Source organism: Schistocerca nitens, chromosome 6 (genome assembly GCF_023898315.1).
Source record: "Schistocerca nitens isolate TAMUIC-IGC-003100 chromosome 6, iqSchNite1.1, whole genome shotgun sequence".
NCBI classification, from domain to species: Eukaryota; Metazoa; Arthropoda; class Insecta; order Orthoptera; family Acrididae; genus Schistocerca; species Schistocerca nitens.
The window spans coordinates 113936335-114008423 of record NC_064619.1 but is presented as its reverse complement, the minus strand read 5'-3'; the positions used below and the strand labels follow the sequence as shown (position 1 = coordinate 114008423).

At 36.0% G+C, this 72089-nt stretch overlaps 1 protein-coding gene across 1 annotated transcript; it reads right to left on the bottom strand.

Annotated features, from left to right (window-relative positions):
• Nucleotides 1-14904: 14904 nt before the first annotated feature.
• On the bottom strand, nucleotides 14905-45342 carry LOC126263251 (uncharacterized). The gene is made up of 35 exons (XM_049960336.1): nucleotides 44865-45342; nucleotides 43847-44078; nucleotides 43454-43796; nucleotides 43120-43240; nucleotides 39748-39802; nucleotides 39606-39637; nucleotides 39401-39437; nucleotides 38743-38976; nucleotides 38135-38280; nucleotides 37709-37940; nucleotides 37316-37658; nucleotides 36982-37102; nucleotides 33610-33664; nucleotides 33468-33499; nucleotides 33263-33299; nucleotides 32594-32838; nucleotides 31567-31798; nucleotides 31174-31516; nucleotides 30840-30960; nucleotides 27468-27522; nucleotides 27326-27357; nucleotides 27121-27157; nucleotides 26463-26696; nucleotides 25434-25661; nucleotides 25041-25383; nucleotides 24707-24827; nucleotides 21335-21389; nucleotides 21193-21224; nucleotides 20988-21024; nucleotides 20319-20563; nucleotides 19293-19524; nucleotides 18900-19242; nucleotides 18566-18686; nucleotides 15195-15249; nucleotides 14905-15067 (listed from the first exon to the last, which is right to left on the bottom strand). Exons 1-35 carry the CDS (start codon nucleotides 45340-45342, stop codon nucleotides 14905-14907), a joined length of 5772 nt encoding a protein of 1923 aa, XP_049816293.1.
• Between the last annotated feature and the right edge of the window lie 26747 nt (nucleotides 45343-72089).

Sequence of the window (72089 nt, the reverse complement as noted above, 5' to 3'; positions counted from 1 at the left end):
CCTGTCCCCGATGTTATTCAATCTGTATATTGAGCAAGCAGTGAAGGAAACAAAAGAAAAATTTGGAGTAGGTATTAAAATCCATGGAGAAGAAATAAAAACTTTGAGTTTCGCTGATGACATTTTAATTCTGTCAGAGACAGCAAAGGACTTGGAAGAGCAGTTGAATGGAATGGATAGTGTCATGAAAGGAGGGTATAAGATGAACATCAACAAAATACGGAAGCGTCCGATCTAACCCGTCGGCTTTGACCCATGACGTCACAAATATAGCGGAAACGACAATTCCAATATGGCGGATATAGAAACGTTGCATACGTATCACAAAGACGAAAACACATAGAAAAACAACACACACAAAGGTTTCACAAGAACAATCTGCTAACATTGATAGCAAACAAAGATAATAATAAACAAGTGGTACTCAAGGCCAGGCAGGGGGGGGCTGCGCCCCCCCCTGACCCCCCCGCCAAAAAAAAACTCCCAACCTAACCTCGTATTCAGGGCTATGCTACAGATCAATGTGTAGGTCAATCAAAAGATAAAAAAAGAAACAAATAAAAAAAAAAGAAAAAAACAATATTGATTCATTAGGCATAACGAGTAGCGACAAAACATATAGACCATAAAGATTGAACAATCTAATGGCAAACTGATAAAAGCCTAATAGACGACGTTAAAACAAAAAGTACAGTAAAAAGGTAAACTACATATTACAGGCCCTAAAACTCCTACTAAGGTAACGTCAACGAGGCAACATCTACAAACACGCCACACACACAAACCAAACTCCGCGCCGTAATGACGTCACACACCACAACACCCTTACGTCACGGGTCAAAGCCGACGCGTGAGATCGGATGTTTCTGTTGACCCTTCAATCTGTATATTGAGCAAGCAGTGAAGGAAACAAAAGAAAAATTTGGAGTAGGTATTAAAATCCATGGAGAAGAAATAAAAACTTTGAGTTTCGCTGATGACATTTTAATTCTGTCAGAGACAGCAAAGGACTTGGAAGAGCAGTTGAATGGAATGGATAGTGTCATGAAAGGAGGGTATAAGATGAACATCAACAAAAGCAAAATGAGGATAATGGAATGTAGTCGAATTAAGTCGGGTGATGTTGAGGGAATTAGATTAGGAAATGAGACACTTAAAGTAGTAAAGGAATTTTGCTATTTGGGGAGCAAAATAACTGATGATGGTCGAAGTAGAGAGGATATAAAATGTAGACTGGCAATGGCAAGGAAAGCGTTTCTGAAGAAGAGAAATTTGTTAACATCGAGTATAGACTTAAGGGTCAGGAAGTCGTTTCTGAAAGTATTTGTATGGAGCGTAGCCATGTATCAAAGTGAAACATGGATGATAACTAGTTTGGACAAAAAGAGAATAGAAGCTTTCGAAATGTGGTGCTACAGAAGAATGCTGAAGATTAGATGGGTAGATCATATAACTAATGAGGAGGTATTGAATAGGATTGAGGAGAAGAGAAGTTTGTGGCACAACTTGACTAGAAGAAGGTATCGGTTGGTAGGACATGTTCTGAGGCATCAAGGGATCACCAATTTAGTATTGGAGGGCAGCATGGAGTGAAAAAATTGTAGAAGGAGACAAAGAGATGAATACACTAAACAGATTCAGAAAGATGTAGGTTGCAGTAGGTACTGGACAGGATAGAGTAGCATGGAGAACTGCATCAAACCAGTCTCAGGACTGAAGACCACAACAACAACAACCACTAGGGGTAAGCTAGATGCTGCATACAGGAAAATGAAAGAGACCTTTGGAGAAAAGAGAAACACCTGTATGAATATCAAGAGCTCAGATGGAAACCATATAGTGGTTCACCTGGCTTTTATTCTCGCTTGTTGTCCTCAGTGTCAATGTACTGCACTACTACACTGATGGCAAAATGGGGTCTGTAATTTGGACACTGACTACTGTAAATAATGTAGCCGGCAGGTACACATTTGCATTTCACAACCCCCCATATACACATTTAATGTCGCCAGTGCACTATTGTTTAACTTTCCATAAGCCTCATTAATATTTCTCAGGTGAACATCCACAAACTGCGACAATAGTTTCATGTTGAACATCTACGAGCAGTAAAAGCCTAACCACATAGTTCACATTTCTTGAAGAATAGAAAGACACTTTCTGGCAGATTAAAACTGTGCGCCGGACCGAGACTTGAGCTCGGGACCTTTGCCTTTTGCAGGCAAGTGCTCCACCAACTGAGCTTTCCGAGCATGACTCACGCCTCATCCTTACAGCTTTACTTCTGCCAGTACCTCATCTCACTTATTTCACAGTTAAGTTGAAGTATTGTTGTTGTTCTAACCAACACAGGGTTCTTGTCTGAAACTCAGCCATGGACTGACTGTCTCGTAACCAAAAACTGGGCCCTTATATGTCATCACAATAATAAGTACTAAAACTACACATTGTTCAAAGTTTAATTTACAGAAATTACAATTAAAACTTAACTCATTAAATTAACTGAATCCATCGAACAATTGGTTCTTTTTAACAGTTTCTTCTGCAACGAGGGTTAAGCCAAATTATTTGTTTAAATCATCAAATTAACAAATATAGTTGTGCAAACAATACTTTGGACAAAACTGTTAATTACTTTGAAATTAATTAAGGGCTGGCTTTGCTAACATATTTTTGAAGAGAGCCAAATAGATACTTCAAGATTACTAGTATTTCGTCTTCCAAATGTTTATAATTAGTACAGAATTTATATTTGTTTATATGTCAACAATAGAGTTTTGGTTACAAAACAATTACTGATTTTGTCCTATAACAAACAATACTAACTAGGCATAGTCAAACTAAATTAGAAAATCAATTACATACATAAAACTAAGCACAAAATCAGATCTGGTGTTATATTCTTTAAAACTGAGGGCCAACCTTTCTCTTTTATGAAAATGCAAAACATATTCACGTATGCTAATGGTGAACAGTTAAAAGTAACAAAACAAATTTAGGGCAGCAGATGGCAAAACAAGAGGGGAATTAAAATTATCCCAGCTTGCTTCGTCACAATCAATCCTAAGCAAAGAAGGGAAAGTAGAAACGTGGAAGGAGTATATAGAGGGTCTATACAAGTGGATGTCCTTGAGGGAAATATTATGGAAATGGTAGAGGACATAGATAAAAATGAGAAGGGAGATATGATACTGCATGAAGAATTTGATGAAGCACTGAAATACTTAAATCAAAACAAGACTCCAGCATTCCAGTAGAGCTCCTGATAGCATTGGGAGAGGCAGACATAACAAAACCCTTCCATCTGAAGAGCGAAATGTATGAGACAGGCAAAATATCCTCCAACTTCAAGAAGAATATAATAATTCCAATTCCAAAGAAAGCAGGTGCTGGCAGGTGTGAAAATTACCGAACTATCAGTTTAATAAGTCACAACTGCAAAATACTAACACGCATCCTTCACAGAAGAATGGAAAATTTAGTAGAACCTGACCTTGGGGAAGATCAGTTTGGATTCAGGAGAAATGTAAGAACACGTGCGGCAATACTGACCCTACAACTTCTCATAGAAGATAGGTTAAGGAAAGCAAATCCATGTTTATAGCATACATACACTTAGAGAAAGCTTTTTACAGTGTTGACTGGAATACTCTGTCTCAAATTGTAAAGGTGGCAGGGGTAAAGTACAGGGAGCAAAGTACTATTTACAATTTGTACAGAAACAAGATGGCAGTTATAAGGGTCAAAGGGAACAAAAGGGAAGCAGTGGTTGAGAAGGGAGTGAGGCAGGGTTGTGGCCTATCCCCGATGTTTTTCAATCTGTATATTGAGCATGCAGTAAAGGAAACAAAAGAAAAATTTGGAGTGAGATTTAAAGTCCAGGGAAAAGAAATAAAAACTTTGAGGTTTGCTGATAACATTGTAGTTCTGTAAGAGTCAGCAAAGGACTTGGAAGAGCTGAAGGGAATGGGCAGTGTGTTGAAAGGAGGATATAAGATGAACATCAATAAAAACAAGACAAGGTTAATGCAATGTAGTCACATTAAATCAGGTGATTCTGAAGGAATTAGATTAGGAAACAAGACACTTAAAGTAGTAGATGAGATTTGCTATTTGGGAAGCAAAGTAACTGATAATGATCAAAATAGGGAGGATATAAAATGTAGACTGGCTATGGCAAGAAGAAGAGAAATTTGTTAACATCAAGTACAGATTTAAGTGTGAGGAAATTTAGCCATGTATGGAAGTGAAACATAGATGATAAGCAGTTTAGACAAGAAGAAAATAGAAGCTTTTGAAATGTGATACAACAGAAGAATGTTCAAGATTAGATGGGTACATCTCATGACTAATGAGGACGTACTGAATAGGATTGTGGAGAAGAGAAATTTGTGGCACAACCTGACTAGAAGAAGAGTTCGATTGGTAGGACACATTCTGAGGCATCAAGGGATCACCAGTTTAATACTAGAATGAAGCGTGTGTGTGTGTGGGGGGGGGGTAAAAAATCATACAGGGAAGCCAAGAGATGAATACAGTAAGCAGATTCAGAAGGATTTAGGTTGCAGTAGTTATTTGGAGATGAAGAGGTTTGCACAGGATAGAGTAGTGTGGAGAGCTGTATCAAACCAGTCTTTGGACTGAATACCATAACAACAACAACGTCTTATGGAATAATTTTCTAGGGTAACTCATCATGTAGAAAGAAAGTATCAAATGCATAAAAGCAAGCAGCAGTAAGAATGATATGTGGGGTTCACCTGTGGCAATGATACAAGTGCCTCTTCAAGGAGTTGGGAATTATAACTGCACCATCTTAGTACATAGAGGGCTAGAATAAAAACATGAAAACAGAAAAAACACAACACATTACCATGCCTAATAAGGTGTAGGAAATCTGCTGCCATTAAGAACAGCTTCTGTCATCTCAGAACGGATAAATACGGGTCCTGTATTGCTTTCAAGAGAATCTCATGCCATTCTTCCTGCAAACAGTGGCAAGTTCAGCTAATGATAATGGAGGTGGTTAGCGACCACGCACCCTTCTCTTTAAGTAGACCACAAAGGCTCAATAATGTTAGGCCCTGGTGACTGTGATGGCTTGTGCTAACAAAACCAGCCCTTGATGATGTGAACTGTGAGAACAGGGTTCTGTATTTGGAACACTCTCAGCATGATGCTGCAAAGTAATATGAAATGGAATGAGCATGTGGACTTTTGTTTATTGGGAGAATTCTAGGAAAATGTAACTCATCTATTAAGGGAAGTATTCCCAATGTCTGAAATAGTGTGCACATTCAGATTGTGAGTGCTCTTACTCTGAACTCCTACTTCTTGAAATACTGTTCAGACAAACCATGTAGTTCTTTCTTGATGTGACTTCTTTGCCCCTGCAGCTGTTCTTGAGCAGGAATAAGTAAACTTTTATCAAATGAAACTTTCTATTAAATGATAGAAAGTATTTCTTCTGATAAAATTTATATTATACTTTCTGCTATAATTGATGATGTAAGGAAATCCACATTTACAGTGAATGTTCATACACTCGATCTTACATTACATAAATGCAGTCTGACACAATGAGTGACAGTTCTCTATGAATCTGATAGGTAGTATGAATCTTCTTCTTTCTTCACTGATGTAAGCGCCATTATCATGACATGCCCATTTTCTTGGTGGTGTGCCCTTCTTCTCCTAGTCAGGATGTCTTAGCACAGACTAATTGCCCTGGGCAGCAAATACTATGGTGCGTGGAAGAAACTGCTGTTTTTGTCCCACCTTGGACATTTTCAGAAACCAATTACACATACAATAACAACTTCAAAACAGTTTACGGTTCTAAACTAGTTACCTGAAACCAAATATCTTCACTGTGGTGATAATTATTTGTTAGCTAAGTAGATTTAGGGTAACAAATCACTTTATGAAAAGTGATATGTTACACGATGTATCCCCATTCTTAGACAAATGATGTCACAATTATATTAAATAAATAAATAATATTTGTAGCTCTGAACAACTTTAAATTTTATTTTATCAACTTTAAACTTCTTGAACTGGAATATATTTATGCTTAGTATTTGTATGGAGTATCAACTTCATATAATTCAGCTTTAAAAGTCTTTAAGTCTGACATAATCAAAACTGATGTGTATATATTGCCTCACTTTATTTATACCTATGACTAGCGAGAGCTGGTTAAGCCCTTGCCCAATTAATTCATCCTCCCAATTCTTTATTTAAAACAGGATAAGAATTTATTGCTTTACAGTGCTCATTGGACCTCAAGTAAGAATCATTTTCTGTTACTATCCTAACTTTTCTTTAATTTCTTCTGGGAGCTGCTTGTATGTGCACTGTTCCTCTGGCAATCCTGCAAAAACAGGCTGAAGTACCCAGATAAGGGTTCTGCAATGGAAACTACTGCATACAGAAAGAGAGAGGGTAGAGAAGGTACTCCTCGTGGATAAGAAAGAAAGGAAACAGAAGACTAGGAATTGTAGAATTGAAGAAAGAAAGAAGAGACCCCGCAAAGGCAGGTGCCCATTCCACTCCCAACCCCAAAGATCCCTTCCTTGTAGTTACTTCAACAAGGGGCTGGAGGACAAAGATGTTCAGCAGTTCTACAGAATGGATACCACCAGCTTCACCTCCAAAGGCCATGAAAACTAGTTATACACTCTACTGTTAACAGTCCATGGAATGAGTATAACACAGTAACCTCTATCTGGTTCATCAGCTGAAGTACCAAAGGAAATGTTGTCACAAAGCAAGAGTAGGTACAATTTACAAACAACTAGGAACCTTTTGTTGCCTTGCCTTTCTATGCTTTTTTACTCCTTATTACCTACATTATGAGCAGCACATGAAGTTCAGCCACCTATGTCTCAATTATTACTTTACTCAATCAGTAGAACAATTAGAGCCCTACAGGACAGGTAGTCCTACACATTTTGCAACTTTGGAGTAAGCCTCAAAACCAACAGTATACTATTTCTGTTGAAACTATCCATTACATCTTTACTGCACAGAAGGAGTCATCAGAATTATGGGTAGAGTGTAACTAGATGATCTTGCAGAAACTTATTCAAACAACTGGGGATCCTCACCATGCCATGCCAATACATTTGCTTCACTAATGCCGCCCGGGATTAGCCGAGGGGTCTAAGGCGCTGCAGTCATGGACTGTGCGGCTGGTCCTGGTGAAGGTTCGAGTCCTCCCTCGGGCATGGGTGTGTGTACTTGTCCTTAGGATAATTTAGGTTAAGTAGTGTGTAAGCTTAGGGACTGATGACCTTAGCAGTTAAGTCCCATAAGATTTCACACACATTTGAACATTTTTTTCTTTCACTAGTGTGCTCTGTGAACAATGATCATACAATGTGCAGAACAAATAGTGAATATTAAGATCATGATACAAGAAGTAAACATGATATTTACAAAGATACAAAAAAAATTCAGTATGCTACAGAAAGGAGTACATTATTCAAGCATAAAAGTATGCAGTAAACTTCTAGTTCATGTTAAACCAGACATTGGGGATAAGACTAAATCCAAAAAATGGCTAAAACTTTGTCTTTTGAATAGTTCTTTCTATTCTTTACAGGACTTTTTGACAATGTGTAATAGTTAGTGAAAAGTGATTACTTTTAAGCATTCCTATAAGAATGACTATGTAGCACTGGTGTATCAACTGCTGACAATGCTTTTTATGTGAAAAAATGCACAGTTTGTTGCAGGACATCACGGAAGATTCCCACTTCAGCCACTACAGTTATATGAAGTTCTACTATGTGGCAATATTATACATAGCCTTTGAAATAACATCTGTAATGGAGATGCTTTCCAGCCAGGGAGCTGTCATTGAGTTTCTTTTGACAGGATACCAGAACATTTATAGGTGCATTTATAGAGGCTTACAGAATGCCTATGGAGACCTGGCAGTGAACAAAAGCACAATGAGTCATTGGACTTCATTAATGCAACAAGGTAATGCAAACCTGTCTAATTCTCACACGCTGGGTGGCCACAAGCAGCTGTGACTCCTGCAATGCTGGAACATGTGGACACTCTCATTGGACTTGATTGATAGATCACAATAGGACACCGTGCTGCTCAACTGGCTGTCTCTGTTGGTAGTGCTGACACGCTTGTTCACCAGTAGTGGTACTCAAAGGTGTGTGCCTGCTGTGCTCCTTGCCACCTAACACAACATCATAAAGAGCAATGAAGGACTGTCTGTGCAGAATTGCTTGCATGTTATGAGGCTGATTGTGACAATTTTTTGTTGAACATGGGTTCATCACTTCAAACTGGATAAAGAACAACAATCAATGGAGTGGCACCCCACCACTGTTTCTCCAAAGATATAATTTCAAAGCCGCACCTGCTGACATCTTCCCTCATGGTACAATCATCAATTCTGAAGTGTATTGCACTACCCTCAGGGAATTGAGGAAACAACTTCAGTGCGTTTGTCATCTCAAAAATGTGAACAAACTTCTCCCTGAAAACACAAGGCCTCACACAAGTCTATGCACCCGAGGGTGCGGCGCGGCACGTTACTTTTTTACCGCCCTGCCAGTGTCCAGCAATGTTCATTTGTCTAGCTAAAAGCTGTAGTAGAAAATACTAGACCACTACTGTCTACTGCAGGTCGCAACAAACATAGAATTATCCGGTAAACGGGATGTGGCTAGCACTGAAATAAAAGTTTTAACTTGGCAATGTTAACTTTCAGGTGTATTTTTACTATAAAGATCACAGTTAATACTGCCAAGTCCATACCAAGTGAAACACAATGTAAAGTTCACACGCAATCCACAATCAAACACGTAGCCAGTTTATGGTATTTACACCCGTTACCGAAGTTCATAGAGTTCACCGGATCGTTCAGTTATGAAAATGCTCGCTCAAATGTTGTGCATTCTGCTCTACACGTAATACCTGTTCCAGTCTTAGATTGCACAACATGCCACGCGGTTTTAACTAACAGTCAAAAGCCATAATTTTGATATTCCGTCCGAAATTCCACATGACTTCCACTATACCGTTCACTTAAATACACTTTGTACTACTTTGCAAACTCGTAATTAGCATTTTTCCATGATTTTACAGTACTTTCGTTGGAGCTGCTTTCAATGAGATGCTACTAGTTCGAACCCTCAGCCCCAACTTCTCTAGATCACACCAAAGGCTTTGTTCCCAGCATAGATTGGCATGAGCCTGCATTTTTCTGATTGGCTGATATCACAAACAGCAAATCAGGTTGCAGTATTATACCACGCTAACCCGCACCTTACTTCAATGACCAATCATAGTAAAACATTTCTTTCTATGGCAATTGCTAAATAAATAAATTTAGCAAAGTACCAAATATCAAATTACTCCTTCCGAAATTACTGATAAATTTGTGTTCCACTCACGATTTATTAGTACCATAAACTGACTGCACATTTAATTATAGTAAATCCCCTGTATAGTTTAACTGGTGCTTCGTGAATAAACAAAACAGTTTTCATTTACTTCTGTTCTTATTCACACATACAACACTCACACTGCTAATTACGACACATATAAAACAATTATAATTATGTAAATACATTAAATATTAGTCAAACATAACATTACAACATTGTTTTGACTACGACTGCTAGCACTGTCCATCATCTGCTGACCTCTGCCGCCTACTAGTACAACTACGTGCAGCTCTGTAACTCAGGTCCATGTCAGCTGGTGACATCTGTCGATGACTCTTGCCTATAACGATATCATCCTAACAAATGACAGGAGCAATGCGAAGGCGCTACGCCTCAAGGGGAGCTCAAAAATCTTCATTGGACTGTTCTTCTGTGTCCACCCTACAGCCTGGATCTCACACCTTCTGACTTCCATCTGTTTGACCCAATGATGGATGCACTCCATAGGAATCAGTACATGGATGATAGGGAGGATATTGAGGCAGCAAGTTGTTGGCACTGACATCAATCAGTGTAGCAGTACCATATAAGCATACAGGCCCTCTGAGTAAGGTGGCATAAGGTTGTCATACTACATGGAGATTATGTTGAAAACTAGGATTTTGTAGCAAAAAGAGTGGGGAATAATATGAGGTAATGGAATCCTGTATAAAACCAACCCTCTTTCAGAAAAATTGTGTTACATAAAGGGAAATAAATTTTATTATCTTAGAAATATGAACTATTTTTAGTAAATATTTGAGGTGTCTGTTCATCCCAAAAACCAAAAACCGTGCACATGCAATTTCTGTCACCTCTGTCATTTACAGAAATGCAGAGTTTAGTCCCAAGGTAATACTACCCATTATCCACATCTACATCTACATCCATGTTCTGCAAACTGCATGGCAGACAGCATATTCTATTGTACCAGTTATTAGGGTTTCTTCCTGTTCCATCACATATGGATCATGGGAAGAATAATTGTTTCAATGCCACTGAGCATGCTGTAATTATTCTAATCTTGTACTCATGACATCTGTTTGATGATACATAGGGAGTTGTAGTATACAGCTGGCTCTTGAAACTTTGTTTGTCGACTTTCTCGATATAGTTCCTGTCTGTTTTTAAGAGTCTGCCAGTTCAGTTTCTTCAGCATCACTGTAACACACTCCGACAGGTTAGACAAATCTGTGACCATTCATATTGCCCTTCTCTGCATACATTCAGTATTTGCTGTTAGTCCCACACACTTGGGCAATATTCTAGAACCAGTGGCACAGGTCATTTGTAAGCAGTCTTCTTTGTAGGCTGATTGCACTTCACAACACCTGCTTCACCCATGACTCAGCTTATGTAATCATTAAATTTCATATCCTTACAAACCATTACACACAGGGATTAGTATGAGTTGGCCAATTCCAACTATGACACACTGATATTATAGTCATAGGATATTATGTTTTTTTGTTTTGTGAAGTGCAGAATTTTACATTTCTGAACATAAAGCAAGATGACAATCTTTGCACCACTTTGAAATCTTATCAACATTTAAATGAATATTATGCAGCTAGTTTTCAGACAGCATTTCATTATAGAAAACTTCATCATCTGCATAAAGTCTGGCGTTACTCTTAATATTGTGCACAAGGTCATTAATACAAAACTTGAACAGCAAGGGTCCCAACACACTTCCCCGAGGCACACCTGAAGTTACTTCTACATCTGAAGATGACTACCCATTCCAGATAACATGCTGCATCCTCCCTACCAAATAGTCCTTAATTCAGTCACAAATTTCACTTGATATCCCATGTAACTGAACTTTTGAAAACAAACATAGAGGTGGCACTGAGTCAAATGCTTTTTTGAAATCATGAATTACTTCATCTACCATTCACTAAATAACTACACAACTATGACAATATGAGATACTGATGCTATGTTTATTTACTGTATAATTGTGGTGGATATGATGTCAATATAAATATGCTGGAAACACCCAGGAGGGATCGAAAAGGTGCTGAGGGGGGTGAAGTGTGCTTGGGTACTTTGCATCATTGGCACGTGACATAGGAGTGTGCCCATTGCTGGCAATCCTTGTTGACATTTCTCCACACAAAGTGTTCTGCTACAAGGCGGGCGGATGCACGAACACCAGGGTGGGCTAAATCATGCATTGCGTTGAAGACAGTTTGACAGAGCGTGGTTGGGATGAGGGGGCCTAATGTGCCCATACTGTCGTCACACCAGATCTCACCAGAAATGCCAGGCAAGGTGGTGCGGACGAAGTATAGTGAAGAGGTAGAGTCTGAAATCAGGTTTTGTGTGTCCTCGTCGGCAGGTTGGAGGTTAGGCAGTTCAGAGAGGTCTAACAGTGAATGGACAGCGTCGAGTCGTGAAAGGAAATCAGCAATTAAATTGTCAGCACCCTTTATGTGACATCGGTGGTGAACTGAGATATGGAGTCCATATATCTGAAGCGGTGAGAAGGCGGGTCAGCTGGCGGGTTCGTAATGGCCACAGCCAGGGGTCTGTGGTCCGTTAAAACATAGAAAAGGCATCCCTCAACTTCAGTCTTAAAATGCTTGATCGCTTTGTACACCAAGAGCAACTCCCTGTCAAACACGGAATATTTCCGTTGTGCATTGGTGAGCTTGCGCGAGAAGAACTGCAGAGGCGAAGTCTGGCCATCGATTGTCTGGCTAAGGACAGTGCCAATGGCAGTATTGCTCACATCTGTGGTGATGAAAAGCTGTGGATTGGGATGAGGATGCGCCATGGTGCAGGCCTCGGCAAGAAAACTTTTGAGGGCGGTGAAAGAGTCAGTCATAGCCGGGGTCCACGGTATGGGCCGAGATCCAGAAGTGTTGGTGCCTGCCAAGGCGTCTGTCAGTGGAGCCTGAATCTCCACAGCCAGAGGTAGATGTCGCCGATAATAATTAAGCGTCCCCAGAGAGCGCCAGAGCTCTTTGAATGACGAAATTCTGGGTAGGTTTAATATTGTTTGTACTTTCTCAGGGGGTGGTGAAATGCCGTCTTTCCAACATGATGTCCAACACTTGACTTTTTCAAGGTCCAACTCTCTCACAACTTAACAAACAACTAATAATCACTTACACGCCCAAAAATCAGAGTTACAAGTACATCAAAGATCATAGTGACAAAAGAAAGAATACACATAAGAATAATATCATTGCAATATAAACATATTGATTTATCACAAATGAAATCAAATCTGAATGTTGCCTCAGAAATATGTTAAGTAGTTAACAGAAACACAGTAGAATATTACTGGTATCGAGAGGTTCAGGTGAGGTGCTGTAATGGTTACGTAATTCAAGTACCATTGCTAACCCCCCCCCCACACACACAATTCCATGCACAAGCTGCATGGGATTGGGTGTCCCAAACAGCAAAATAACAAAGTAGTAAGTTATAGCAATCATTACATGTCTTTGAAACAGTACATAGAGATTATTGATCCTCATGGTATAATATTAAAGAAATGAAATGTAATAGATTAAAAATTGCTTTAGCCATATCTTTTCAAACTTGCAAAAATTACTAAATTTTACAACAGGCCTCCCTTCACTCTCTTTACAACAGTACACATAAATATCAAAATGTAATCTCTAACATATTGTATGCAAAGAAAAAACTCGTAAAATTTTTGAATCTTAGTTACAACTATGTACACGAGTACAGAATATGTCTCTTGGCAATAAAATAAGAAAAGTATTAAAATTTTTCAAACAAGAGTCCAATTGTTATTTTCAGTCCATCATTTATATATAACTCACTGTCCATTTCACCACTGTAGTTCCTGTTCTCCTAGTTAAGTTTTTCCTCTAATAACAGGTCCATAGGTATTTCCTTTACATAGTTCCTTTTAGCTGGTGGGTTCTTTATCTGAAATTATTACATAGGCTTTATTCTTCAGTTCAGTAAAAGTTCCTACACAAATATTCTGTGTTATATTGTGTCACCAAGAATGATCAAACACTAGTAGAATGATATGAAAGAAACAATATGAAAGATTATAATAGTCTAAAAGTTATTCATATTCAATAAAATTCTATATATTACAACACACATTAAATTTCTGATTTTCTAACATTACTTTTAAAAAATCTTGTTTGTGACATGTCATTAGCAAGCTTTTTTCATCCATAGCCCTTCAACATTCTGATGTGAAAGTAATTTAAATTTTTACTCTACTGTAATACGGTATCATAGTATATAAATAAATTTGGAAATTAATTTCAAAATTATTCAACCAGATACAGTTTGCAACATTAAAATGGAAATTTGTGATAAGGAGAAGTATTACCAGACAGCATTTAAGAAAACAATTCCTTGTTGATCTGTATAAAGAGCATGAGGACAGGGTACAATTATAGACACTGCAACAAGGGAGGAGCGATACCTCAAAATATGTGGATGGAAAAGAAAGATAGAAATAGGTACTACTGGAGAGTTCAGCCTAACCCCCTCTCATCAGCAGAAGAAGAAAAATAGAATAGGATCAGTGACAGGCAGTAGGATAAGAAATAAAAGGGGAGGGCTCAAAAATATAACAGTAGAATATCAACAGCCGCCCACCAATATAAAATACAACGCAGGCATGGCAGAAAGGACGACTGTGATAATCCCCCTACAGTAGCTTAAGAAACCCATCACTGATATATATTGTCTATCCCAATATTCACCCCCCCCCCCCCCCCCCCAGTACAGATCCAATCTAACTTTAACATAAAAAAACCTACAATTTGACATGTACAAAGGAAGAAAAGAGGTCATGGCTACACTGAGTCTTACAAAAACAGAAAAAAATATTATCAAAATGACAAAAGCAGAGGTTGGATTTTACAACAAGCATCCTCTTGATTTCATCAACATAATATGCAAAATACCAAAAGGTATCACACTAATCCTAAACATGTCTGCTTGTGTCTGTGTTTGTGCAGATGGATATGTGTGTGTGTGTGCGAGTGTATACCTGTCCTTTTTTCCCCCTAAGGTAAGTCTTTCCGCTCCTGGGATTGGAATGACTCTTTACCCTCTCCCTTAAAACCCACATCCTTTCGTCTTTCCCTCTCCTTCCCTCTTTCCTGATGAAGCAACCGTTTGTTGCAAAAGCTTGAATTTTGTGTGTATGTTTGTGTTTGTTTGTGTGTCTATCGACCTGCCAGCACTTTCGTTCGGTAAGTCACATCATCTTTGTTTTTAGATATAATCCTAAGCATGTTATATACAAAGACAAAATTAAGAAAAATGACAATTGTTAGTATCTGTGTGTTGCCTCCATAGGCAGAAAGAATGGTTCACCAATAATACATAAAAGAATGATTTAATTCCACAGTGTGGAAAGGCCTCAATTTCTTACATCCCAGGTGTCAAGTGGGCAAATACGCAGGCATAGCCTGTTCATAATATTCCAATTTCAGTCTTTTCCAATATATAGGCTCAGAAAATATAATAATAACAGCAACAAAATGTTTTCAGCATAAATGACATCAGCACATGAAGAAAATAGTAGTAAGCACAAAATATGAATGTCAAAATGTTCACCAAAATGTCTAATAACTAACATGAGTAAACTACAACTACAATAGCACATGTCCTACCAATAAGAAAATAAAATGCAGAAGCAACCATCAAAATATTTTCTTACATCTAGCCATATATATATTGAATAGTATGTATATTACATGTCATCAAAATAGAAATTACATTGAGTAAGCTTCAGTACCATATATAGTTTCCATATCACATGATAGGAAACAAACTTCATAAACAATATAAAATGTGAAAAATTTTCCTTGTATTCCAGGTTATTGAGATTTGCAAATTTCATTCTAGGTACCAGACTTATAAGGTTTCAATTCAGTTACATTTCTCAAACCAAATTATTTCCTAGATTTTGGATGGATCAATCTGTAAGCATTTGGGTGAGGATTTTCTTTCACCTCAAATGGTCCTATATAAATGTCAAAAAATTTCTTTAGTTCTGAAGTCATAAGTTTAGATTTTTCTTTCATTTTAACCGAAACCAAATCACAAATATAAAGTGTGAAAACCTGCCTTTTGCATTGTGTCTTTTACAATTTGTTCTCTCTCCTGAGGTGACAAAATTTGACAAACTGGAAAGTCTATGTGTTCAGTAATAAAGCTAGTGGGTCTTTTGTTAAACATAATTTCGAATGGTGAAAAACCAGTGGATGTATGTTGCAACCTGTTCATTATGTCTTTGAAATCATTTACATATTCAATCCAATTTACACGGTTCTTACTACAATATGTTCTGCACAACCTCCCTATCTCTCTCATGTACCTCTCCGCCGGATTACTGCACGGGTGATAAACTGAAATCAAAATATGTTTTATGTTTGCATTTTCAACAAAATCTTTCCATACTTTTGATGTAAATTGTGAGCCATTGTCTGACAAGATTGCTTGTGGAGTACCTACCTTATTGAAATAATCACTGGTTAATTTAGATTTAACCTGTTTACTTGTGGCTTTCCTTAATGGATACAATTTGATCAATTTTGAGAATATGTCAACAATCACAAAGATAAAACTGTAACCTCCTTTTGGCTTGGGGAGGGGTCCATAAATGTCGCAAGCTGTCAGCTCTAAATTTTTGCTGGGCAAAATATTTTGCATCATCCCTCTGCATGTTTGATTACTCACCTTTACTCTTTGGCATTGGTCACAGGCTGCTAATTTTTTCTTCACTCTTCTGGCAATATTATAAAAATAGACATTTTCCTGAATCTTTTGAATGCATTTGACAGAACCACAATGTCCAAAGCTCTATGTATATACTTAACTAATGTGTCCATGTGCTGCTCAGGCCAACATAATTTCCAGTCATCCAAATCAGGTCTTAATCTTCTGAACAGAATCCCTTTGTGTACCTTAGAATAATCATCTACTTTTTGCTTAACTCCCAAATAACTTTTTACCAATTTCCAATTTTCATCATGATTTTGGTGTCTCCTAATGTCATTACAATTTTTTTAAATTTCTCCTTCCTCTTTTATCCCCTTCAAATACATAATTTTGAAATTTTTGTCATCAATGCCTGTTTCATTATCAAAATTTAGCCCAATAGGTGACCTAGAAAGTGCATCAGCAATAACATTTTCCTTCCCCTTAATATATTTAATTTCATAATCAAATTGTTGTAAGAATAATGACCATCTGGTGATTCTACTATGATAAAGCCTACACTCCTGTAAGTAACTTAGTGCGTTGTGGTCAGAGTAAACAATTACTTTGTGTCCAAGGAGATAATTTTTAAATTTGTTGAAATCCCAATGTATAGCCAAAAGTTCTTTTTCAGCCACAGTGTAAGTCTTTTCATACTTTTGTAATACTCTACTAGCAAATGCAATGGAATGGTGTTCAATATGATCTCTTACGACTTTTTCCTGAAATAAGTGTGCTCCTAATCCTGTATCACTGCTGTCAGTCATCAAACAGAAGGGTAAAGACATATCAGGCCTATATAGAATTCTGCTCTGTGAAAGTTGTTTCTTTATCTCATCAAATGCTTTTTGACAATCAGATGACCAATCCCAGACAGTATTTTTCTTTAATAGATCACATAAACAAGAAGCGTTCATAGCTTGGGTACTGACATACTTTCTGTAAAATCCAGCAAGACCAAAAAAGGATTTAAATGTTTTTTATTTTTAGGAACAGGAAAATTCTCTATAGCTTCAATTTTTTCTCTGTCAGGTTCAATCCCCTTTTCCGAATTAATGTGTCCCAAAAATTTCAATTCACTTATTCCAAATTTACATTTTTCTAACTTTAAGGTCATACCCCCTTCCCTTAATTTTGTACACACCTGTGTTAGCAATTCAAAATGTTCTTCCCATGTTTTTCCAGAAATCAAAATATCATCTACATATACAGTAAGTTTAGACAGTAGTTCAACCCCCAAAAGAAGATCTAATGCTCTAATAAACTCAGCAACAGAAACAGTTAGTCCAAATGGTACAACACAGTAATGATAACTTTTTCCCCCATACAAAAATGCTGTGTATTTTCTAGAATTTATTTCTAAAGAAATTTGGTGAAAGCCTGAAGTTAAGTCTAAGCTGCTCATGAATTTCACACATTCAAATTCACGTAGCAGTTCATCTATGTTTTCTGGATGATCATTTTCTCTTTTCAAACATTTGTTAAGGTGCCTAGAGTCAAGTACAAGTCTAACACCACCTCCATGTTTGGAAACCACCACCAAAGGATATTATAATTACTGATACTTCTTTCGATTATACCCCATGCTTCCATTTTTTGTATCTCACACTCTACTTCTTTTCTTTTTGCAAAAGGAATACTATAAGGCTTGAGGAAAAAAGGTTCATGATTTTTAAGGTGTAAAGTGCATTGATAATTCTTGACTCTTCCAGGTTTTTCATTGAAAACATCTTGAAATTCCCACAATAAATTTTCCAACTGTCTCTTTTGATCACTGTCCAAATTAATTGCTTCCTCTACTTTGCTTTTAACTAGGTTTTCATAATTTTGACCAGAAAAATTTAGCTCAGATTTGTCATCAAAACAGTACAAATTCTCTTCATAATCTATGATTTTCCTGACATGATTGCAACCTTCTCTACAGTGTATAATAAACAGTTGTGTACACACAATAATAGTGCTTTTGGGTTCACACACAATTAACTTCATCTCACTCCAGCTAAATGCCACACTTACCTTTAACACCCAGTCCATGCCAAACAATACGTTCTCTTCTAAACTTGGAATAACAAGACAACCCTGCTCAAATTTTACATCTTCTATTTCAAATGATAAAAGTACTTGACTTTTGATGACTTTACTGTGTTTGCCTGTAGCTCCTCTTATCTTTACTCGCATCACAGGGGCCTCAACAAAATCAACACTGTCTTTAATTTTATTTCTAAATTTTTCTGAAATAGCTGAAATAGGAGTCCCTGTATCAATGAGACATTTACCCTCCCAATTGTTTACTTTAGCTTTAATGTATGGACACCCTGATTCACATTCTTCTACTTTTTCTTTTAATGGTTCATGTAACAGGTCATTTTCAATTTCTCTACAATTACCCTCATTATTTTCCTGATCAGTTTTTAATAGCTTCAAACACACATTAACACTTTCATTATCATCTATGGATACAACAGGTTGAGCATACAACAGATATTCATTACATTTTACACTTTGCCACTAGCGAGGATATAACCTTCTACAAATTTTAGCTAAATAGTTCCACAACTCTTCCCTATCTGTTTTGTAATTGCAACTGTTCCATAATATTTTTAAAAATTTTTCATCTTTTCCTTCAGAACTAGTATGTGGGTTTAAATACTTCATACTATTAGCTGACACAACATTACAGTCCTCTGCTACATTAAATTGGTTACACCGACTTAACTTTACTTGTCCTTCAGATGCATTAGTGTCCTTTTCCTCATTACTAACCACACTTACCTCATCATTAACCACGCTTACCTCATCATAATGCTCACAAATATAAACTTCATTATCACATAGCTTCACTACTTCACTTGAAATAATCTCGACGAATACCTGACACTCACATACAGCATTAATCTCACCATTACTTACCTCCGTACAACTCCCAACAACATCATTAGCTTCCATATTTTCATCAAAATCAAAACTTTTCCCATCATGCATCCTACCCACAGTCACATTAAGTTCCATCTCTCTCTCTTCACATAACTTTTCATTTTCATTAAATAACTTATTCAAATCAGAGCTGTAATGTTTGTCAGATACTTCAGAATTACATAGATTATCATTCTCTACCCAATTATAAAATTCTGGCACAATTGCAATAGCCTCATCTGGCTTATTCTCAGAAGTACCTTATTGCTTTCAACATGATTATTTTCTCTTATTGTTTTCCAAAATTTCTGATCAAAATTTAAAGTATTAATTTGGTGTTGAACATGAGTGTCTGTTATTTGTGGTGTGTATTTGTTTTGTCTTCCACTGGTTTTATTATAATAATAAGTTACATTTCTCCTTCTTCCTCTGTCTGTAAATTCACAGTTGTTATTGTAGGTCCTACTGTGATTAAATTTTCTCGCCCCAAAACTGTGGACCCTTATTGAGGCAGTCCGGAGTTTTCCTGCCTGTTTTCTCCGTTTGATCTCCAATTTTGTTCCCCCCTATTTCTGTAATCCCATCTCTTTCTATTTCCAAAATTTCTATCCCTGTCTCTGTCATTACCATTATGATTCCTATTGTTTCCCCTGTGTTGTCCATGTCTATTGTCTCTGTATTCTCTTTTATCTCCATACCTGTTTGAATCCCCCCCCCCCCCCCCCTGTTGGAGTTCACGATTGTTAAAATTTTGCATATTCCCTCTTTCTAATGCCCTATCCAATTTACCCACCTATTTTAAAAATATTTCCACAGAATCATCAGGCCCACGCACTAAATCCCATGCCAATTTTTCAGGTAGCCTTCTTTTCAGTGCATCTATTTGTGTCATTTCATCAAAAGGTTTATCTAAATGTATTAATTTTCTCAATTGATCTTTACAAAATGCTTTCATGGTGTCCACTCTCCCTCTGAAAATAGGTCCATTTAAAAATTCAGATTTAATTCTCCCTTCTTCAGATTCTGACCAAAATTTGTTTAAGAAGCTTCTCTCAAAATTTGCAAAGGTTTCCCACTGATAGAAATTTTGGTTAGCCCAGGATAGGGCCTCCCCTTCAAGAAATATTTTGACAAATTTAATTTTTGAATTATCAGCCATTCCTGGCACAAAATTGTCCTTGCAATGGTGCAAAAAATCAACTGGGTGCAAATTATCACAAGGAAAACTTTTCACCAACAGGTTCGACCATGCTGATCCATGACTGTACAAAAGCTTGTTAACAACATATTCTTCAACTTGATTTATTTTAGTTTTTAATGTGTCTAATTTATTGGTAAGATTTGATTCTAAACTGTCAACCGTTTTCTCAACACTACTGACCGCATTAACACTGTTTACTTTCAAGTCATTAAATTTTTCAACTAGTGATTCATTTTCATTTTGAAGTTCCTGAATTTCCCTGGCTCTGTTACTATTTTCAGCAATGAATTCATTTTCAAAAACAATTACTTTTTTCTCCACATTGTCTACCCCTAAGGTAAGTCTTTCCGCTCCAGGGACTGGAATGACTCCTTACCCTCTCCCTTAAAACCCACATCCTTTCGTCTTTCCCTCTCCTTCCTGATGAAGCAACCGTTTGTTGCGAAAGCTCGAATTTCTTGTGCATGTTTGTGTTTGTTTGTGTGTCTATCGACCTGCCAGAACTTTCGTTCGGTAAGTCACATCATCTTTGTTTTTAGATATAATCCTAAACATGTTATATACAAAGACAAAATTAAGAAAAATGACAATTGTTAGTATCTGTGTGTTGCCTCCATAGGCAGATAGAATGGTTCACCAATAATACATAAAAGAATGATTTAATTCCACAGTGTGGAAAGTCCTCAATTTCATACATCCCAGGTGTCAAGTGAGCAAATACGCAGGCATAGCCTGTTCATAATATTCCAATTTCAGTCTTTTCCAACATATAGGCTCAGAAAATATAATAATAACAGCAACAAAATGTTTTCAGCATAAATGACATCAGCACATGAAGAAAATAGTAGTAAGCACAAAATATGAATGTCAAAATGTTCACCAAAATGTCTAATAACTAACATGAGTAAACTACAACTACAATAGCACATGTCCTACCAATAAGAAAATAAAATGCAGAAGCAACCATCAAAATATTTTCTTACATCTAGCCATATATATATTGAATAGTATGTATATTACATGTCATCAAAATAGAAATTACATTGAGTAAGCTTCAGTACCATATATAGTTTCCATATCACATGATAGGAAACAAACTTCATAAACAATATAAAATGTGAAAAATTTTCCTTGTATTCCAGGTTATTGAGATTTGCAAATTTCATTCTAGGTACCAGACTTATAAGGTTTCAATTCAGTTACATTTCTCAAACCAAATTATTTCCTTGATTTTGGATGGATCAATCTGTAAGCATTTGGGTGAGGATTTTCTTTCACCTCAAATGGTCCTATATAAATGTCAAAAAATTTCTTTAGTTCTGAAGTCATAAGTTTAGATTTTTCTTTCATTTTAACCGAAACCAAATCACAAATATAAAGTGTGAAAACCTGCCTTTTGCATTGTGTCTTTTACAATTTGTTCTCTCTCCTGAGGTGACAAAATTTGACAAACTGGAAAGTCTATGTGTTCAGTAATAAAGCTAGTGGGTCTTTTGTTAAACATAATTTCGAATGGTGAAAAACCAGTGGATGTATGTTGCAACCTGTTCATTATGTCTTTGAAATCATTTACATATTCAATCCAATTTACACGGTTCTTACTACAATATGTTCTGCACAACCTCCCTATCTCTCTCATGTACCTCTCCGCCGGATTACTGCACGGGTGATAAACTGAAATCAAAATATGTTTTATGTTTGCATTTTCAACAAAATCTTTCCATACTTTTGATGTAAATTGTGAGCCATTGTCTGACAAGATTGCTTGTGGAGTACCTACCTTATTGAAATAATCACTGGTTAATTTAGATTTAACCTGTTTACTTGTGGCTTTCCTTAATGGATACAATTTGATCAATTTTGAGAATATGTCAACAATCACAAAGATAAAACTGTAACCTCCTTTTGACTTGGGGAGGGGTCCATAAATGTCGCAAGCTGTCAGCTCTAAATTTTTGCTGGGCAAAATATTTTGCATCATCCCTCTGCATGTTTGATTACTCACCTCTACTCTTTGGCATTGGTCACAGGCTGCTAATTTTTTCTTCACTCTTCTGGCAATATTATAAAAATAGACATTTTCCTGAATCTTTTGAATGCATTTGACAGAACCACAATGTCCAAAGCTCTATGTATATACTTAACTAATGTGTCCATGTGCTGCTCAGGCCAACATAATTTCCAGTCATCCAAATCAGGTCTTAATCTTCTGAACAGAATCCCTTTGTGTACCTTAGAATAATCATCTACCTTTTGCTTAACTCCCAAATAACTTTTTACCAATTTCCAATTTTCATCATGATTTTGGTGTCTCCTAATGTCACTACAATTTTTTTAAATTTCTCCTTCCTCTTTTATCCCCTTCAAATACATAATTTTGAAATTTTTGTCATCAATGCCTGTTTCATTATCAAAATTTAGCCCAATAGGTGACCTAGAAAGTGCATCAGCAATAACATTTTCCTTCCCCTTAATATATTTAATTTCATAATCAAATTGTTGTAAGAATAATGACCATCTGGTGATTCTACTATGATAAAGCCTACACTCCTGTAAGTAACTTAGTGCGTTGTGGTCAGAGTAAACAATTACTTTGTGTCCAAGGAGATAATTTTTAAATTTGTTGAAATCCCAATGTATAGCCAAAAGTTCTTTTTCAGCCACAGTGTAAGTCTTTTCATACTTTTGTAATACTCTACTAGCAAATGCAATGGAATGGTGTTCAATATGATCTCTTACGACTTTTTCCTGAAATAAGTGTGCTCCTAATCCTGTATCACTGCTGTCAGTCGTCAAACAGAAGGGTAAAGACATATCAGGCCTATATAGAATTCTGCTCTGTGAAAGTTGTTTCTTTATCTCATCAAATGCTTTTTGACAATCAGATGACCAATCCCAGACAGTATTTTTCTTTAATAGATCACATAAACAAGAAGCGTTCATAGCTTGAGTACTGACATACTTTCTGTAAAATCCAGCAAGACCCAAAAAGGATTTAAATGTTTTTTATTTTTAGGAACAGGAAAATTCTCTATAGCTTCAATTTTTTCTCTGTCAGGTTCAATCCCCTTTTCCAAATTAATGTGTCCCAAAAATTTCAATTCACTTATTCCAAATTTACATTTTTCTAACTTTAAGGTCATACCCCCTTCCCTTAATTTTGTACACACCTGTGTTAGCAATTCAAAATGTTCTTCCCATGTTTTTCCAGAAATCAAAATATCATCTACATATACAGTAAGTTTAGACAGTAGTTCAACCCCCAAAAGAAGATCTAATGCTCTAATAAACTCAGCAACAGAAACAGTTAGTCCAAATGGTACAACACAGTAATGATAACTTTTTCCCCCATACAAAAATGCTGTGTATTTTCTAGAATTTATTTCTAAAGAAATTTGGTGAAAGCCTGAAGTTAAGTCTAAGCTGCTCATGAATTTCACACATTCAAATTCACGTAGCAGTTCATCTATGTTTTCTGGATGATCATTTTCTCTTTTCAAACATTTGTTAAGGTGCCTAGAGTCAAGTACAAGTCTAACACCACCTCCATGTTTGGAAACCACCACCAAAGGATTATTATAATCACTGATACTTCTTTCGATTATACCCCATGCTTCCATTTTTTGTATCTCACACTCTACTTCTTTTCTTTTTGCAAAAGGAATACTATAAGGCTTGAGGAAAAAAGGTTCATGATTTTTAAGGTGTAAAGTGCATTGATAATTCTTGACTCTTCCAGGTTTTTCATTGAAAACATCTTGAAATTCCCACAATAAATTTTCCAACTGTCTCTTTTGATCACTGTCCAAATTAATTGCTTCCTCTACTTTGCTTTTAACTAGGTTTTCATAATTTTGACCAGAAAAATTTAGCTCAGATTTGTCATCAAAACAGTACAAATTCTCTTCATAATCTATGATTTTCCTGACATGATTGCAACCTTCTCTACAGTGTATAATAAACAGTTGTGTACACACAATAATAGTGCTTTTGGGTTCACACACAATTAACTTCATCTCACTCCAGCTAAATGCCACACTTACCTTTAACACCCAGTCCATGCCAAACAATACGTTCTCTTCTAAACTTGGAATAACAAGACAACCCTGCTCAAATTTTACATCTTCTATTTCAAATGATAAAAGTACTTGACTTTTGATGACTTTACTGTGTTTGCCTGTAGCTCCTCTTATCTTTACTCGCATCACAGGGGCCTCAACAAAATCAACACTGTCTTTAATTTTATTTCTAAATTTTTCTGAAATAGCTGAAATAGGAGTCCCTGTATCAATGAGACATTTACCCTCCCAATTGTTTACTTTAGCTTTAATGTATGGACACCCTGATTCACATTCTTCTACTTTTTCTTTTAATGGTTCATGTAACAGGTCATTTTCAATTTCTCTACAATTACCCTCATTATTTTCCTGATCAGTTTTTAATAGCTTCAAACACACATTAACACTTTCATTATCATCTATGGATACAACAGGTTGAGCATACAACAGATATTCATTACATTTTACACTTTGCCACTAGCGAGGATATAACCTTCTACAAATTTTAGCTAAATAGTTCCACAACTCTTCCCTATCTGTTTTGTAATTGCAACTGTTCCATAATATTTTTAAAAATTTTTCATCTTTTCCTTCAGAACTAGTATGTGGGTTTAAATACTTCATACTATTAGCTGACACAACATTACAGTCCTCTGCTACATTAAATTGGTTACACCGACTTAACTTTACTTGTCCTTCAGATGCATTAGTGTCCTTTTCCTCATTACTAACCACACTTACCTCATCATTAACCACACTTACCTCATCATAATGCTCACAAATATAAACTTCATTATCACATAGCTTCACTACTTCACTTGAAATAATCTCGACGAATACCTGACACTCACATACAGCATTAATCTCACCATTACTTACCTCCGTACAACTCCCAACAACATCATTAGCTTCCATATTTTCATCAAAATCAAAACTTTCCTCATCATGCATCCTACCCACAGTCACATTAAGTTCCATCTCTCTCTCTTCACATAACTTTTCATTTTCATTAAATAACTTATTCAAATCAGAGCTGTAATGTTTGTCAGATACTTCAGAATTACATAGATTATCATTCTCTACCCAATTATAAAATTCTGGCACAATTGCAATAGCCTCATCTGGCTTATTCTCAGAAGTACCTTATTGCTTTCAACATGATTATTTTCTCTTATTGTTTTCCAAAATTTCTGATCAAAATTTAAAGTATTAATTTGGTGTTGAACATGAGTGTCTGTTATTTGTGGTGTGTATTTGTTTTGTCTTCCACTGGTTTTATTATAATAATAAGTTACATTTCTCCTTCTTCCTCTGTCTGAAAATTCACAGTTGTTATTGTAGGTCCTACTGTGATTAAATTTTCTCGCCCCAAAACTGTGGACCCTTATTGAGGCAGTCCGGAGTTTTCCTGCCTGTTTTCTCCGTTTGATCTCCAATTTTGTTCCCCCCTATTTCTGTAATCCCATCTCTTTCTATTTCCAAAATTTCTATCCCTGTCTCTGTCATTACCATTATGATTCCTATTGTTTCCCCTGTGTTGTCCATATCTATTGTCTCTGTATTCTCTTTTATCTCCATACCTGTTTGAATCCCCCCCCCTGTTGGAGTTCATGATTGTTAAAATTTTGCATATTCCCTCTTTCTAATGCCCTATCCAATTTACCCACCTATTTTAAAAATATTTCCACAGAATCATCAGGCCCACGCACTAAATCCCATTGCAATTTTTCAGGTAGCCTTCTTTTCAGTGCATCTATTTGTGTCATTTCATCAAAAGGTTTATCTAAAAGTATTAATTTTCTCAATTGATCTTTACAAAATGCTTTCATGGTGTCCACTCTCCCTCTGAAAATAGGTCCATTTAAAAATTCAGATTTAATTCTCCCTTCTTCAGATTCTGACCAAAATTTGTTTAAGAAGCTTCTCTCAAAATTTGCAAAGGTTTCCCACTGATAGAAATTTTGGTTAGCCCAGGATAGGGCCTCCCCTTCAAGAAATTTTTTGACAAATTTAATTTTTGAATTATCAGCCATTCCTGGCACAAAATTGTCCTTGCAATGGTGCAAAAAATCAACTGGGTGCAAATTATCACAAGGAAAACTTTTCACTAACAGGTTCGACCATGCTGATCCATGACTGTACAAAAGCTTGTTAACAACATATTCTTCAACTTGATTTATTTTAGTTTTTAATGTGTCTAATTTATTGGTAAGATTTGATTCTAAACTGTCAACCGTTTTCTCAACACTACTGACCTCATTAACACTGTTTACTTTCAAGTCATTAAATTTTTCAACTAGTGATTCATTTTCATTTTGAAGTTCCTGAATTTCCCTGGCTCTGTTACTATTTTCAGCAATGAATTCATTTTCAAAAACAATTACTTTTTTCTCCACATTGTCTACCCCTAAGGTAAGTCTTTCCGCTCCAGGGACTGGAATGACTCCTTACCCTCTCCCTTAAAACCCACATCTTTTCGTCTTTCCCTCTCCTTCCTGATGAAGCAACCGTTTGTTGCGAAAGCTTGAATTTCTTGTGCATGTTTGTGTTTGTTTGTGTGTCTATCGACCTGCCAGAACTTTCGTTCGGTAAGTCACATCATCTTTGTTTTTAGATATAATCCTAAACATGTTATATACAAAGACAAATTTAAGAAAAATGACAATTGTTAGTATCTGTGTGTTGCCTCCATAGGCAGACAGAATGGTTCACCAATAATACATAAAAGAATGATTTAATTCCACAGTGTGGAAAGTCCTCAATTTCATACATCCCAGGTGTCAAGTGAGCAAATAAGCAGGCATAGCCTGTTCATAATATTCCAATTTCAGTCTTTTCCAACATATAGGCTCAGAAAATATAATAATAACAGCAACAAAATGTTTTCAGCATAAATGACATCAGCACATGAAGAAAATAGTAGTAAGCACAAAATATGAATGTCAAAATGTTCACCAAAATGTCTAATAACTAACATGAGTAAACTACAACTACAATAGCACATGTCCTACCAATAAGAAAATAAAATGCAGAAGCAACCATCAAAATATTTTCTTACATCTAGCCATATATATATTGAATAGTATGTATATTACATGTCATCAAAATAGAAATTACATTGAGTAAGCTTCAGTACCATATATAGTTTCCATATCACATGATAGGAAACAAACTTCATAAACAATATAAAATGTGAAAAATTTTCCTTGTATTCCAGGTTATTGAGATTTGCAAATTTCATTCTAGGTACCAGACTTATAAGGTTTCAATTCAGTTACATTTCTCAAACCAAATTATTTCCTAGATTTTGGATGGATCAATCTGTAAGCATTTGGGTGAGGATTTTCTTTCACCTCAAATGGTCCTATATAAATGTCAAAAAATTTCTTTAGTTCTGAAGTCATAAGTTTAGATTTTTCTTTCATTTTAACCGAAACCAAATCACAAATATAAAGTGTGAAAACCTGCCTTTTGCATTGTGTCTTTTACAATTTGTTCTCTCTCCTGAGGTGACAAAATTTGACAAACTGGAAAGTCTATGTGTTCAGTAATAAAGCTAGTGGGTCTTTTGTTAAACATAATTTCGAATGGTGAAAAACCAGTGGATGTATGTTGCAACCTGTTCATTATGTCTTTGAAATCATTTACATATTCAATCCAATTTACACGGTTCTTACTACAATATGTTCTGCACAACCTCCCTATCTCTCTCATGTACCTCTCCGCCGGATTACTGCACGGGTGATAAACTGAAATCAAAATATGTTTTATGTTTGCATTTTCAACAAAATCTTTCCATACTTTTGATGTAAATTGTGAGCCATTGTCTGACAAGATTGCTTGTGGAGTACCTACCTTATTGAAATAATCACTGGTTAATTTAGATTTAACCTGTTTACTTGTGGCTTTCCTTAATGGATACAATTTGATCAATTTTGAGAATATGTCAACAATCACAAAGATAAAACTGTAACCTCCTTTTGACTTGGGGAGGGGTCCGTAAATGTCGCAAGCTGTCAGCTCTAAATTTTTGCTGGGCAAAATATTTTGCATCATCCCTCTGCATGTTTGATTACTCACCTTTACTCTTTGGCATTGGTCACAGGCTGCTAATTTTTTCTTCACTCTTCTGGCAATATTATAAAAATAGACATTTTCCTGAATCTTTTGAATGCATTTGACAGAACCACAATGTCCAAAGCTCTATGTATATACTTAACTAATGTGTCCATGTGCTGCTCAGGCCAACATAATTTCCAGTCATCCAAATCAGGTCTTAATCTTCTGAACAGAATCCCTTTGTGTACCTTAGAATAATCATCTACCTTTTGCTTAACTCCCAAATAACTTTTTACCAATTTCCAATTTTCATCATGATTTTGGTGTCTCCTAATGTCATTACAATTTTTTTAAATTTCTCCTTCCTCTTTTATCCCCTTCAAATACATAATTTTGAAATTTTTGTCATCAATGCCTGTTTCATTATCAAAATTTAGCCCAATAGGTGACCTAGAAAGTGCATCAGCAATAACATTTTCCTTCCCCTTAATATATTTAATTTCATAATCAAATTGTTGTAAGAATAATGACCATCTGGTGATTCTACTATGATAAAGCCTACACTCCTGTAAGTAACTTAGTGTGTTGTGGTCAGAGTAAACAATTACTTTGTGTCCAAGGAGATAATTTTTAAATTTGTTGAAATCCCAATGTATAGCCAAAAGTTCTTTTTCAGCCACAGTGTAAGTCTTTTCATACTTTTGTAATACTCTACTAGCAAATGCAATGGAATGGTGTTCAATATGATCTCTTACGACTTTTTCCTGAAATAAGTGTGCTCCTAATCCTGTATCACTGCTGTCAGTCATCAAACAGAAGGGTAAAGACATATCAGGCCTATATAGAATTCTGCTCTGTGAAAGTTGTTTCTTTATCTCATCAAATGCTTTTTGACAATCAGATGACCAATCCCAGACAGTATTTTTCTTTAATAGATCACATAAACAAGAAGCGTTCATAGCTTGGGTACTGACATACTTTCTGTAAAATCCAGCAAGACCAAAAAAGGATTTAAATGTTTTTTATTTTTAGGAACAGGAAAATTCTCTATAGCTTCAATTTTTTCTCTGTCAGGTTCAATCCCCTTTTCCGAATTAATGTGTCCCAAAAATTTCAATTCACTTATTCCAAATTTACATTTTTCTAACTTTAAGGTCATACCCCCTTCCCTTAATTTTGTACACACCTGTGTTAGCAATTCAAAATGTTCTTCCCATGTTTTTCCAGAAATCAAAATATCATCTACATATACAGTAAGTTTAGACAGTAGTTCATCCCCCAAAAGAAGATCTAATGCTCTAATAAACTCAGCAACAGAAACAGTTAGTCCAAATGGTACAACACAGTAATGATAACTTTTTCCCCCATACAAAAATGCTGTGTATTTTCTAGAATTTATTTCTAAAGAAATTTGGCGAAAGCCTGAAGTTAAGTCTAAGCTGCTCATGAATTTCACACATTCAAATTCACGTAGCAGTTCATCTATGTTTTCTGGATGATCATTTTCTCTTTTCAAACATTTGTTAAGGTGCCTAGAGTCAAGTACAAGTCTAACACCACCTCCATGTTTGGAAACCACCACCAAAGGATTATTATAATCACTGATACTTCTTTCGATTATACCCCATGCTTACATTTTTTGTATCTCACACTCTACTTCTTTTCTTTTTGCAAAAGGAATACTATAAGGCTTGAGGAAAAAAGGTTCATGATTTTTAAGATGTAAAGTGCATTGATAATTCTTGACTCTTCCAGGTTTTTCATTGAAAACATCTTGAAATTCCCACAATAAATTTTCCAACTGTCTCTTTTGATCACTGTCCAAATTAATTGCTTCCTCTACTTTGCTTTTAACTAGGTTTTCATAATTTTGACCAGAAAAATTTAGCTCAGATTTGTCATCAAAACAGTACAAATTCTCTTCATAATCTATGATTTTCCTGACATGATTGCAACCTTCTCTACAGTGTATAATAAACAGTTGTGTACACACAATAATAGTGCTTTTGGGTTCACACACAATTAACTTCATCTCACTCCAGCTAAATGCCACACTTACCTTTAACACCCAGTCCATGCCAAACAATACGTTCTCTTCTAAACTTGGAATAACAAGACAACCCTGCTCAAATTTTACATCTTCTATTTCAAATGATAAAAGTACTTGACTTTTGATGACTTTACTGTGTTTGCCTGTAGCTCCTCTTATCTTTACTCGCATCACAGGGGCCTCAACAAAATCAACACTGTCTTTAATTTTATTTCTAAATTTTTCTGAAATAGCTGAAATAGGAGTCCCTGTATCAATGAGACATTTACCCTCCCAATTGTTTACTTTAGCTTTAATGTATGGACACCCTGATTCACATTCTTCTACTTTTTCTTTTAATGGTTCATGTAACAGGTCATTTTCAATTTCTCTACAATTACCCTCATTATTTTCCTGATCAGTTTTTAATAGCTTCAAACACACATTAACACTTTCATTATCATCTATGGATACAACAGGTTGAGCATACAACAGATATTCATTACATTTTACACTTTGCCACTAGCGAGGATATAACCTTCTACAAATTTTAGCTAAATAGTTCCACAACTCTTCCCTATCTGTTTTGTAATTGCAACTGTTCCATAATATTTTTAAAAATTTTTCATCTTTTCCTTCAGAACTAGTATGTGGGTTTAAATACTTCATACTATTAGCTGATACAACATTACAGTCCTCTGCTACATTAAATTGGTTACACCGACTTAACTTTACTTGTTCTTCAGATGCATTAGTGTCCTTTTCCTCATTACTAACCACACTTACCTCATCATTAACCACACTTACCTCATCATAATGCTCACAAATATAAACTTCATTATCACATAGCTTCACTACTTCACTTGAAATAATCTCGACGAATACCTGACACTCACATACAGCATTAATCTCACCATTACTTACCTCCGTACAACTCCCAACAACATCATTAGCTTCCATATTTTCATCAAAATCAAAACTTTCCTCATCATGCATCCTACCCACAGTCACATTAAGTTCCATCTCTCTCTCTTCACATAACTTTTCATTTTCATTAAATAACTTATTCAAATCAGAGCTGTAATGTTTGTCAGATACTTCAGAATTACATAGATTATCATTCTCTACCCAATTATAAAATTCTGGCACAATTGCAATAGCCTCATCTGGCTTATTCTCAGAAGTACCTTATTGCTTTCAACATGATTATTTTCTCTTATTGTTTTCCAAAATTTCTGATCAAAATTTAAAGTATTAATTTGGTGTTGAACATGAGTGTCTGTTATTTGTGGTGTGTATTTGTTTTGTCTTCCACTGGTTTTATTATAATAATAAGTTACATTTCTCCTTCTTCCTCTGTCTGTAAATTCACAGTTGTTATTGTAGGTCCTACTGTGATTAAATTTTCTCGCCCCAAAACTGTGGACCCTTATTGAGGCAGTCCGGAGTTTTCCTGCCTGTTTTCTCTGTTTGATCTCCAATTTTGTTCCCCCCTATTTCTGTAATCCCATCTCTTTCTATTTCCAAAATTTCTATCCCTGTCTCTGTCATTACCATTATGATTCCTATTGTTTCCCCTGTGTTGTCCATGTCTATTGTCTCTGTATTCTCTTTTATCTCCATACCTGTTTGAATCCCCCCCCCCCCCCCCCCTGTTGGAGTTCACGATTGTTAAAATTTTGCATATTCCCTCTTTCTAATGCCCTATCCAATTTACCCACCTATTTTAAAAATATTTCCACAGAATCATCAGGCCCACGCACTAAATCCCATTGCAATTTTTCAGGTAGCCTTCTTTTCAGTGCATCTATTTGTGTCATTTCATCAAAAGGTTTATCTAAATGTATTAATTTTCTCAATTGATCTTTACAAAATGCTTTCATGGTGTCCACTCTCCCTCTGAAAATAGGTCCATTTAAAAATTCAGATTTAATTCTCCCTTCTTCAGATTCTGACCAAAATTTGTTTAAGAAGCTTCTCTCAAAATTTGCAAAGGTTTCCCACTGATAGAAATTTTGGTTAGCCCAGGATAGGGCCTCCCCTTCAAGAAATTTTTTGACAAATTTAATTTTTGAACTATCAGCCATTCCTGGCACAAAATTGTCCTTGCAATGGTGCAAAAAATCAACTGGGTGCAAATTATCACAAGGAAAACTTTTCACTAACAGGTTCGACCATGCTGATCCATGACTGTACAAAAGCTTGTTAACAACATATTCTTCAACTTGATTTATTTTAGTTATTAATGTGTCTAATTTATTGGTAAGATTTGATTCTAAACTGTCAACCGTTTTCTCAACACTACTGACCGCATTAACACTGTTTACTTTCAAGTCATTAAATTTTTCAACTAGTGATTCATTTTCATTTTGAAGTTCCTGAATTTCCCTGGCTCTGTTACTATTTTCAGCAATGAATTCATTTTCAAAAACAATTACTTTTTTCTCCACATTGTCTACCTCTAAGGTAAGTCTTTCCGCTCCAGGGACTGGAATGACTCCTTACCCTCTCCCTTAAAACCCACATCTTTTCGTCTTTCCCTCTCCTTCCTGATGAAGCAACCGTTTGTTGCGAAAGCTTGAATTTCTTGTGCATGTTTGTGTTTGTTTGTGTGTCTATCGACCTGCCAGAACTTTCGTTCGGTAAGTCACATCATCTTTGTTTTTAGATATAATCCTAAACATGTTATATACAAAGACAAAATTAAGAAAAATGACAATTGTTAGTATCTGTGTGTTGCCTCCATAGGCAGACAGAATGGTTCACCAATAATACATAAAAGAATGATTTAATTCCACAGTGTGGAAAGTCCTCAATTTCATACATCCCAGGTGTCAAGTGAGCAAATAAGCAGGCATAGCCTGTTCATAATATTCCAATTTCAGTCTTTTCCAACATATAGGCTCAGAAAATATAATAATAACAGCAACAAAATGTTTTCAGCATAAATGACATCAGCACATGAAGAAAATAGTAGTAAGCACAAAATATGAATGTCAAAATGTTCACCAAAATGTCTAATAACTAACATGAGTAAACTACAACTACAATAGCACATGTCCTACCAATAAGAAAATAAAATGCAGAAGCAACCATCAAAATATTTTCTTACATCTAGCCATATATATATTGAATAGTATGTATATTACATGTCATCAAAATAGAAATTACATTGAGTAAGCTTCAGTACCATATATAGTTTCCATATCACATGATAGGAAACAAACTTCATAAACAATATAAAATGTGAAAAATTTTCCTTGTATTCCAGGTTATTGAGATTTGCAAATTTCATTCTAGGTACCAGACTTATAAGGTTTCAATTCAGTTACATTTCTCAAACCAAATTATTTCCTAGATTTTGGATGGATCAATCTGTAAGCATTTGGGTGAGGATTTTCTTTCACCTCAAATGGTCCTATATAAATGTCAAAAAATTTCTTTAGTTCTGAAGTCATAAGTTTAGATTTTTCTTTCATTTTAACCGAAACCAAATCACAAATATAAAGTGTGAAAACCTGCCTTTTGCATTGTGTCTTTTACAATTTGTTCTCTCTCCTGAGGTGACAAAATTTGACAAACTGGAAAGTCTATGTGTTCAGTAATAAAGCTAGTGGGTCTTTTGTTAAACATAATTTCGAATGGTGAAAAACCAGTGGATGTATGTTGCAACCTGTTCATTATGTCTTTGAAATCATTTACATATTCAATCCAATTTACACGGTTCTTACTACAATATGTTCTGCACAACCTCCCTATCTCTCTCATGTACCTCTCCGCCGGATTACTGCACGGGTGATAAACTGAAATCAAAATATGTTTTTTGTTTGCATTTTCAACAAAATCTTTCCATACTCTTGATGTAAATTGTGAGCCATTGTCTGACAAGATTGCTTGTGGAGTACCTACCTTATTGAAATAATCACTGGTTAATTTAGATTTAACCTGTTTACTTGTGGCTTTCCTTAATGGATACAATTTGATCAATTTTGAGAATATGTCAACAATCACAAAGATAAAACTGTAACCTCCTTTTGACTTGGGGAGGGGTCCGTAAATGTCGCAAGCTGTCAGCTCTAAATTTTTGCTGGGCAAAATATTTTGCATCATCCCTCTGCATGTTTGATTACTCACCTCTACTCTTTGGCATTGGTCACAGGCTGCTAATTTTTTCTTCACTCTTCTGGCAATATTATAAAAATAGACATTTTCCTGAATCTTTTGAATGCATTTGACAGAACCACAATGTCCAAAGCTCTATGTATATACTTAACTAATGTGTCCATGTGCTGCTCAGGCCAACATAATTTCCAGTCATCCAAATCAGGTCTTAATCTTCTGAACAGAATCCCTTTGTGTACCTTAGAATAATCATCTACCTTTTGCTTAACTCCCAAATAACTTTTTACCAATTTCCAATTTTCATCATGATTTTGGTGTCTCCTAATGTCATTACAATTTTTTTAAATTTCTCCTTCCTCTTTTATCCCCTTCAAATACATAATTTTGAAATTTTTGTCATCAATGCCTGTTTCATTATCAAAATTTAGCCCAATAGGTGACCTAGAAAGTGCATCAGCAATAACATTTTCCTTCCCCTTAATATATTTAATTTCATAATCAAATTGTTGTAAGAATAATGACCATCTGGTGATTCTACTATGATAAAGCCTACACTCCTGTAAGTAACTTAGTGCGTTGTGGTCAGAGTAAACAATTACTTTGTGTCCAAGGAGATAATTTTTAAATTTGTTGAAATCCCAATGTATAGCCAAAAGTTCTTTTTCAGCCACAGTGTAAGTCTTTTCATACTTTTGTAATACTCTACTAGCAAATGCAATGGAATGGTGTTCAATATGATCTCTTACGACTTTTTCCTGAAATAAGTGTGCTCCTAATCCTGTATCACTGCTGTCAGTCGTCAAACAGAAGGGTAAAGACATATCAGGCCTATATAGAATTCTGCTCTGTGAAAGTTGTTTCTTTATCTCATCAAATGCTTTTTGACAATCAGATGACCAATCCCAGACAGTATTTTTCTTTAATAGATCACATAAACAAGAAGCGTTCATAGCTTGGGTACTGACATACTTTCTGTAAAATCCAGCAAGACCCAAAAAGGATTTAAATGTTTTTTATTTTTAGGAACAGGAAAATTCTCTATAGCTTCAATTTTTTCTCTGTCAGGTTCAATCCCCTTTTCCGAATTAATGTGTCCCAAAAATTTCAATTCACTTATTCCAAATTTACATTTTTCTAACTTTAAGGTCATACCCCCTTCCCTTAATTTTGTACACACCTGTGTTAGCAATTCAAAATGTTCTTCCCATGTTTTTCCAGAAATCAAAATATCATCTACATATACAGTAAGTTTAGACAGTAGTTCATCCCCCAAAAGAAGATCTAATGCTCTAATAAACTCAGCAACAGAAACAGTTAGTCCAAATGGTACAACACAGTAATGATAACTTTTTCCCCCATACAAAAATGCTGTGTATTTTCTAGAATTTATTTCTAAAGAAATTTGGTGAAAGCCTGAAGTTAAGTCTAAGCTGCTCATGAATTTCACACATTCAAATTCACGTAGCAGTTCATCTATGTTTTCTGGATGATCATTTTCTCTTTTCAAACATTTGTTAAGGTGCCTAGAGTCAAGTACAAGTCTAACACCACCTCCATGTTTGGAAACCACCACCAAAGGATTATTATAATCACTGATACTTCTTTCGATTATACCCCATGCTTCCATTTTTTGTATCTCACACTCTACTTCTTTTCTTTTTGCAAAAGGAATACTATAAGGCTTGAGGAAAAAAGGTTCATGATTTTTAAGGTGTAAAGTGCATTGATAATTCTTGACTCTTCCAGGTTTTTCATTGAAAACATCTTGAAATTCCCACAATAAATTTTCCAACTGTCTCTTTTGATCACTGTCCAAATTAATTGCTTCCTCTACTTTGCTTTTAACTAGGTTTTCATAATTTTGACCAGAAAAATTTAGCTCAGATTTGTCATCAAAACAGTACAAATTCTCTTCATAATCTATGATTTTCCTGACATGATTGCAACCTTCTCTACAGTGTATAATAAACAGTTGTGTACACACAATAATAGTGCTTTTGGGTTCACACACAATTAACTTCATCTCACTCCAGCTAAATGCCACACTTACCTTTAACACCCAGTCCATGCCAAACAATACGTTCTCTTCTAAACTTGGAATAACAAGACAACCCTGCTCAAATTTTACATCTTCTATTTCAAATGATAAAAGTACTTGACTTTTGATGACTTTACTGTGTTTGCCTGTAGCTCCTCTTATCTTTACTCGCATCACAGGGGCCTCAACAAAATCAACACTGTCTTTAATTTTATTTCTAAATTTTTCTGAAATAGCTGAAATAGGAGTCCCTGTATCAATGAGACATTTACCCTCCCAATTGTTTACTTTAGCTTTAATGTATGGACACCCTGATTCACATTCTTCTACTTTTTCTTTTAATGGTTCATGTAACAGGTCATTTTCAATTTCTCTACAATTACCCTCATTATTTTCCTGATCAGTTTTTAATAGCTTCAAACACACATTAACACTTTCATTATCATCTATGGATACAACAGGTTGAGCATACAACAGATATTCATTACATTTTACACTTTGCCACTAGCGAGGATATAACCTTCTACAAATTTTAGCTAAATAGTTCCACAACTCTTCCCTATCTGTTTTGTAATTGCAACTGTTCCATAATATTTTTAAAAATTTTTCATCTTTTCCTTCAGAACTAGTATGTGGGTTTAAATACTTCATACTATTAGCTGACACAACATTACAGTCCTCTGCTACATTAAATTGGTTACACCGACTTAACTTTACTTGTCCTTCAGATGCATTAGTGTCCTTTTCCTCATTACTAACCACACTTACCTCATCATTAACCACGCTTACCTCATCATAATGCTCACAAATATAAACTTCATTATCACATAGCTTCACTACTTCACTTGAAATAATCTCGACGAATACCTGACACTCACATACAGCATTAATCTCACCATTACTTACCTCCGTACAACTCCCAACAACATCATTAGCTTCCATATTTTCATCAAAATCAAAACTTTTCCCATCATGCATCCTACCCACAGTCACATTAAGTTCCATCTCTCTCTCTTCACATAACTTTTCATTTTCATTAAATAACTTATTCAAATCAGAGCTGTAATGTTTGTCAGATACTTCAGAATTACATAGATTATCATTCTCTACCCAATTATAAAATTCTGGCACAATTGCAATAGCCTCATCTGGCTTATTCTCAGAAGTACCTTATTGCTTTCAACATGATTATTTTCTCTTATTGTTTTCCAAAATTTCTGATCAAAATTTAAAGTATTAATTTGGTGTTGAACATGAGTGTCTGTTATTTGTGGTGTGTATTTGTTTTGTCTTCCACTGGTTTTATTATAATAATAAGTTACATTTCTCCTTCTTCCTCTGTCTGTAAATTCACAGTTGTTATTGTAGGTCCTACTGTGATTAAATTTTCTCGCCCCAAAACTGTGGACCCTTATTGAGGCAGTCCGGAGTTTTCCTGCCTGTTTTCTCCGTTTGATCTCCAATTTTGTTCCCCCCTATTTCTGTAATCCCATCTCTTTCTATTTCCAAAATTTCTATCCCTGTCTCTGTCATTACCATTATGATTCCTATTGTTTCCCCTGTGTTGTCCATGTCTATTGTCTCTGTATTCTCTTTTATCTCCATACCTGTTTGAATCCCCCCCCCCCCCCTGTTGGAGTTCACGATTGTTAAAATTTTGCATATTCCCTCTTTCTAATGCCCTATCCAATTTACCCACCTATTTTAAAAATATTTCCACAGAATCATCAGGCCCACGCACTAAATCCCATGCCAATTTTTCAGGTAGCCTTCTTTTCAGTGCATCTATTTGTGTCATTTCATCAAAAGGTTTATCTAAATGTATTAATTTTCTCAATTGATCTTTACAAAATGCTTTCATGGTGTCCACTCTCCCTCTGAAAATAGGTCCATTTAAAAATTCAGATTTAATTCTCCCTTCTTCAGATTCTGACCAAAATTTGTTTAAGAAGCTTCTCTCAAAATTTGCAAAGGTTTCCCACTGATAGAAATTTTGGTTAGCCCAGGATAGGGCCTCCCCTTCAAGAAATATTTTGACAAATTTAATTTTTGAATTATCAGCCATTCCTGGCACAAAATTGTCCTTGCAATGGTGCAAAAAATCAACTGGGTGCAAATTATCACAAGGAAAACTTTTCACCAACAGGTTCGACCATGCTGATCCATGACTGTACAAAAGCTTGTTAACAACATATTCTTCAACTTGATTTATTTTAGTTTTTAATGTGTCTAATTTATTGGTAAGATTTGATTCTAAACTGTCAACCGTTTTCTCAACACTACTGACCGCATTAACACTGTTTACTTTCAAGTCATTAAATTTTTCAACTAGTGATTCATTTTCATTTTGAAGTTCCTGAATTTCCCTGGCTCTGTTACTATTTTCAGCAATGAATTCATTTTCAAAAACAATTACTTTTTTCTCCACATTGTCTACCCCTAAGGTAAGTCTTTCCGCTCCAGGGACTGGAATGACTCCTTACCCTCTCCCTTAAAACCCACATCCTTTCGTCTTTCCCTCTCCTTCCTGATGAAGCAACCGTTTGTTGCGAAAGCTCGAATTTCTTGTGCATGTTTGTGTTTGTTTGTGTGTCTATCGACCTGCCAGAACTTTCGTTCGGTAAGTCACATCATCTTTGTTTTTAGATATAATCCTAAACATGTTATATACAAAGACAAAATTAAGAAAAATGACAATTGTTAGTATCTGTGTGTTGCCTCCATAGGCAGATAGAATGGTTCACCAATAATACATAAAAGAATGATTTAATTCCACAGTGTGGAAAGTCCTCAATTTCATACATCCCAGGTGTCAAGTGAGCAAATACGCAGGCATAGCCTGTTCATAATATTCCAATTTCAGTCTTTTCCAACATATAGGCTCAGAAAATATAATAATAACAGCAACAAAATGTTTTCAGCATAAATGACATCAGCACATGAAGAAAATAGTAGTAAGCACAAAATATGAATGTCAAAATGTTCACCAAAATGTCTAATAACTAACATGAGTAAACTACAACTACAATAGCACATGTCCTACCAATAAGAAAATAAAATGCAGAAGCAACCATCAAAATATTTTCTTACATCTAGCCATATATATATTGAATAGTATGTATATTACATGTCATCAAAATAGAAATTACATTGAGTAAGCTTCAGTACCATATATAGTTTCCATATCACATGATAGGAAACAAACTTCATAAACAATATAAAATGTGAAAAATTTTCCTTGTATTCCAGGTTATTGAGATTTGCAAATTTCATTCTAGGTACCAGACTTATAAGGTTTCAATTCAGTTACATTTCTCAAACCAAATTATTTCCTTGATTTTGGATGGATCAATCTGTAAGCATTTGGGTGAGGATTTTCTTTCACCTCAAATGGTCCTATATAAATGTCAAAAAATTTCTTTAGTTCTGAAGTCATAAGTTTAGATTTTTCTTTCATTTTAACCGAAACCAAATCACAAATATAAAGTGTGAAAACCTGCCTTTTGCATTGTGTCTTTTACAATTTGTTCTCTCTCCTGAGGTGACAAAATTTGACAAACTGGAAAGTCTATGTGTTCAGTAATAAAGCTAGTGGGTCTTTTGTTAAACATAATTTCGAATGGTGAAAAACCAGTGGATGTATGTTGCAACCTGTTCATTATGTCTTTGAAATCATTTACATATTCAATCCAATTTACACGGTTCTTACTACAATATGTTCTGCACAACCTCCCTATCTCTCTCATGTACCTCTCCGCCGGATTACTGCACGGGTGATAAACTGAAATCAAAATATGTTTTTTGTTTGCATTTTCAACAAAATCTTTCCATACTCTTGATGTAAATTGTGAGCCATTGTCTGACAAGATTGCTTGTGGAGTACCTACCTTATTGAAATAATCACTGGTTAATTTAGATTTAACCTGTTTACTTGTGGCTTTCCTTAATGGATACAATTTGATCAATTTTGAGAATATGTCAACAATCACAAAGATAAAACTGTAACCTCCTTTTGACTTGGGGAGGGGTCCGTAAATGTCGCAAGCTGTCAGCTCTAAATTTTTGCTGGGCAAAATATTTTGCATCATCCCTCTGCATGTTTGATTACTCACCTCTACTCTTTGGCATTGGTCACAGGCTGCTAATTTTTTCTTCACTCTTCTGGCAATATTATAAAAATAGACATTTTCCTGAATCTTTTGAATGCATTTGACAGAACCACAATGTCCAAAGCTCTATGTATATACTTAACTAATGTGTCCATGTGCTGCTCAGGCCAACATAATTTCCAGTCATCCAAATCAGGTCTTAATCTTCTGAACAGAATCCCTTTGTGTACCTTAGAATAATCATCTACCTTTTGCTTAACTCCCAAATAACTTTTTACCAATTTCCAATTTTCATCATGATTTTGGTGTCTCCTAATGTCATTACAATTTTTTTAAATTTCTCCTTCCTCTTTTATCCCCTTCAAATACATAATTTTGAAATTTTTGTCATCAATGCCTGTTTCATTATCAAAATTTAGCCCAATAGGTGACCTAGAAAGTGCATCAGCAATAACATTTTCCTTCCCCTTAATATATTTAATTTCATAATCAAATTGTTGTAAGAATAATGACCATCTGGTGATTCTACTATGATAAAGCCTACACTCCTGTAAGTAACTTAGTGCGTTGTGGTCAGAGTAAACAATTACTTTGTGTCCAAGGAGATAATTTTTAAATTTGTTGAAATCCCAATGTATAGCCAAAAGTTCTTTTTCAGCCACAGTGTAAGTCTTTTCATACTTTTGTAATACTCTACTAGCAAATGCAATGGAATGGTGTTCAATATGATCTCTTACGACTTTTTCCTGAAATAAGTGTGCTCCTAATCCTGTATCACTGCTGTCAGTCGTCAAACAGAAGGGTAAAGACATATCAGGCCTATATAGAATTCTGCTCTGTGAAAGTTGTTTCTTTATCTCATCAAATGCTTTTTGACAATCAGATGACCAATCCCAGACAGTATTTTTCTTTAATAGATCACATAAACAAGAAGCGTTCATAGCTTGGGTACTGACATACTTTCTGTAAAATCCAGCAAGACCCAAAAAGGATTTAAATGTTTTTTATTTTTAGGAACAGGAAAATTCTCTATAGCTTCAATTTTTTCTCTGTCAGGTTCAATCCCCTTTTCCGAATTAATGTGTCCCAAAAATTTCAATTCACTTATTCCAAATTTACATTTTTCTAACTTTAAGGTCATACCCCCTTCCCTTAATTTTGTACACACCTGTGTTAGCAATTCAAAATGTTCTTCCCATGTTTTTCCAGAAATCAAAATATCATCTACATATACAGTAAGTTTAGACAGTAGTTCATCCCCCAAAAGAAGATCTAATGCTCTAATAAACTCAGCAACAGAAACAGTTAGTCCAAATGGTACAACACAGTAATGATAACTTTTTCCCCCATACAAAAATGCTGTGTATTTTCTAGAATTTATTTCTAAAGAAATTTGGTGAAAGCCTGAAGTTAAGTCTAAGCTGCTCATGAATTTCACACATTCAAATTCACGTAGCAGTTCATCTATGTTTTCTGGATGATCATTTTCTCTTTTCAAACATTTGTTAAGGTGCCTAGAGTCAAGTACAAGTCTAACACCACCTCCATGTTTGGAAACCACCACCAAAGGATTATTATAATCACTGATACTTCTTTCGATTATACCCCATGCTTCCATTTTTTGTATCTCACACTCTACTTCTTTTCTTTTTGCAAAAGGAATACTATAAGGCTTGAGGAAAAAAGGTTCATGATTTTTAAGGTGTAAAGTGCATTGATAATTCTTGACTCTTCCAGGTTTTTCATTGAAAACATCTTGAAATTCCCACAATAAATTTTCCAACTGTCTCTTTTGATCACTGTCCAAATTAATTGCTTCCTCTACTTTGCTTTTAACTAGGTTTTCATAATTTTGACCAGAAAAATTTAGCTCAGATTTGTCATCAAAACAGTACAAATTCTCTTCATAATCTATGATTTTCCTGACATGATTGCAACCTTCTCTACAGTGTATAATAAACAGTTGTGTACACACAATAATAGTGCTTTTGGGTTCACACACAATTAACTTCATCTCACTCCAGCTAAATGCCACACTTACCTTTAACACCCAGTCCATGCCAAACAATACGTTCTCTTCTAAACTTGGAATAACAAGACAACCCTGCTCAAATTTTACATCTTCTATTTCAAATGATAAAAGTACTTGACTTTTGATGACTTTACTGTGTTTGCCTGTAGCTCCTCTTATCTTTACTCGCATCACAGGGGCCTCAACAAAATCAACACTGTCTTTAATTTTATTTCTAAATTTTTCTGAAATAGCTGAAATAGGAGTCCCTGTATCAATGAGACATTTACCCTCCCAATTGTTTACTTTAGCTTTAATGTATGGACACCCTGATTCACATTCTTCTACTTTTTCTTTTAATGGTTCATGTAACAGGTCATTTTCAATTTCTCTACAATTACCCTCATTATTTTCCTGATCAGTTTTTAATAGCTTCAAACACACATTAACACTTTCATTATCATCTATGGATACAACAGGTTGAGCATACAACAGATATTCATTACATTTTACACTTTGCCACTAGCGAGGATATAACCTTCTACAAATTTTAGCTAAATAGTTCCACAACTCTTCCCTATCTGTTTTGTAATTGCAACTGTTCCATAATATTTTTAAAAATTTTTCATCTTTTCCTTCAGAACTAGTATGTGGGTTTAAATACTTCATACTATTAGCTGACACAACATTACAGTCCTCTGCTACATTAAATTGGTTACACCGACTTAACTTTACTTGTCCTTCAGATGCATTAGTGTCCTTTTCCTCATTACTAACCACACTTACCTCATCATTAACCACGCTTACCTCATCATAATGCTCACAAATATAAACTTCATTATCACATAGCTTCACTACTTCACTTGAAATAATCTCGACGAATACCTGACACTCACATACAGCATTAATCTCACCATTACTTACCTCCGTACAACTCCCAACAACATCATTAGCTTCCATATTTTCATCAAAATCAAAACTTTTCCCATCATGCATCCTACCCACAGTCACATTAAGTTCCATCTCTCTCTCTTCACATAACTTTTCATTTTCATTAAATAACTTATTCAAATCAGAGCTGTAATGTTTGTCAGATACTTCAGAATTACATAGATTATCATTCTCTACCCAATTATAAAATTCTGGCACAATTGCAATAGCCTCATCTGGCTTATTCTCAGAAGTACCTTATTGCTTTCAACATGATTATTTTCTCTTATTGTTTTCCAAAATTTCTGATCAAAATTTAAAGTATTAATTTGGTGTTGAACATGAGTGTCTGTTATTTGTGGTGTGTATTTGTTTTGTCTTCCACTGGTTTTATTATAATAATAAGTTACATTTCTCCTTCTTCCTCTGTCTGTAAATTCACAGTTGTTATTGTAGGTCCTACTGTGATTAAATTTTCTCGCCCCAAAACTGTGGACCCTTATTGAGGCAGTCCGGAGTTTTCCTGCCTGTTTTCTCCGTTTGATCTCCAATTTTGTTCCCCCCTATTTCTGTAATCCCATCTCTTTCTATTTCCAAAATTTCTATCCCTGTCTCTGTCATTACCATTATGATTCCTATTGTTTCCCCTGTGTTGTCCATATCTATTGTCTCTGTATTCTCTTTTATCTCCATACCTGTTTGAATCCCCCCCCCTGTTGGAGTTCATGATTGTTAAAATTTTGCATATTCCCTCTTTCTAATGCCCTATCCAATTTACCCACCTATTTTAAAAATATTTCCACAGAATCATCAGACCCACGCACTAAATCCCATTGCAATTTTTCAGGTAGCCTTCTTTTCAGTGCATCTATTTGTGTCATTTCATCAAAAGGTTTATCTAAAAGTATTAATTTTCTCAATTGATCTTTACAAAATGCTTTCATGGTGTCCACTCTCCCTCTGAAAATAGGTCCATTTAAAAATTCAGATTTAATTCTCCCTTCTTCAGATTCTGACCAAAATTTGTTTAAGAAGCTTCTCTCAAAATTTGCAAAGGTTTCCCACTGATAGAAATTTTGGTTAGCCCAGGATAGGGCCTCCCCTTCAAGAAATTTTTTGACAAATTTAATTTTTGAACTATCAGCCATTCCTGGCACAAAATTGTCCTTGCAATGGTGCAAAAAATCAACTGGGTGCAAATTATCACAAGGAAAACTTTTCACTAACAGGTTCGACCATGCTGGTCCATGACTGTACAAAAGCTTGTTAACAACATATTCTTCAACTTGATTTATTTTAGTTTTTAATGTGTCTAATTTATTGGTAAGATTTGATTCTAAACTGTCAACCGTTTTCTCAACACTACTGACCACATTAACACTGTTAACTTTCAAGTCATTAAATTTTTCAACTAGTGATTCATTTTCATTTTGAAGTTCCTGAATTTCCCTGGCTCTGTTACTATTTTCAGCAATGAATTCATTTTCAAAAACAATTACTTTTTTCTCCACATTGTCTACCCTCGATTCTACCACCCTTAAGTTACCTTCCAGTGTATTTTTGACCTCAGTTAACTCAGTTTTTATTGCATTTAATTGCTTATTCAAATTCTCCCCTAACATTTCGTCAATTTCTGCCCTCATTTCAGATCTTAAATTATTTATGTTTTCATTTTGCTTACTCCGAAGCTGCATAATTATTTCTAACTTAGAAGGAGAGACAGCATTGGTTGTATTTTTTGTTTTATTAACCACAAAATCGATTTTCGGTCACTTAGTGACCATCCTCAGTGCTGTAATATATAATTTAAATTGGTAGGCACTAGTGTCAACAAGCTTAGAGCGATCACATAAACTGAGAGTTCTCAGTTTATGTGATCGCTCTAAGCTTGTTGACACCAGTGCCTACCAATTTAAATTATATATTACAGCACTGAGGATCACATAAACTGAGAGTTCTCAGTTTATGTGATCGCTCTAAGCTTGTTGACACCAGTGCCTACCAATTTAAATTATATATTACAGCACTGAGGATGGTCACTAAGTGACCGAAAATCGATTTTGTGGTTAATAAAACAAAAAATACGACCAATGCTGTCTCTCCTTCTAAGTATATCCATTATCTGTTCGTGGTGCACAGGACACTCCATGGTGTCGCCAATCAATAATTCTAACTTATCAATTTTTGGATCCCCCCCTACTATTTCTTCCCCTTCATTAATTTTATCCATTATTAACTGTTAACAGAAAATGAACCACTAGAAATGACAATACCAAATTACAAAATTCATTAGAATTTTTGCTTAACTTATAGCTGAAGTCTTCTCCGTCGGAATCCAGTCGTAGTGTTTATTTTAAATCCTTTGTCGTCCCATTGTTTTTGCGTCCATTTTTCGTCCTGTGGTTGTCTTCTTTTGATTTTCAGGTTTCTGTCAATATTTTTCATAACAGTTTCACTGTGTACTTTTCCTGAAACACATCTACAGTTAATTTTTGAATATTTGGTGCTGCCTATCCAGGCTAGAGCACCCACGTTCTAACAACCCTACCACAACAAAGGTCATCATTTAATAACGATTTTGGTGTTGCTCACACTGCTAAATACTGCATTTTCGGGCAACAACAGTCATATTATGTGGCAGGTGTCATTAGAGCACAATTAATAGTCATTTCATGTAATAATAAAAAAACTACGCACTCATCTTTTTGTGTTTCCCACACTGGTCTCGTTGTATTATCATGGCTCAATTGTAGAAAAATCTAGGTGGTTATGACTCCAAGCTCGGATGCAAAGAGGCCTAGGTTTTAATCTGCTATATTCAAAAGTTTTGTAGATGCGCTTCATAAAACATTCTTCAAGATTAAACCTTTCAAAGTTAGCACAATGGTGATGTAAAATAATAATTAGCACTCCAAATTTAAGTTACACTTCCTTTTAATTGCAATATCACATAAACACAAAACATCACTTCACAATACAAAACATACTCGAAAACATCTTCCTCACAGTAACTGTTAAAGTTCACATTTTATAAGCTGACTACGTTATGCGTCTTTCCAACATGACGTCCAACACTTGACTTTTTCAAGGTCTGACTCTCTCACAACTTAACAAACAACTAATAATCGCTTACACGCCCAAAAATCAGAGTTACAAGTACATCAAAGATCATAGTGACAAAAGAAAGAATACACATAAAAATAATATCATTGCAATATAAACATATTGATGTATCACAAATGAAATCAAATCTGAATGTTGTCTCAGAAATATCTTAAGTAGTTAACAGAAACACAGTAGAATATTACTGGTATCGAGAGGTTCAGGTGAGGTGCCGTAATGGTTACGTAATTCAAGTACCATTACATGCTGCATGTAGAGATGGTTTTGTGGGACATTGCCAGAAGAGGCATAAATTAAGTAAGCAAAAAGGCATCTTGAGAGCAATTCAAATTTATCGAGTGCTTAATTTACTGGCCTCGAAGTGTTTGAGAGTTGTTTCCTGAGCAGATTCTGGAGTGAAGGAAAGCAAACATGGCTTCAGAATGAGTTCTTGAACAGACCAAGTTCTTAACATGGAAGTGGATCAATGTGGGATTTTTGTGTGCATTTTCTTGCTAAGTTGACATATATAAATCATTCTATGGGAGTGTTAACTGAAACTGTGATGATCAAGGGATGCTTACTGGAATATTTACAATGGGATGTGGTCCACAGTCTAACAAATTCCATTGATGAATTTTTGGATTTTAGTGAGAATCTCGAACAGCCATTGACATTCAAGCCTCATAGTGGGAACAGTAGACAGGAAAATTGGTACCAGACAGGAATAATAATAATATCCATGACAATTTCAATGATCATAACTGAAATAATTATCACCATAATAGTAATTTTCAAAGGGGAAATGGAAAAGGAAACTTTCATAATGAAAATCATTATTGGGTACAAAGATCTGAAGGGCAGGAGCCCCATGTAATGCAACATCAGAATAAGAGATTGGGAAACTATAGATTCCCACATCTCAGGCTCGAAGGAGGTGAGATAAACTGCCATGGAAAAGAACACAAGTCTATTAAAAATTATGCGGGTGTCGAAAATTCAGCAAAGAAGCCACAAATGTTGGAGATGGAGGCTATAACAAGTAAGAATAAAATTTGGAATAATTTTAAGAATTGCAACCATAAAGAAGGCACAAGGAAAATTATTAAATGTGTAGAGAAATTCGATAATGAAGGTATGGAGCCGAAAAATTTATTTTTTGAAAGGGAAGTGAATAACAGAACAAATGTATGTTTGTTGAAGGATTCTGTGATCAGAAGAAAGGATGAGGTGGATCTGAATTTGATGGGGTGGAATGTATGACGAATTTTAATGAGGCACAATCATTCCAACCTGGGGGTAATTACCCCATGAAGTGTAAAATGAAATTTTCTGGGGGGTAAAAACATGAACAGCATGTGATGGAGGCCACAGCAAATGTATTAATGACAGACATTAATGGAATTTCATGCGCAGTTAGGCAGTGACAACTACTGCAGCTGGCTACCGGCCAGTACTGTCTGCAGCAGTTCTTTACTTACTTCACAGAGATACCATTGTCCTTCTTTCATTAGTCAGTTGTTAGTTCGCCAACGAAGTTGACGGACACAAAGTGAGTGCCTTCAGTTTCTTTACTTTCTCAATGTATTTCACATGGAGATGGAAAAGAGAAACAAGTGAGTGCAGTGTTTCCCATACAAGCACTGACTGTTGGGTAAGAAATTCCTCAACACTACCTTTCATTTACTGCTGGACATAAATAGCTGAGTTGATAAGATATAAGTAGGTGTGTATGTTCCTTTTTTATTTTTAGTTCTGTTGCCATTGAACAGTAATCCTAAAAACATCACTATGAATGACATGCACAGCTACAATTAAAAATTACTTCACTGTAAGGACAGAAACGGATTCAGCATGTGCCTCAAGCAGACTTTGTTTTGCAAAATAAATGTTGGAGACACAATTGTATGATTTCATATGTGGTCCTGATCATGGTTACAAACTTGTGAGTCAAGGAAAGATACAAACAAACAAACTAATGAACACTGTCTGAACAGGCCTTGAAGGCTCAATGGTACCAACCGGCTGCCATGGCATCCTCAGCACACAGGCATCACCGGATGCGGATACGGAGGGGCATGTGGTCAGCACACTGCTTTCTCCATTGTTATCAGTTTTTGTAACCAGTGTCGCTACTCCTCAGTTGGCCCTGCAAGGGCTGTGTGCACCCCACTTGCCAACAGCACTCAGCAGACCCGGACGGTAACCCATCCAAGTGCTAAACAAGCCCAACAGCACTTAACTCTGGTGATCTTATGGAAGCCAGTGTTATCACTGCAGCAAGTCTTTTGGCACTGAGGAAATATAGTGCAAGAAAAATCCTTATAGTTGTCTATGAGATGTATTTTGTTACAATATCCCCACTAACAAAAAAAGAAAAAGTATTCACTATCATCATAGTGTGGTGAATGGCTTCACTTGTGATCAAGTCTGCAACAAAATGAAAAATGTGTGCTGATATGAAACTTCCTGGCAGATTAAAACTGTGTGCTGGACGGAGACTCGACCTCGGGACCTTTGCCTTTCCCGGCCAAGTGCTCTACCATCTGAGCTACCCAAGCACATCTTAAGACCCGCACTCACAGCCTTAATTCCACCAGTACCTGGTCTCCTACCTTCCAAACTTCACAAAAGCTCTCCTTCATTCTGGAAACATCCCCCAGGCTGTGGCAAAGCCACGTCTCTGCAACATCCTTTCTTCCAGGAGTGCTAGTTCTGCTATGTTTGCAGGAGAGCTTCTGTGAAGCATGGAAGGTAGGAGACAAGGTACTGGAAGAATTAAAGCTGTGAGGACGGGTCATGAGTCATGCTTGGGTAGCTCAGATGGTAGAGCACTTGCCCGCGAAAGGCAAAGGTCCCAGTTCGATTCTCAGTCCGGCACACAGGTTTAATCTGCCAGGAAGTTTCAAGTCTGCAGCAGATTTAACACCTGGTCATGCTTCAAAAGAAAGTGAACACTTCGCGCTACATGCCACTGTCAGCCCTACCTGTTTTATCACAATGCTTGTGCCTGTCAAGCTGCATCTACATCTACATAGTTACTCTGCAATTCACACTTAAGTGCCTGGCAGAGGGTTCATCGAACCATTGTCATACTACTTCCCTACCACTCCACTCTTAAATGGCGTGTGGGAAAAAGGAACACCTAAAACTTTCCGTTCGAGCTCTGATTTCTCTTATTTTATGATGATGATCATTTCTCCCTATGTAGATGGGTGTGAACAAAATATTTTCGAATTTGTAAGAGAAAGTTGGTGATTGAAATTTCATAAATATATGTTGCCGCAAAGAAAACCGCCTTTGTTTCAGTGACTGCCACCCCAACTCACGTATCATATCAGTGACACTCTTACCCCTATTGTGTGATAACATGAAACGAGTTGCCTTTCTTTGCACTTTTTCGATGTCCTCTGTCAATCCTACCTGGTAAGGATCCCACACCATGCAGCAATATTCCAGGAGAGGATAGACAAGTGTAATGTAGTCTGTCTCTTCAGTGGGTTTCTTGCATCTTCTAAGTGTTCTGTCAACAAAGTGCAGTCTTTGTTTCGCCTTCCCCACAATATTATCTATGTGGTCTTTCCAATTTAAGTTGCTTATAATTGTAATTCCTAGGTATTTAGTCAAACTGACAACCCTTAGATTTGTGTCATTTATTTTATACTCAAAATTTATCGGATTTTGTTTAGTACCCATGTGGATGACTTCGCACTTTTCTTTGTTTATTGCCACTTGCCACTTTTCGCACCATACAGAAATTCTCTCTAGATTATTTTGTGGTTGGAATTGACTGTCTGATGATTTTACTAGATGGTAAATTACAGCATCATCTGCAAACAATCTAAGGGGGCTGCTCAAATTATCACCTAGATCATTTATGTAAATCAGGTATAGCAGAGGGCCTATGACACTACCTATGCCTATGCCTATGACTACAAAGGCCTGATCTAACTATGAATAAAAAAGGTGAAGCATTGCTCCTGTAAACAGCATTGTGCAGTGATTCACTGTTCACAATTCTTTGTGACAGATATTTTCACCCTGCCATGCAAAGATTTGTATACACATCTAGGTTTGATTCAAGGAAAGCATAAAGCTGAAAGTCATATGCTACGCCCCCCCCCCCCCCAAAAAAAAAGAGTGGAGGTTGCGAGATGCATTAAAAAAAAAGCTCAAGTACTCAGTGAAGTGAAGCAGTTAGCAGTTTTCTTTAAGAAAATGATTTACTTTTTGCATAAAAAATTAAAAATGACGGATTTTGGATTCACATGTTTTTTTCACAATGCAGTTGTTGTCAAACTATTGCAGGGAAACTATTTGGTAAAAATATTTGATTTCTTTTGCATCTTGATCTCATATCACAGTCTGATGTTGAAGTGGCTTTGTTTTCAGTTAGGTCATATTTATTATGATTATTCAAAGTTAAGTAACTCACTTCCTCTTGTCCAGCAAATATGCAGCGAATTAAGAGTGCAAAGTGCAGCTGCTGATGTGAGGGAGGCAGAAATTGAAAGTCTCAAAACATTTTTTTTAAATTTTTTTTAAATTTTTTTTTTATTATATGCATTCCCCAACCATCTCTACAACGCTTTCGAAAATTTTTGTAGTCATTCACAAGTAATTTCTGAATCCTATTCCATCTTTCATTTTTTTAGGTATCTAAAAGTGTTTCTTACTTTAAGAACCTCATGCCTCCACCAAAGTTTATAAGCAATGCTGCTACTTTTTGGTTGTTGCACCTTAGGTCATGTATTTCAGCAGATGAAAGTAGCTAACACATCAAAATAACTTTTTATGTTCATAGTAGACTAATATCTATTTCTCATCATTGGAGATTCACTTACCTGTTTAATGTGTAATTTCAAAGAGCCCTCAGAAAATAACCTGGATATGTTAAGGCATGTTCACATTGAACACTCCAAGTTGAACATGTTCTGCATGTTTTCGGTATGTCAAAGGAATATCAGGGTCCACTCTCATCAGTTTGGGTGGAGCTGCACGGTGCCATGCATAGTGGTTCAAGTTGGACCACTGGAGTCTCGCAGCTGGAGCAAGTTAAGATCGCAAATGCTGCATTTATTGTGCTGTGCAATTATCTGAAAAAGAGCTGTTGTCAGTGCTTAATACCAGCGTTAAAAAGTAGGTCAATGTACGGTGAAAATAATATTTTCATTAAACTACTTGATGGCAAGCTGAAATTTGAATTTTTTTTATCGAATGTCGTTTAAAGCATTAACACCTGTTGTATATGAACCATGAATAAGGGTCACTGATTGCACAACTGCAATATCAAATAAACGTTTTGGCCATGGTAGATATCTTTATGAGTTTCATGTAACTATTCAAGACATACAAAATATATCAGGTATTGTCATCAGAGTATGCATATTGTTCTTTGCTTCTTTGATTTTGTATTCGACGTCACTGGTGACCCACTGCCAGTCATCATTTTGTTTTGTTTTTATGTGATATTTACTGTCCCTGGGACCCCACAATTCCTGCTTTTCTCAACAAAGTTGTTCAGTTTCTTTGCAGTTACACTCCACACTTAGTGCAAACACACTGCTGTAATGCAAATATAAACACTCACTGGGTTACTTCACCTGCAAAAATTAAGCCTTTTATGCAATATATAGTATGCAGTAACTTGTCAGATTGTACATTGCATGGTGGCACAGTGCTATATTCACTTGTCGCTTGTCTCTGACTCACAGCCGCACTGGAAATCTTCTGCAGTGCTTAGTCTGAGTATTCCATTTGCGGTAGAATTGAAAATGCCTGGGAAATACTGTCCTGCAAGCACCAGATTCAAGATTCAATGCCATGAACTCATATTAGTTTCCATCCACAAGCAGCCTTGCGACAGTGAGTTGCAGTTTTGCATTTCAGATTGTACTAGCCTTAAGAATACTGCAGCATACATTTTTATTCTCACATCTCTTTCTCAGACATCAACATGGTGTCACTACTCTGGCCAGATCTTCTCTTTCCTTTACCAGCTAATGCACAGAGCTCAGTGGTAAACTACAAACCTAAAAGTCTTGCATTCGATCCCTGGTCAGTCCTAGGATTTTTATCTCTCACTTATTACTTCTTCCCCTTCTGAAAATGTTTGCTGATGTGAAAAATACCAAGCTACAGCGTGGTTTGGAACCCACTTTAGACAGCAGTTCCCTCTATAAATCAGTTCAGAAGTTGAAGGAAGGCACGGACATAACACTTCCAACAGGACCACACATAGTAAAACACTGTAGTCATGAAAACAGTCTTCTGATTGATGAAGCTTTACTTTACTTACAAAGAGCAATGTTAACAGTCATTTTAAACTTACAGTGAGCAAAGTGCAGCAAAAGTAATGCTGACACTCATGTTAAACTTAACGAAGAACAAAGCACAGGAACACTATATTGATGATTCTGTAATTATGTCCATGTGCAGCTGAATAAATGACAGAAGCAGTACGTAAATACGAGGGCTATCCACAAAGTACACTGTAGGTTTTGAAATTAAAAATAAATAAAGTATTGGATTTTTTTAATTATATACAGATGAAAGCCACATTTAAATACTACTTTTCTACATAGTTGCCATTTAAATTAAGGTACTTATCGTAGCGATGGACGAGCTTGGAAATTCCTTCGTTGTAAAATTCGGCCGCCTGCACCTTCAACCACGTTGTTACCTCTTCTTGAAGCTGTGCGTCATCATCAAAACGCTGCATAGCCAACCACTTCTTCATTGCTGGGAATAAGTGGAAATCGCTCGGTGCCAGGTCGGGACTGTACGGCGGATGAGGAAACAACTCCCACTTAAAAGATTCGAGAATTTCACGAGTGGCATTTGCCGTGTGGGCCCGGGCGTTGTCGTGTATCAGCAAGATCTTTGAGCCCAACTTCCCCCTGCGCTTGTTTTGTATTGCTCTTCTGAGGTTGTGCAGAGTTTGGCAATACCTTTGAGAGTTTATTGTAGTGCCTCTTTCCAGGAAATCCACAAAAATCACACCTTTTCTGTCCCAAAAGACAGTCGCCACGTGGTTGAAGGCGCAGGCGGCCGAATTTTACGACGAAGGAATTTCCAAGCTCGTCCATCGCTATGATAAGTGCCTTAATTTAAATGGCAACTATGTAGAAAAGTAGTATTTAAGTGTGGCTTTCATCTGTATATAATAAAAAAAAATTCCAATACTTTATTTATTTTTAATTCCAAAACGTAATGTACTTTGTGGATAGCCCTCGTATGTATACACTTCAGGCTACTAAAGGTAGTTCATAATAAATTAAGGCAAAATGTTTATGGCAAAATATAAATTAAGTTAATTTAGTTGCAAATAGGCATGAACTGGAACTCATAAACATCTGTTGCATTGTGTTTTTTACTATTAATGCTACATTTTTGTGACCCTTTTCTTTTTTTACAAAAATGCCTTATAGATATAGATATCTTGTTTATCTTTTCTATTGGTAGAGCACTTGCCCACGAAAGGAAATGGTCCTGAGTTCGAGTCTTGGTCTGGCACACAGTTTTAAACTGCCAGGAAGTTTCAAAAATGCATTATGTTGCACTTCTTTCTCTTAAGTGCCCACACTTTAGACAATTTTTCCTTCTTCCAGGTTCATACCGCCTGAAAAAAAAAAATTGTACAAAGAAGCCTTTCTGCATACCATCATAGTCGATAAGGGTAACAAAAACCCCAGTGTGTTCTGAGCAGTAAAGTGCTAACAGAAGAGAATATGAAACCTAGCAAATTAAAAGACCACTTTGAAATAAGTCACGTGGAGTTCGCTGGAAAAGATACTAAATTCTTCAAATGCAAAGAAGATGCACTGAAAAGTTCATGCATGGATTCATCAGGTTACTTTTGTCAGCCAACAAAAGCTAGTCTTGAAGCTTCACACTGAATGTCTCTTCGAGTCACTGGAAACAAGAAACCTCATACAATAGCAGGGGACCTCACAAGACTTTGCTTGTTCTAGGAGAACAACATATAGAAAAGATAAACAAGATATCTCTTTCTAATAATGCAATCAGAAGTCATATTGAGGACATGAGTTTGGGTATTTTGGACACAGTGCTCAATGAAATAAGATCAAGTAATTTTTTTGCGCTGCAGTTAGATGAAATGACTAATGTTGCATCTTGTTCCCAACTGTTTGTCTATGTTAAATACATAAAAGATGATGGCCTGAAAGAAGAATATTTGTGCTCGGAATCATTGGACACTACTACATATGGCTGAGGATGTTTTCTGATCAGTAAAGAATTTTTCTGATGGAAATAATTTGAAATTGTTGAAGTTGGTGGGTGTATGTATAGACAGAGCACCTTCCATGTTGGATTCCGTAGATTGTTGAAAGAAGCAGTTCCAAATGCAACATTCAGCCACTGCATTATACATCACTATGCTTTGGCAGTCAAAACACTTCCACCTGATTTGTTGAATGTACTGACTCAGATAGTGAAGATTGTAGACCATATCTGAGGTAGTGCAGCAAATACAACATTTCTCAAAGAGGCGTGCAAAGACGGTGGAGTGAGATTCCATGTGCTCCTGTTCTGCACAGTAGTCTGATGCGTGTCATGTTGCAAAATGTTGCATAAAGTACTTGAGTTCTGACCACAAATTATTGTGTTTCTGTAAAGGAGGAGGATGGGGAAGGAGAAAGACTTACTTGCAAAAATAATAGATAATATATTTCCAAAGTGGTATATCTTGTGGATTTCAATATGCTTAACCTCAGCTTGCAAGGAAATATTGTGAATATTTGGACGGCACAAGATAAAGTTGCCAGTTTCCTCCAGGGGTTGGAGATTTACCAACATAGGGCTGAAGTTAAAGACATCTCAGTATTCCCAGAACTGACAGCAGTACTTGATGCCTACAATGAAAAATGCTCACTCACAAATGAAATAAGTAAGCATTTATTATCAGTAATAAACTTTATCAGTAACTATTTTCCTGAACTGGAGAATCAATAAGTAAATGCCTGGGTTTTAAGACCATTTTCAGTGAGTGAAGGAATATTTTCAGGTAGTGAAATTCAAGCCAAAGCAAAATTTCTTGCACTACATGAAGACAACACACTGAAAATACTTTTCTCCGAAGAAGAACTGACAACGTTTTGGAGAAAGCTGGGAGATGAGTACCCATTATTATCAGAAAAGGAATTGACAATATTGATTCCATTCACCAAAATTTATAAATGTGAAAGTGGATTTGCAACAATGGTGGCAATGAAAACAAAAGCATGGAACCAAGTGAACTTGTAACACGATTTATGATGTGCACTAGCTGAGACCAAACCGAATATACAAAAGATTGTTAAAAAGAAGCAACACCAAGAATCTCATTGACTTTCATTTCTTGGTTTAATAGAAAACTTACAAAAACATGTGAGTTTTATTTGTTGAATGCTAATAAAAGTTGTGTATTTTCCTGTAGTTTTAAAAATGGAAAAATGCAAACCTTTTTTTCCTAATAATAATGAATTAAGGATGGGTCTGCCTTTTTGCAAGCATACAATTGTTTTGGTTTGGTAACCAGACTGTACCACAACTATGGTGTCCCCAGTGGGTGTTTTCTTGCAATTTTCACTGCGTGAGTCCCGTGGCTGCCAGTGAAAATTGTCCACAGGTCTAGATTAGTAAACCATGTATCCTTGCTGAATTTGGATTGTCCTCAGCTATGGATGATTGTATTTTATGCCAAACATGTATTTGTTGTTTTTGTGTATTTGAAATGATGTTTTGTCCTGCATGTTTGTGAATAACTGTGACTTGTTATTTTTTTCCACTCTCAACTTTAGTTAGACACTAAACTCTGTTGGGGGGTACAGGTTTCTATATGATCTCATTCAGGGGTAATTGTCTCAAAACAGTTGGAAACCACTTCACTAGTCAGAAGTAATAATTATATTAATGTAGATGAAAGTCATGTACATGATTGTGTACTGGAAGAAGTAGATGAAACTATCTGTGAAGGCAACAATGCCATAGTGTTGTCAGCTGGAGATGAATTTCATGTTGTATCGATCGAAGAATCTGAAAGTATTTGAGAAGGCGGAGCATCAACAGTCTTGTCAGCAGTTGATGATTTTTATTATGTTGTGGCGGAAGTGGTGATTTATTGTTAAAGGGAAGTAAAGGTGATGTTTTAGGTGCTGAAGTTGCAGAGGTTGAATCTACTGACCTATGTATCTCAGACGAATGAGCTCGTGTATTTATTTCTGGCGATGAAAGTGAACTGCTGGCTTTTGATGAAAGCATGAATTATAAGTGAATGTGGAATGACAAATGTGTTAGATGGTATGTTAAAGCGTAATGTGGAAGAGTTGTCTGAGGGTACAGAACATGTAACTGAGACAAAGGTAGATCCATGTTTGCTGCAATTCAAGTGTACTGTGATTTCTAATGTGCAATGATGTAGCAGTGGCCACTGATATGCTGTGTTAGTGGAGGTTGACAGAGTTACTGTTGCTGATTTCTAGAATGTATCAACGGATGTAGTGGATATTTTAGTAATGAATCTTAAAGAGATATTTAGAAGAAATCAATATGGATTTCTTTAAGAGAGATGAAGTTTTAAGTTGCATGGTTAACTGCAAGAAAGTTGCAGCTACTGATATAATTAATTCGGAGGAAGCAAACAGTATACTGGATGCTTACGAGGATGCTGAAATGATGTGTTTTGAGGGTGATTTAAATTCTACAGGTGAGTTAGTGGGAGATCAGGAGAATCTAGTGATGGATAATGAAGCTAAGTGATGTTCTGAAATTATAATGTGTACCATAAATATGGAATAAAAAGGAAGGGACTTTGAAAAAAATCATTTGAGGGAACAGTGTTTAGAGAGGGGTGAAATTAAAAATTTGTGACCTTTAAGTGAATTGATCAATGTTAATGATGAAAGAAAGTTTGTGTGTCTTGAAATAAAAAATGACGTTCCAGTGACTGTCACCAATTTTGCCACTGAACACAAGAGTTCATTGGTGAACGAGGAAAAGGACTCAAATCTGAGCAATTCAAAAGATGCAGAAAAAGTGAGATTCTAAATATACACTGGCAGGATAAATATAAGCGGCAACGCTGGCATACTTGCATCTTGTGAATGAAGAATTTGGTATGGAAAAGACTGTGTGTAAATAAGGGTATTTCCAAGTGTAGTTATAAGAATACTGGAGGCTATTTCTGTTTTGTGTAAGGGGTGATTTTGTAAATTTAAAATATAAATGATAAAGTACGGAAGCACTGTTCAATGCAAGAAGGGAATATATATTGGCTGCACAAATCTTGATATGAGAAGGTCTCCAGAAAAAAATTAATTTTGTTATTTACATAAGAGAGGAATGAGTTTTACTTTACGTAAGATTTAAGGGGAAAATCTCAAGGGGTTATTTAAATGTGTTACTCTAGTATTCAGGCTGGGTTTCTCGTATATTATATATAGTTTATTTGTAATTATTGTTCGCACACAACTGGGTGTGTGGAGGTCACCAGATCTCATTAAAATTTTACTTGTGGGAGCAAAAATGTAGTTACATCTGAAGTACAAGCTAACTTTTTAGGGTATGTTATGTGGATTAATTGTAAGATGTACGTTACTTTGGAATGGTTCTGAATGGATTTGTATGTTGAAGTTTGGGGAAACATTGTAATATGTTTTAGAGAATAATTCTATGGATAAGAGTTTTACTAAGCAAATAGGATAGTGATGAATATAAAATGCAGTTATTTACTGAATTGAAAGGAAAGTTAAATGGGTGATTTATGCACAAGGTAGCATTAGTTTTAAAGTCAAGGTAGTATTAGTTTTACAGTTTCCAAATAGACATGGAAAAACTGTAGATACATGATAAAACATTTATCTGTCAAACAAATTTCATAGCATGAAAGATATGTTTTCCAGTGATAACATGGACATAGTATTTGAAATGTTGAACTGAATCAAATGTGTTTTGTCTATCCTATAAACGTTTTTGCTTGATATCCTTTTTTTGGTTGTATTGATTCCACTGGGGATGGCGATCAGTACCTGATCTATGGGGTTCAGGAAGTTGTATGATTATTGTTAACTACACCACAATCACATTTTGACAACTATTGCCTTTCAGCACAAACGGCGACTGGGGACTGACTCATGTTTGGTGCAGTACTTGTCTAAGGTGGTCATGAAATTCTGCAGAAGCAGCTGGACTGTGAAGCATCTAAACTTTGACACAAGTACACTGATTGTGTATTGTGTTCTGATGGTGAAGTGCTACAATGTGATAAAAGTGCAACGTAAGTGCAAAAGCACTAAAAACTTTTGAAAGATCAAAGTGACTTGAAAGTTAAGTAGAGATTATGTGTTTATGTGAGCATTTAATTAATAAGCCATAATTTGATAATTTGTGTTACATTTAGAAAATTTAATCTAATAATAGGACATACCCTAGGAGGTACATGCTGTTTCATACACCACCACGAATATGCTACACTATTGTACTGACAAGCAAGTAGGGTATTCTATTTATTATGTTATGTAAGTATTTATTATCTTACATAAGTATGTCAAATTTGGTGTGACTTAATGTGCCAAATTAGCAAGATAATGTGCCACATTAAGTGGAGGTGTGTAAAGTTATTCATATTTAGCTGAACTAATCGGCTGCCCAATATTGGTAAGAGGTGAATTTGCTTGTACGGCTGAGCACTGGTGGGCAGGCCCAGGGCTGTCAAAGTACGACAGCTGGTCCAGAGGCAGCGGCCATTCTGGTACAGGCACAAAGGCTTCACTGGAAATGGAGAAAATCCCAGTATTGGGAATCTGGACAACATATCAGGCACTTTGGACAGCTAGCTATGCTCTCAGCAATGGCGGACACTGTGACAAATTGGAAGATGGCTTCTTACAGAAATATGAGAGTCTGTAATGATTTACAGCTAAATATTAATGCAAATCTGAGTACAGTGGTGATCCCAGAATGAATATCGTAGGACCACTTTCAGTGTATTTGAGGTGTCCTTTCTCAAAAAACATTATTAAACATAATTCTCTGATGTCTTCATCAATTACAGATGTTAGAACAAAACACTTTTTATTAAATTATTTTATTAGCTTGAGTCTGAGTCTGCAGTGGTCAGCAGCAGCGGACATCACAACAGCAGTGTAGCAGCAGAGGCAGCACATCACTGGTGGCAACTTCATCAGCATCAATACTTCGGGCAGCAGCAGTACAGCAGAAGCAGCCAGCACGAATGATAAGTGAAGCACTAGTGCCAATTGGATTTAAATGTGTGAAATTGCAGCATCATCTCCAGTGTTGCAGCTTTCAGTGATTAAGCAATAACTCAGTAAGGTAGGTTCAGATAATGTTAGTGGACAAGTTAGTTCAAAATCTGAATGTGGCAGTGTTGATAGAGATGATATTAATGTGGCAGGTGGTCCAAAAACAGAGAAGGGAGGTGTAATTGTGAATAATTCAAAGGCGTGGGCAAGGGAAATTCTAACAAATTTGAACACTAACTTGGGGGTACTGGGTACTGAGATATATTCAGTAGGGACAGGTCTGCAGGTCTAGCAGAAAAAATATAATCTGAGATGAAGGAAATTAAATCAGATATAGAAGGGGTGGTAGATTCAAAATTAGAAGCTATAACGTCAGATGTAGGCAAAATTTATGAGGAGGCTGTCCTTGTTAACACCAAAGTTGACACAGTGAAAAAGGTTTTGAGGACAAGTTGGAAAAGATACATTACGAGCTATGTGGTGTTGTTAAAAATTGTGTGCTTAGGCAAAATGTGCTTGAGGAAATGACCACTAAGTCTATTAACAACTTTTTGGTAGGTTGGTAGAATGGGTAAAAGAGTTGATGGAAAATAGACAACAGACAGAAGCAGAGATTTATAATGAAGTTTTGCAGTGGGAACAGCAGATTAAAGATGTATGGGCAGAATCAAATGCTTTAGCAGGGAATCAGGCTACTACTATGATGGATGTTCTAAGGGATAATTCACAAACAACAAAGTATTTTGGAGATGGTGGGAAATACCACCCAGATGATTTTATTACTGCATGTTGAATATCAGAAGAGGCAAAAATTAAGTTCACTAAAATACATCTCGAGGGCAATGCACAAATACTGGCAAATTTATTGAGTGCTTCATGTACTATTAATGAAGTAATTGAGAATTGTTTCCTGAACAAATTTTGGAAAGCAAAGCAAATGTGACTTCAGAATGAGTTCCTGAACACACCAGGTTTAAAACATGGAAGTGGGTCGATGTGGGATTTTTGTGTGCATGAGCTTGCTAAGTTCATGCATATAAATCATTGGTTGAGTGTGTTAACTGATGAGTTTTTAGATTGTACTGAGAGATAAACTTGAACAGGCACTGAAATTCAAGCTTCATAGTGGGAACAGTAGACAGGGAAATGGGTGCTAGAACAGAAACAATAGTAATATCCACAATTACAATAATCATAAGAGAAATAACAATTTTCAAAGGAGAAATGGAAAAGGAAACTTACATAATTGAAAACATAACTGGGAACAAAGATATGAGTGCAAGGAGCCTTACGAAATGCATCAGAATAAGAGATCGGGTAACTACAGATGGCTGCATTGCAGATCTGGAGGAGAGCACATTATATTAAAAATTCTGTTGTTGTCAAAAAATCAGCAAGGTAGCCAGAAAAGTTAGATATGGGGGTTATAACAAGCAAAAATAAAATTGGGAATAATTTTAGGCAGCACAATCATGAAGTGGGCACAAGAAAGGCTGTTAAATGTGCAGAGAAATTTGATAATGAAGATATCGGACTTATAAATTTATTTTATGGAAGGGAAGTGAATGATGGAATGAATGTATGTTTGTTGAAAGATTCTGTGACCAGAAGTAAGGCTGAGGTGGATCTAAATTTGGTAGAGGTTGAATGTATGACTGATTTTAATGAGTCACTAGTCAGTAGCAACATTTGTGGTAATGCAACTGAAAGTAATTTAGGTGATTTTGTACCCGAGGAAAGAGATGAAGCTATCTGTGAAGGCAGTGAAGCTGCAGTCTCATTGGCTGGAGATGAACTTTTTGGTGTATCGTCAGAAGTATGTGAAAGTATTTGTGACAGTGGCATATCAACAGTCGATTAGCTGTAATTCATTTTTATCATGTAGTGGTTTATGTGGTGATATATTGTTAAAGGGAAGTAAAGCTGATATTTTAGGTGCTGAAGTTGTGAAGGTTGAAGCTACTCTTCTGTTAAGAAGAGCAACTACACTCAGCAGGAACTGTTATATATTGTCGCAAGCTTCTCTCTATCTATAGTCCTATACTTTGTTTTACATCTACTATGCATTAGTCTCTGCGGGTTTTTTTTTTTTTTCAAGTTTCTTTACAGGGGTTGTATACTGTGAAGGGTCCCTCCCATTATGAACTGTTCTACTGGGTACGTATCTGTCCAGTACACGGCCAACTATTCCAACTATTCTTTTGAACTCCTGCTCTGTGCGGAGAGTTTCAAATTCCTCATTTGGATATGACAATACTGATTTTTTATTTAGTTTACAGAAGTTATATAATTCTCTGCGAGTTTTAGTTGCCCTTTGCACTTTTTTAAATCATTGTTGGCACGACCGTGTCATGGTCACTGATACCAGTTTAAATGTGGACATCTTCAAAGAGGTCAGTTCCATTTGTTGCCATTAGAACCAATATATTTCCATCATCTATGTAGGTTTCAGGGAAGGCATCCAGTAATGTTTCACATGATGCCTTGTCACACCCACCACTAAAAAATCTGCAGTTTTCTCAGTTGATTGTTGGATGATGAAAGTCTCCACCAGTGATTACAGTATGATTGGGGAACTTAAATACAAGGGAGATTCCATGGTGTCTCACATTACATTCTGAAGTCAGTGTTTTATCATGTTTACTTGTTATCAATCTATAAACCCATATTTTCTTTTGTGAATCATCATTATAAATTGTGTTATTCAGGCAAAGATCTTGAAGTGTTTTTTAAGCAGCGAAGAGCATTAAAATTAAGGAACAAGAATGTAATTTATGTTGTGACTCATGTTACAAATTTGGGACATCATATTCCTAATGTGCATTTTAGGTCAAAAGTGTCCTCAAACTATTAGGAGTTTGGATCTGGATTTTATCACAGAAAATGCATATTAGTTTGGTATTCAAATGATAGAGTTACAGATTTCTAAAAATATTTGTACCATGTTAAATATTGTAACATATTGAAAAAGGTGCATGACTCAATGTTACGTGACTCATGTTACTTGCTACTTCTTGTTTGGAAAACTTTTTTCCTGCAAGCAGAGAAATAAAAATATGACATTATGTGCCAAATAAGATAAACTTAACATTAACATTTCACTTTTCAAACACTATGAAATATTATAAGAGCGTGACATCTGGGAAAATGAACTGTAAATTCAAGTAAAAGTCAGAGAACTGAAAATATCCTCTTGCATTGACAACATTAAGTGGATTAATTTTCTTTATAATTTCATCACATTTTACAGGCCATTTCCAATAGTGACAAGCACACTCCATTGCACTTGAAGCGGGAACGTGTTGTATCTCCGCTTACAGTTGCTCACATGCAGTGAACCGGCTTTATCGCCGCGCCCACACACTATGCTCAAGGGAGAGGCTTTGTGGCAATAAACGACTAGAGCGGTTTCGGGACAGGGAACATTTATTTTTCCTACCGTTACAATAATTGACACATAACATTCTTCGCTAATGTCCGTCTATACAGGTGTGTTGCACTGGCGGCACGGCTCGATCACTGATCCCGGAGGGTGTACACTCCAGTGACGAGCCATGGCGCGACCGCATGGACCAAGCGAGACAAAAGGCCGCGTCACTGAATGTTCTGCTCTTGGCGTGACCGGAGGCGCCGTAACGTCCGCGAAGAAGCGAAAGACAATTTAACGGCGACTGTGTTTACGACCGCGCTTACGCATTTACAGCGGAGTCACGTTGACTCGATGCACGTGGTCCGCGGCGGAAGAACTGGGAGACGTGTTTCGCGTCGTGTCGACTAGCTCGCACTGCCACCTGCTTTGTTCCCGTGCGGTCCAGTGTGCAACGCACCGTTGCCGAAATTCTGCGTAACGGTACAGCTGCCCCTACTTGTGTCGGCAGTGCCGTAGTTCCGCCCTTCGTGCGTTGGTCGGTGCTGCCGCCACACACTGATTAAGTAAGAATTTCCAAAGACTGCATGTACTTCTCCAGCACTGAATTTACTGTCATAGTCTCCAATTTTCACACTTTCTGTAGTGTCTGCATTATGATGATCTGCAGCAGCAAAATTCTTTGGAAACAGCAGATATGCTTGTAGTATTCCTTTCTTGTAGTGAAAGCTGTGAATGCTTTTTTTTGTTTGGTACTTATAGTGCTAAAGAAAATATTTGAGCCAAATTAAGTTTCACACTGATTCATTGAATTTCATCAAGAAACACATGAAAACCCACATAGTTGTGGTACCTGAGTGAAAGTTGATGCATCACCTACTATGAATTTTCACTTTTTTACTGTATTCCCAAATAGCCACTAGCCATTCGGCAACTGCACCAATTCCCTCTAGGGTTCCTTTGCCATGGGATGTAGTAAATAAGTTCCAATAGATTTCCACATTATCAAATGATTGTAACTGAGATACAGCAGCAGTAATATACTTGTTTTTAAATTATGAGACAGGTCCATCTGACCACATTGAAACTACCTTCACATTTTCATGGATAGCTGACAGTACCTTGCTAATGTAAGCAATTGAAACACTTGAGCCATGGCCTTATTGAGAGCACTATGTGACTTATACAGTGACAAACTTCCTTTACTAGGTTGTTGAGCTTGCATCTTATGTTGCCTATGTTTTCTAACTCTCTCCCTATTCTTAGCTCTTCTTTCTTCTAACAACAGTCCGTGCTTATGTTGACTCAACTGTAGAAACTTTTGTTTTTGCATCTGCTGGCTTTCTCGAGCTTCTTCCAGATGCTTCTTCTTACATTCTTTATATTTTCCTTCACTCTAAATTTTCCCTCCTCCTGCTTTGTCTTTCTGCTGCTGTTAAGGGCATCCTGTTGGTCTAATCTTCAAATAACACAACTGTGACTCAGATTACATGACTCATGTTACACATTTAATTTTCTGTCTTTACAATATTGGTTGAAATTGGGAAATTTTTAGTAGTGATGTTAGTTACACATTCACACTAAGAAGTAAATTACTGAACAAGATAAAGTTATCTCTAACATCTCTCTTGGTATAAAAACTTAATTACATGAAAGTTCATGCTGTTGTATTATATTGTTTACCCCAACCTACAATTTACCTACTTCAATTTTATACTCTTTATGCAACACATTAGGGTATGTAACAGTAAGATAAATAATGATATGCTAATTCTTACCTGCCAATTAGTTGAAATGAAGGTCCAAAATCTCCAATAATTCACACTCTCATCACATGAAAAACATATGGCTTTATAAAAATGGCTACAAATTATGGAGGGAAAGCAATAATGGGCCACAAACCATTGTTCCCATACAGTAAAAAGTCCTGCCTCTTCAAAAAATATATAAAGAGTACCAAATTTTGAACTTTTAAATATCATAAGTGTGTCCTACTTTACATGGAAAATCTAACAAGCATACTGAGGTTTTCCCTAAAGTTTTCAGTTTACGTCAGGGATGAGTCTGGTGGATGATACAAGGACCCAATTACCATTTTTCACCCACCTCTGATACTGAGTCTTCTCTGAACAATTTCACATGAAGCTTTAATTTCTGTCTTGATGGATTTGAGTTTTATGTCTACTACCAAAAATATATTACCTCCATTTCCCATTAGCCTAATCTTTCGATACACATTTAAATTTTCCCCAAAAATCTCACTGCCCCCAATTTCAGGTTTTAATCAGCTTTCTGTACCTAATATTGCATGAGCTTCACTGCTTTTCAGAAGTGCTTTGAACTCTGGCACTTTGCTTCAAATAGTTCAGCAGTTAAACACTAGGATTTTAATACTCTCACTTGTGGTAGGCATTTATTTTGATCTTACACTGATACTTTTGGGTTTCCTGCAACTATTGGTATCTGGATTGGATGGAGCTGCCTAATCTATAAAAAACCTTGTGTGCACCGAACACACTGTCAGCTGCCTGGGCAACAGCCTCTGACACATAGTGCACACCTGACCCATTTAGAGGCACTCTACAGCACTCAAACCTAGGGTGCAAGTCCAAGAAGTCACAGACCAGGTTCTTTCAAAGACTCTGATTCAGTCCTTCAACTTGAGCCCAAACCAAAGGGCCATGACCAGTTCTGAGGACAATGCTGCAAATTGTGAGTTTTATTGATACACTGTGTGCAAGATTGGTCTTCTCAACTTTGTTGCCAGTCGCTGGAATGATATAAGTATGGCCTAGGAGCCCAGATGATGGGCATCACTTGTTCTAACAGGCATCATTTGTTCCAACATGCACCAAAATCTGTAGCTGCTTGTACCCTGTTCCCTCAATGACTGCTGGAATAGTCTCTTCATGTTATATAAGGTACCCAGGCATATATACTAAGTGTGCCTAATGTCCTTTCTTGTCCTTATGGTGTACCATCATTCACCATATGTTTGAACTGCTGATGATTAATAGATCTCTACCGTTTTATGTTTTTCTCCACTTGACCAGGACACCCATAAAAACAGGTTTCTCCAAGCCAGATGAAGTGGGTCCCACTGGCTCAGTTTCAGTTTCAGTGAAAGACAGCATATCAGACGTCTGCAGAGGAAACAGGAACCTCAAGGGAGGATAATATTTGAGGTACCTTTGGTACTGGTACCACAGGTACATGACTTCCTGGAGCTCTTCCAACACATTGATTTGCCGCAGCTACCTATTGTTTGCAGTAGTCATGGCAATTTCCAGCTGCTTGCCAACATAGCCAACTCATCCAGTGTTCGAGAATAGCACTGACTGTGGGGCTGCACTTTGGCTGTTGTAGTATATTATAGTACAGTTAATCAATAACTTTAAACTAAGTCTGCAGATTATCTTTTATATCTGTTGAGCTAAAAAAAGCCACTAATTCCCTACATCAGCTGTGGCAAATACACAAAACGAATTTTTATTAAGGCAACAGAAAAATCTGTGGTAAAAACTACTAATTTCCAAAAACTTTTTGAGGTTAATTATACTTACTATCAAATTCGAAAATACTGATCCATTTATTTTGATCCATCTTTGAGCATTGTTATGCAATTGATGTCATTAATTTACAATAAATGTAGATAATATCTACTCCTCTTTAAGGGAAAATTAGTTGTAACACAATATGTTAGCTAGAATATCTGCTACAGTAACTAAATAATAAACACCGATTTACTACAAATTATATTATGCACAGGATACGTAATTTCCAAAAATTGACATTTATTTGCACTGATATGTGATTAAATTCAGTGTTGTCTATTTTTTGGCAGTAACTGTGAATCACAAACGCTGATTTGCTATAAAATAAGTCTTCCAAAATCAATAAATAAATTATTTCAGAAGGATACACTTGAGACATTATTAACTCTTTCCCATTCTTTTCTGTTAAAATCTAGTAGTATTATATTATCAGTTAACGAATCCAAGCCTAGCAGTACATGCGGATTGAAATTAGATATCATTAGCAATATTTGATAAAAGGTCAATGTGTCGTAGGTAGACATGTTTCTTTCTTCATTTGTTTCCCTTCTTACCAGGAATCCCTATTGTACAACAAAAACCCCTGGTACTGGTAGTTTGGGGCAGGGATACTCATTTCTTGTTACTGACAGCAATGCTGTTAAATTTTGTCAGGAAGAGTTTAGTGAAGATCTTCATTCGTAAAGAGAATATTACAGTGGTAAACACGATGTGAATATTTGCTTAAAGAGGTCGAAAATGAAGTGAGGGCAGAGTATGCATGTATGACTTCTATCTACCCTAATGGAGTACTATGAAAGGTAATGTATGTACGGGACAAGAATTGTAACGACAATAGCGATAGGAAATCGTTTCTGAAGAAGAGAAATTTGTTAACGTCGAGTATAGATTTAAGTGTCAGGAAGTCGTTTCTGAAAGTATTTGTATGGAGTGTAGCCATGTATGTAAGTGAAACATGGACGATAACTAGTTTGGACAAGAAGAGAATAGAAGCTTTCGAAATGTGGTGCTACAGAAGAATGCTGAAGATAAGGTGGGTAGATCACGTAACTAATGAGGAGGTATTGAATAGGATTGGGGAGAAGAGAAGTTTGTGGCAAAACTTGACTAGAAGAAGGGATCGGTTGGTAGGACATGTTTTGAGGTATCAAGGGATCACAAATTTAGCATTGGAGGGCAGCGTGGAGGGTAAAAATTGTAGAGGGAGACCAAGAGATGAATACACTAAGCAGATTCAGAAGGATGTAGGTTGCAGTAGGTACTGGGAGATGAAGAAGCTTGCACAGGATAGAGTAGCATGGAGAGCTGCATCAAACCAGTCTCAGGACTGAAGACCACAACAACAACAACAACATAGCGACATGCTTGAAAATCAAACTCAGCACACCAAAACAGATCTGGGTTTGTTCGAAACAAAAAAGGGTGAAATAAATGGCAATGTTGAATCTAAAGTAATTGAACTTGCAGATAAAGTAAGTAAAATTCAGAGAGTAAACCATAATGTGTGTGGAGTGTCAAATGTATCTTCTATTGTTAATTCTGAGAAATTTAATAACATAATGTGGTGAAATGTGCCCTGTTGATTTTATTAGAGAATTCAGTGATCTGCCAGAAAACTGGAGTGATAAGGAAAAAATATATTTTTTGAGAACTTTTAAAAAGATATGATGGTTGGGTAGCTGGAGTTGCAGACTGCTGCAGTTCATGGGAAGAATTTAAGGAATTATTTTTAATGGAATATTGGTCTAGAGATGAACAACAAAGGATATCAAGTGAATTCTGGGTAGATGACAGGTTATAACACTACCAGCTACTACTAAATTAGCACTACATTAATAATGTTACTCCTGTAGAAGGATACTTATTTGACCAAGGTCACGTGTAATGGAAAGGTATTGGACTATTTTTGCTTCTATAACGATTTCTGTAGAAAGGAAACAGTATAAGAACAAATGGGAATTGAACCAATGCTCTATTAGTAATCAAGTAAACTGTAATTACATAGAAGGAATCGGTCACTGTCATAACCAGGAATAACACAATAAATATATCACCATTCGACAGTTTATTGACACAGCACAGACACAAAATAATTCTGTTACCAAGTACCAAGTTGTAGATGAATACTTTATGGAAATTATATAAACTGATGGTGGTTATACCAATGTCCAAGAAGTGCAAGTGACATGCAGATTTCCGGTGGAAATCACAAGTCCATCGAGATACTAAGCCTAGTGAATGTTGAAATCCAATTTCCAGTATAGCATTCAGTTTTTAAGTCCAGAGCACAGCCAAATCAACATCAAACAGTTGTAGCACAGCACTTCCTAGTTGTTGAGTAGAACATAGCATAATGAGAACTGGCTTGTAGATGTCAGTAGCGGCATTAAATAAGGGTTCATAGTTAATGGAGCTGGCGGCTATTGCTATGCAACAATTGGCTCTCAATAACAATTACTATCTGTACATTGAAGCATGAAGCTAATGATTACTATAAGTAAATGATTACTAATGGTGGATCATTAAAAACTTGAACAAGGGGTTCTTTTGTCAGTTTGGTTATTGGAAATTACTATCACTGAAACATTTTTCAAGTAATTGTATGTTTTGTACAAATTATTATTTGTATTCTCAAGGAGCATTCACTTCCCCATATTATTTAGTTCAGATGAGACATGTGATACTGTATTATAGTCTGAATAGTTGTAGCCAATTGCTTATTATAGCACAAAAATGTTAGGGAGTGAAAGTTGGACTTCTTGATTACTGTTACTGTAAAATGACATTTAAATCTGGCTCAACCATTGGCATGGGGACCAAAAAAGTAGTCTATTAGTAGACTCAGACCTGGGCTGAACGTTTTAGTCTCAACACAATATTAAAAACACTGTTAACTACATAACACATGAAATTATAAACACGGTTATTTGAATAAGAAGAATTTTTGAACTGAATGCTTTAAATCCTCTCTTAGTGATTGTACTTTCATGGAACTTTAACTATCCTTTCATTAAAACTATGTGGATTATTTCAAAACCTAGGCTCACTAAATAATTATGTACTTTATAGCTCCACAAAACTCATTAACTTTTGTTAAGGATGGTAATTGCTTTTCAATTCAGTAAAATAGGATACCGTCAAACAGGGTGATTTTGGACACCGGGGCAAATTTGGACAGTATGGCTTATTTGCTCTTTGTTACTGCATAGAAACAAAGAGTTACTTGTTTTAATGTCTGTGCGCCAGTTATTTTAAGTGCAAGGTTGCATTTATCACTTTCCACAACTTTTATTTTGCGTCAGTTGTTTCCCTAGCTGAATAATTGACGAACAGCCTCAGTGTTAAAAATTTATGCGTTATCGTACAGTGGAAACTTTCTTTTGTTGCGCTGAGCGGGAAGTTATTGTAATCATAATTGTCAACACGCTCAGTAGCCAACAGCATTGAGGCAATTTCTGTACAAGTCTGTCAAGTTTCTCATGTGAGGTTATAAAATAACGATGGTTTTTGTAAAACTGTGTACTGTGTGGGGTGATTTCGGACAATGCCAAGAACGTATAAGAGCAGGAGAGGTGCTACAGTATGGTGTAATTATGACCCAGAACTTTTAGATAAAGCTGTTTGTGATATTAGTGCTAAATTATTGCACAGAAAAGCTTGTGATTTCTATGGTATACCTAAATCAACCCTAAAAAATAAAGTGCAGGAAGCACATCTGAAAAAAATGGGAGGACAGCCAGTGCCAAATAAAGAAGAGGAAGAAATGTTGAAGCAAGGTATCTTGACTGCACATTGGGGATTTTCCTTCATTAAATTGGATATTAGATATTTAGTTAAAGGCTACCTTGATAAATCTAGCTGTAAAGAGAAGAAATTTCATAATAATTTGCCAGAAGAATGGGTGCATTTATTCCTCAAACAACAGTCAGAAGATCTTTCCGTTCGCTTAAGCGAAAATATTAAATGAACTCATGTAGAAGCGAACAGAAAGACTGTTTATTTAAATTCTTGCAAAATAAAAACTCATCTGTAATATATAAAATTCATTATATGATTCCATATCACTTATTTGTAACAAAGGGCTGCCTTAAAATGTGTAAAATGTCACCAAAATCAAATAAAAAGCATGTAGAATTTTTAAAAAAGGCAGTAACTGTCCGAATTTGCCCTCAATATACTGTAACTTCGGACAGAAATTTAAAAAACACATGTGTTCGAAATCACCCCAATCCATGGGGTGACTTCGGACACTTCATTTAACTGCCTCAGATAAATATACCTACACATACACTTTCTGGCTCTGGGATATTTTATTTGTTACACATATACCCTACCACTTCCATAACAATCAATTTAATCTAACAATATATACGAAAACTACAATCAAAATAACGACAAAACCGTCCTAAATCATCCCATTTGACGGTACTTGGTATTATCATAGCACTTGAGATAGAACCCTGTGTAGGTAAATGACTAAGAATAAGGTATGGGTGTTAAACACAAAGTTTTTGGAATACAGCTCATTATTGGAAAAGAAGCCACACAACTGATCCATGCAGTTTTATAGTACTCAACTGGTAATTTGAGATGAAGCTGGTGGTAATGTCAGTCTCCTGTGCTATTCAAAAAAGGGCAGCAATAGTATCCATGGCTCTTACTGTGTAACTAGCTCTGAAAATTCTCTTCTTGTTGTTGGATTTTCCTAGTGCAGAGCCACCCAAAGTATGCCATGAATAATAAGACAAACTATGTTCACATCCAAAGCTATATTATATAATAATTCACTTCTTCTTACCTCATTCAGTACACAAGATGCAGACACTTTGCCTGCTAGCCTCTGACTGTCCATGTTTTACATACCCTTTGCATGAGCCAGTATTACAAGTAAAGTTTTAACTTTGCCATTCTTTTACAGCACATTACTTTTGAAATTACACCCATAGATTAATTACAGTCACATAAATTGTGATATATAATGAATAAAACATTTACATGGATGTTACATCAAAGAGCATGGTTATTCAGTAGTCACATTAAGTAAAAACATACAAAGAAATTAGATAAGACAGTTATATGTAGAATTGATAACAGTGTTACAAAGTATGATTCTAGGAGAGACACAATTAAAGATTTCCATTAGTATCAAGTTT

Coding starts and splice junctions, on each gene's coding strand:
- LOC126263251 (XM_049960336.1), bottom strand. CDS start 45,342: ATGCAGCTTCGGAGTAAGCAAAATGAAAACATAAATAATTTAAGATCT. Junction 44,079..44,864: donor GTCGAACCTGTTAGTGAAAA/GTTTTCCTTGTG, acceptor GTGAATTTACAG/ACAGAGGAAGAAGGAGAAAT. Junction 24,828..25,040: donor CTAATGCATCTGAAGGACAA/GTAAAGTTAAGT, acceptor TATCCTCGCTAG/TGGCAAAGTGTAAAATGTAA.